Here is a 72,089-nt window from a genome sequence, read left to right on the forward strand (position 1 = left end):
GCCGAAGTCGTTACAAATCCTCGAATCATTATTACTTATGAGCAATTCCCAAAAATTAATTCAACTAGTAACCACGAATCATATATATTTTCTTAGAAAGTATACATGTCCCAAAAGAATTCATAATGTTCAGGATTAACTTATAGCCCAAAAAGTAGAGCGTCAATACTAAAACTCAAAAATCAACATAGTACAATTCCACCACGAAGCCAACATGCGTTAAAATCAAATGACTTCTTATTTCATATCATATCATGTATAAAAATTTCAGAGCATATAAAACATTTATCATCATAAAGCTATTAAACATGTGACGTAAACATATAAGCCATGTACTTATGCAGGTAACATAATAAAATCGTATAAAGCATGTAAACTTACAAATTGAGGCTTGACGACTGATCTTTCCGGCGCTGATGGTGGCACAACCCTTTACAGAACCTGGCTCTGATACCAACTGAAACGTCCTACCCTTTTTATTGCTTTAATAGTACTAGAAATTTTTTTTTTCCAAACACTCAATTTTCGGCCATAAACATTTCCCACATGAAAATATTTTTTTATAAAATATTTTACCCCTTAAAATAAAACACCAACCAACTAGCATTTTAAAAATCAAGTGCAATAGTCATAAAATGAAATCATCAACTGTTTTGCCAAACCTAAAAGGCAATAAGTTTGAAAAGTATAGCTCATACTAAACCTCTCAAAAATCTCTCAAAAAGCATAAATAAATGGTCTTAAAATCTTTAACATAAATCATGAGTCATAAATCATAATGCGAAAAAAGTAGAAGCGCTGATCCTCGGGTTGTGTGCGCCTTCAGTCCAGTCAAATCATCAGTCAAGACCTCCCCCAACCTCACCTGCATCCATCACACCTAGTGAGTCTAAAGACTCAAGACACCATAATCTTTATAGCAATTAATACGTAATATAGTCAACATATAACAGTGAAAAATACTTGTACTTAAAATATCGTTTTCATGAAGATGCATAAACTTCAAACATGAACATTTTCGTAAACCTTTTATGATGCATGAACTTTAAATAGAAATATTTTCAAAATGATGCATCAACTTTAAGCATAAACATTTTCACGACATGCATCTCATAAACCTTAACATTTTTCCCTTTTTTTTCCTCAATATGACATGACATAAAACATTTCTCATGATCATAAACATTTTTTCTTTTCCTTTTCTTTTTCCTTTGTTGAATTCAGATCGTTAATTGTGACTTTCCTGATTATGATCATAAATCGATGGATCCATCTACATGTAACCACAGTACTGGGCGACGGGGGACACTTGCAACACTCTCACCGGTCAACTAGGCCCTGGCCTATCATTTTTCGAATAGAAATTCGATCGTCGGGGCTCCCTCTGGGGCGTTTTCCCATAAATGGGCTCCCTCTGGGGCATTTTCCCCTCACAATATTCTCATTCTTACCGTTACCACAAAACCGTTACCACATAACCGTTACCACATATTCGTAATGATGGAAACACGATCGTCGAGCTCCCACTAGGACCATAACCCTCACGACGTCGCCAACATTAACGAATTAGTCACAATCACTTCACTTCCTTCAACATTTACATTCTCATCACTTTACAAAAATCATGCATAACATAACATTTTGTTTTTGAAACCAAGCATGCAACATGTCTTTTAAATATTTTCCTTAAATCATAAAAATCTCTTAGACATTTAAAAATCATAATTTAATCATGAACATTTCATAAATATTTAAAATGACATTATAACCTCAAAAAATTTAAAATAACATTTGATATATTAAATCATAAACATATGAAATTCCCTAAACATTTAAAATATCATTTTAACATATAAAATTCCAAAAACATTTAAAATATCATTTTAACATAAAAAAATTCCATAAACATCCATAACTATAGAAAATAATCATATTAGCACATAAAACAGCATTCAGGGCACTGCCATGACGTTTACTAATTTCTAAGTGTAAAAAGACCGTTTTACCCCTGGACGTAAAATTCCCCGTTTTTGAAATTTTCTTAATTCCATTGACTCTAACATGTTCCAAATAATTATTTAAGCCTACTTGAATTTTACCATATTTTTATTTAGCTTAAATCGAGGACTTTTAAATTAATCTTTAAATAAGACGTATTAATGCGTTTTAATCTCGAATTAAACCAAAACTTAATATAAAATTCCCAAATTAAAAAATTAGACTTATAATAATTATTTAAGCCTAAACCTAATTTTTCATAATTTTATAAAGCTTAAAACTAGGTGTTTCGATTAACTCGTTAATTAGCGTTTTGTGTGGCGATTAAAACCCGAATAAATCCAAAACACGTTATTTTGATCCCAAATATTAAACATAAAATTTTTAAGATTTATTCTACCCTTCCAAGTTATAAGCCACCCCCGTGGACTCTTGGATTCATTTTTAGCTTGCTTTCCGCAGCGCGCATTGCACACTGCACAATTGAAAGCTGTTAAAAGTCATTGGTATTGACAGCGCGCACTGCACGCCGCGGATACTAGCACCAACAGCGCGCACTGCACGCCGCGGATACTAGCATCAACAGCACGCACTGCACGTCGCGGATTCTAGAACCAACAGCGCGCACTCACGCCGCAGATACTAGCATTGACAGCGCGCACCGCAAGTTGTGGTTATAGGAATCGACAGCGGGCTCCACACACTGTGGATAAAAGAATCGACAGCACGCATAGCACGTCATGGATAAGAACATTCCACGGCGTATGCTTGCACGCCGTTAAAATCAATATGTACAAAAAATTCAGGTTCATTCACAGTAAAGCCGTTAAAATCAATATGTACAAAAAATTGTTCATTCACAGTAACGAGAAATCAAGTTACCAAAACAGAAGATCTCAAGATTCAAAACAAGATACGAAATCTGTCATAAAATAGCTATAACATACCGATGATTAAATTTTCAATCTACAAAAATATGTAGAATCTATATCAATCACACAATACTACAAATTTAGATAACCACGCGACCGTGCTTCCTAATGCATCCTCGAGAAACTGCATTTCATCATTTGGTCGAATTAGATCCACCTTCTCAACCAGAACCTTATCAGTCCAAACTTTCCAACAAGATCTACCAAGAACAACATGATGCACTTTTGTGTTTGGATCTGTAGATGCAATTCGAACTTCCGCAACAACTAATCCATCAACAGACCAATGAAGCAACTTACATTTACTATTAGCTATATCTCCACAACTCACATTCTTCAGATTTGACTGCAAATAAACAATAAAAATTTATTAATTTTACGATTCCTATTTTGTAACAATCTTGTAGTTTAGAAACACATACTTTTAAGATAATTACCTGAGTTGTAGCAAGATATTTTTTAACAGTATCAAAATCACAACTTCTCTTTGCATCAATATTGATATCACTATTGCTACCAACTTCATTCCCAACACCGCTACCATTGCCACCACTAACAACCCAAGACAAACAAATTGTGTCAAGCATGCAGTCTTCATGATAAGTCAAAAGAATTTAAATGTACAATATATCAAACTGATTTTATATGTTGCTTAATTACTAACTTGTTCTTGTTTATTTTGTTGTCTCGTACTTTGTAAAAACATGGACTTCATTTCTTGCATTTCTTGTTGAAGGTTATGCACCGTATCTTGAAGTTGTTTAACAGTGTCATTTTGTTGTACATAAGCTCCAACTTTTGATGGTGTAACTCCGAAGCTCATCCCACGCAATCTACCCCGAACTTCCTTGCCAAACACAAGGCTAATTGTATCATCAGCAATGTTAGTTGTGTTTTGAAATTCAGTTGGACATTCTTGTATTTGTTTCTGCAAATAACAAAGATAATTTCTGAGAAAATAACAAATTTAGGTTGATCATTTTTTCTTAGGATCTGATGCAAATAAAAAAGACATAATTCTATAACCATTTTCTCTACAACAGCTTGAGTACTAGGTTCCCCGTTTTTTTTCTTGTGCCCTTCAATCCAAACTTGCGATCTTGTAATTTTTGTATCTCCCTGAGTTGTCTTCTCCTTAGATATAGAAATCTATAAATTCAAAAATGTATGTATATATATATATATATATATACATACCATTACTTATTACTTAAATTATAAAAGATAAAAATTAATATTTACCATAATTTGAGTCAAACGAGCATAACCTCTCCGACTCATTGTGTGAATATGGTCTTGTTTTAGCCTCATTGCTCTAAATCTTTCAATCTTTTCCTGAGATATAACATAACCAAGATAATTAATTGCAAGTATTATCATGCTAATTGCAACAAAAAGAAGCAATGTATTACACAGGATGAAGCAATGATAAAATTCAAGTGAATTAATATTATTTCATACCTATAAGAAAAGTGAATTAATACTTACTTGAAAGGTAGGTGATAGTGTCCTCTTTACAAACAAATCTCTTTGATTTTGGTCCATAAATTCGGGCTTCAAAAGACTAAGATTTCGTGAAGCCACTCGACTTGTATTAGCTTCTCGTACAAGTATCTGCAGTTTGGATTTTCTATTGCGCCACAATTTAGCTAACTTTTGAAAAATTGATTTTTTTTCCCAATCTTCAACTTTATAAGTCATCTGTACATAGAAACACAAAAATATTTCTACAACTTGTAATAAAAATTGAAATGAAATATTAAGTGACTGAAGATATTACCTGAAGACAACTCCACATCATATCCTTCACTTCTTCATCTATGTCATTCCATCCATCCAATGTATATGGCACAAATTCCTTTATCATGCAACCTAGAAAAGATGTGTATTTAACTGAATTATCTCCAATCGGTTGTCCTAAATCATTACGCTCCACCTCTTTGCGCTTGTCTTGACCACTAATCATTTTCAACTTTGATGTTCCCCGACCTTTTTTCTTATCGGTTTTGTTGTCATCAATCGGTTCATTATCATACAAATCTTCGGATGAATTAGCTGAATTGTTAGAGTTCATTCCTGATAACCTACTAGCTGCGTGTTCTTGTAAAATGACAAAAAGAGGTATTGAAATATACAAGTGTACTTTATTAAAATAAACAATGATGTAAAATAGAACATATCACCTGAATTTCATCTGCAGATGCTTTGCTACGTTTTTTGCCCATTTTGCTCATTTTTCCAATGCTATGTAATGACCTGATCAAACATGTAGTATGACATGATATATAGCTGAAAATAAACAAGCACACAAATTTATTGCAACAGTAAATAAAGAGTTGTATAACTTGCAAAGAACATATATCAATTAAAATAAATAACTATAAAATATACTGCTGAAAATTTCAGTCATGTCTCAGTCACATCAATTCCGTCACACTCATTCCTTGCATATTGTTCTTTCTCATAAATGTTAATCTCCAGTCGGGACACATCAAGATGTGTTGATGACGTATAGGCATCCTCTTCAACCACATTCATGTTAGGAATACCCCGAGGCGGTGCTTTTTGCAACACATACCAATTTGACTCATCGTCGTCCCTAGAATAGAATACTTGCTTTACTTGTGATGCCAAAATGAAAGGATCACTTCCAAAAGTTTTTAGTCCTTGGTGTAAGTTGACGAGTGTAAAACCATCTTCAATTTTGATACCAGTTCCATGATTGGCCCAATCACACCTAAAAATAGGAACTTTAAAAGAATAGTAGTCAAGCAAAACAATATCTCGTATAACTCCATAGTATGATAGTCTTCCTACTGTATGTGAATAATCATTAGCATTAGATTGACAAATAGTATCGGCTTCAATTGAAACACCACTATCTTGTGTCGACCTTCCAACATCAATTGTATGGAACCGATGTCCATTTATAATATAACATGTATAACTTGTAACATGCTTTCTTGGACCGTGAGCTAGCCATTGAATTCGGTCTGAAGAATTATCAAGAACATGTTTTGATAACCATTCAGCAAATGTTTCCGTATGTTGCTTTTATAACGTCTCATTACTTAACAAACGACAATCTATTTGTTTAAGCTCCTCAATGTGCATCCTATTTAAAATCAGCAATAATCTATTTGCTAAATGAATTGTCAAATTCACATGAAAGAGTGTTATAATTTCAGCAATATTCTCCTCGAATATAGCACTCTTTGACATAATTCATTGTAAAATGCACCCAACAGATATATAGCATTAATCGGACCTTTCGGTAGAAGATTTCTCAATGCTACCGATAGCAATTGTTGCATTAGAACATGACAGTCATGAGATTTCAGCCCAATAAGCTTACTGCTCTTCTAAAGAAACACAGTTACCAATATTTGAGCTATAGCCATCGGGTAAATTTATTTTCTTCAACCGAGAGCAAAATACATCCATTTCTTTTTAAGACAATGTGTAGGGTGCGGCAGGCAAGTGATATTTATTTTCTCCCTTTTCTTGAGGATGCAATTCTTCTCTAATTTTAAATGCATCAAATCTTTGCGATCATTCACACCATCTTTGGATTTTTTCTTCAGGTTCAATAGTGTGCCTATGATATTCTCGCAGACATTCTTTTCAGCATGCATCGCATCTAAGTTATGACGTAGTAAGAGCCCCTAAAAGTAACCATCAACACGTTTCATAGCGTTAGTTCAGAATATTTCTAACAATTTAAGATATAAAAAAAAAAAATTTATATAAAAAATAATTAATAGAGTGTAAATAACTTACACTCCAATATGGAAAATCGAAAAAGATTGACTTTTTCTTCCACGTTTGTACTGGGTTAAGTAACTCTTTTGAATTACCATGCTTCTTCCTTTTTTTCCTTGAAGTATTGACATTGTCACTCTTTTTCTTTTTACCCCAGTCATTTTCAATATCTTTCTTTGCATTGAGAATTTTTAACCCATTCAAAAGTCTCGCTTTTGTTCCCCTCTCTTTTTTCCTATTAAACCACTTCTTTTTCTCACGAAATGGATGATTAGGGGAAAAAAATCTCCTGTGGCCCAAGTACGCAAACTTTCTACTATACTTAAGCCACATTGAACATATGTCTTCAACACATATTGGGCAACCGAGTTTCTCTTTTGTGGCACATCCAGCTAAGTTTCCATAAACTGGAAAATCATTGATTGTCCACATCAAAATAACCTTCAGATTGAACATCGACTTAGTAAATTCATCATACGTCTCCACACCTGTGTCCCACAACTCCTTCAAATCCTCCACAAGGGGTTCCAAGTATACATCTATATCATTTCCCTGTTGCTACGGGCCTGGAATCAATAATGTCAGCATAAGATTTTCCTTTGTCATGCACATCAATAGAGGAAGGTTATAATTATCAAAAAATAACGGGCCAACAACTATATCTGGAACTAAGGTCATCAAAAGTGTTGAATCCATCTGTTGCAAGACCAAGGCAGAGATTTCTAGGATCTGATGCAAAATTTGGCCACTTATGATTTATTGTATCCCAAGCTACTGAATCAACTGGATGACGCATCATATGATCTTGACTTTTGTGGTTGGAGTGCCAAATCATCTCTTCGGTCATTTCTTTTGATTTAAACATCCTTTTCAATCTTGGTATCACGGGAAAATACCGTAGCACCTTTTCAGGAACTTCTTTACGAACTTTGGTGGTGACTTTGTCTACCTTCCATCTTGAGGAACCACACTTTGGACACGAGTCAAGGTCTTTAAGATTCTTTCTAAATAGACAACAATCGTTTAGGCAAGCAATAATCTTCTCATATCCTAAATCAAATGGTTTCAACAATTTTCTCATCGAGTAAACAGTTTCTGGAAGTGTATTTTTTTCTGGAAGCATGTCAACTAAGATCTCCAGGAGCTCATTGAAACTATTATCAGTGTGACCATTAGTAGACTTATAATTATATAACGTGACGACTGCTGACAACTTTGTATAAGTTGTACAACCAGGGAAGAGAGGAGTTTCTGCATCTTCTAATAAATTAGCAAACTCATCATCTTTTGCTTCAGACATATTGTGTCCAACCTCTTCTTCAGGTGCAAAGACTTCCTTATATAAGTGATATGCCTCTCTACTTCCATTCCTTTATGAATTCCTGAACTACATTCAACTTGAGATTGTGAGTTATAACTTTCATCCATGGAAGATCCAAATAGTGTAAAAAGGATCAAATCCCTTAATGATTAGGTGGTCGTACACTTGGTCAAATTTCATATACTTCTTATTTTTACAACACTTGCAAGGACATAAGATAACTTCACGTGTTTTGGCATAGTTCCTAACTCGTGTAATAAATTTTTGTACCCCTTCTTCATACTCGGGTACAAGCCTTGAAGGCAGATGAATCCATTCCTCATCCATTTCGTAAATCACCCAAACCTTAAGAAGACAAACGAGGTTCTAAGTAGAGTTGTGGTCATGGAAAGAATTAATAGCAATATAAACTTTACTCTATTTATTGAAACATAAGATTAATTGATCCAAAATAGTCCGAACAAGGATATCTATCTATCTCCATTCCCTCTTCACAAAATTCAACTATCCATGCATCAGCATCTCAGCCACTTTTGAATTAATGGATTTGTTGAGTTGCGGATCAAATGTCAACTTTTCATGGAATTAGAGATCTATTAACCATAAACTTTATTGGTCTCACTTAATTCATGAACATAATAATAATAATAAAAATCAACATTATTGGTAATAAATGAAATATAATAGCAAACTTGACAAAATCTACAGGGTCATTGAGCCTCCTCCTACGACGCTAATGCTCAAATACTCGAAAAGGACGATTAAAAATGACAAAAGTAAAGAGGCTCAATTTTCTTTTGAACTGTTTTCAGAAAAGGAGGTAAACAGTAACAGCTTTTTTTCCCATTCTTTTCTTTCTTTTTTCTTCTTTAATATATATATATATATATATATATTAAAAAAAATGTATTTTACAAGGCCTTTCCAAGAGTAGTAAAATTATTGAAATTTATTTTGTTTGTTTGATATACTGGCACTAACTAATGTGTCAAAAACAGAAAAATTCATAGAGGTGTATATATGTATACCAGCAATCGTTGCAATAATTAAAATTTTAATCGATTTGATCTTTCACAAAAGGAAAGAAAAAAAAAACACTCTTTCAAAAATATTTGACAGAGATCGGTATTGCTCTAGAATTAATCAGATGTCAGACTATTTCAAATATGCTTGTATAATATTTTTAATTTAACTCTAAAATAAAATGAGTAAAATATGCGCTACAGGAACAAATTGATATAACTAATGGAAGCCTTTAGAACTAATAGTGTGAGCCTTCAGAATAATAGTGAAGCCTTTAACGTAAGCTAACCGTACATAAAATAGTGTGAGCCTTTAGAACTAATGGAACAAATTGATATTGAAAGGAATTGTTGTTCATAAACGTACAAGAAATTAATTAAAATATTATAATGTGTGTATCAGAAGTTAGTGTTGTGCTCTGATGTTGTTAACACGAGCACACAACATGCAGCGGAAATTAAGTATTAACACACAAATATAACTTTAATAAATTAATATCAGATTTAAATTATGCACAAGTACGAATACTTGTGCGATGGCTCATTGCAAAAAATTCACTGAAAATTATGTAAATCGTTTACACCAAAACAATACTAGTAAGAAAACAAAACCAAACTCCCTGACACTCCAAGGAATTAAAAATGCATCAAAACAAACCACATAAAAATTAGATGCATAAAATAAAAAAGCGTGTTGCTTAAAACCAAACGACGACACTCTTCGATCAACACTTTGCGTCAGTGTTGTTCTTGAGTGTTGGCAACACCAATCGGCAACACGTCAAAGTCTGTGACTCAATCACACAAAGTCTTCAACATTCAAAATATTCTTCAGTAATCTCTGTAAAAGGACTATGCACTAAGTCCGCGAAAAACCATGCAGAGATCACACACGAGAAAGATCACGAAGACACAAAAGAACACTCTTCAAAACCACGAAAGTAGACTCTCCAAAAGATCACTCAAAAGATCACAAAAGGTCTCCATGAAGAGCCTAGCTTCACTCTATCTCCAAAGCTCTTCTCTCTCTAAAGCATCTTCTCTCTCCACAACCACTCTCCCTAAATAGCACTTCTTCTTCTCTTTCTCTACACCCCAAGTACGGCTGTAGGACTATTTTTTTTTATATCAATGGCTTGACCTAAAAGATATTCCATAGAAGAGTCCTACAAAATATGGAAAAAGATTTTAATTGGATATAAAACTCTTTTTAACAAGGATAAAATATCTTGGAGATAAAATCATATTAAAAACAAATCCTATAATATCTAGATATAAATCAAGCAAGATTTTATAATCTAGAAATAAATCAAACAATAACCTACAAAGGCAAAATCATAAATTGATAAAATAATAAAGGAATAAAATATTCCTTTCAATCTCCCCCTTTTTGCCTTTCTGGACAAAACATCCAAAAATGATAATCTTGGTAAGCATCGCAGTCAGTTAAGCTCCCCCTACATTAGAGTGTGTCTTCCCCTGAGTTAAAGTTCATCTCTCCCTGAATTAAACATGTTAGAGCACTGGTGTTGTTGACAGTGTTTTCAACACCATCATTAGAACACCTAAAAACATAAGGAGACATACGAAAGAAAAATTCAATAATCACGCAAACAGATATAAGAGAGACCCAAAAACAACATTACAGACAGAACATAAGTATTCATCCTTTATCTTCTTATGTGTCATTTTTGGTTCTCCTACTCCCCCTTTTTGGCCAGAATATAAGCCAACTTCCAAAAGCACCATCTACTCAGCCACTTGTAGAATATGAGAGAAAATTATAGAGGTATATCAGGAGTTGCGCACAAAAACGCACAAAGAAATCACGAGAGTAAAAAAAATTGCAAGGGTAAATGAGAACAAGCAAGAATAATTACCAAAATCAAACAGTAAAATTGATTCAAACTCGTGTTACGACGATTTCAAAAGAATATCAGTAAGACCCACGTCGATTATAACTCACTGACACAAGTATACACATAAATTCAAAATCTAGGTAATCAAGGTTTTTATCAACTGTCATAGGTCAACACTGATATGTCACTGCACCTGATGAATTCACGAAACAAAAATCAATATGCATGTCCTAAATATGCCTCCAATATGATGAATTATCAAAATGTCAGGCAGTGTATAAACTGTGCTGTGTCAGAACTTGATGTTGGCAACACCTCCTGGCAACACCACTGAGTTTTATTCAAACATCCATAAAATTTTATTTTGATTCAGAAATGGTAGCTCCCACACTAGAAGAACGATCTTCAATGGACTCCCCTAGGTAGCTTTTTTCATTACTATTTTACTTAGAAGTGGTAGCTCCCACATTAGAAGAACGGTCTTCAATGGACTCCTCTAGGTAGCTTTTTCCATTTTCTTCTAAACAATTTTTTATTTACCTCTTTTCTGTTTTTCTCCTTATGCTCACATTTTCCAAGTCACTTTTTCACATTAGACAAGATCACGTCCTCAACTACTCGATGCCTTGGATTGAGCATAATTTATTCATCAACATTTGATTGGAAGTATGAACACTCAGAGAGTACCTTTCAGAAATTGCCTTCACTGTTCAGACATTACACAAATAAATAGGATGATTATGATTATGCAGTATGTCTAACATCCTAAAAATAGACATGCAAAAATAGTGTTGTCACCGGTGTTGGCAACACCAATGACAACATGTGTGTGTGATTATTGTACGCACATGATGAGAGACTTCCGAAGATTGAAAAATCTCTCAAAGTCCAAAGGTTTCGTGAATATATTAGCCAGTTGATTCTCAGTCCTAACAAATTCCAGTCGAATTATGCCTTTTTCAATCAAATTTCGAATAAAGTGACGTATTATGTCTATGTGTTTTGTTCGAGAGTGTTGAACAGGATTCTAAGAAATGTCTAACACTTGAGTTGTCACAATATACCATCATGAAATTACTTAACTTGTAATCCAAGAAAGAAATTTAGTTCTCCTACCATGCTCATTTCGAACTCTGATGACATGCAATCCACAAAGTTATTCACAAATATTTCAGATGAAGAACCAAACATAATATCATCTACATATACTTGACAGATCAAAATATCAGATTTCAGTTTTTGAATGAAAATGATTTTGTCAACCTCACCTCGTTTGAAGCCCAAGTTTATCAGATTGTCAGCTAACCTACCGTACCATGCCCGTGGAGCCTGTTTCAGTCCATACAGGGCCTTCTTCAATTTGTAGACATGGTCCACGTGGTGAGTATGTTCAAATCCCTTAGGTTGACTGATATAGGCTGGGAAAATGTGGAGCTCATGCAGATTAAACCAATCATTTTGCAGTAGTCCACCTTTTCTTTGTTTCTTGTTTGCACACCATCATGTAATTCACCAATGATTTGTGATGATGGATGATTCTTCTGAATCTTGTTGGGAATTTCTCTTTCACAATTGATCACCACATCATCATTATCATCGTTATCATTATCCACAATTTCTATTTGGTTCAGAGGCGGTGTTGTGCTTGGTGTTGCTTCACTGGTCTCAACACCAGACTCAACACTGTTTCTGGTCAGTGGCTCACTTATATCCAGCAATTCTTCTACATCATCCTCCGATTTTTTAACTGTCAGATCTGCAAGATCATCAAACCCAATGTTAATTGATTTCATTGTAGTCCTGGTTCTTAGATTAAATACACGATAAGCACGGTTATTAGTAGAGTATCCAAGAAACAAACATTTATCACTTTTGGAATCAAATTTAGCTTGATCTCTATCATTCAACACATAACCTACACAACCAAAAATATGAAAATATTTAAGGTTTGGTCTTCTTCCCATGATAATCTCATATGAGGTCATTGTAGAACCACTCCTTAAATTAACACGGTTGGAAATGTGACATGCCGTATTTAAAGCTTCGGCCCAAAACATTTTGACATATTCTTAGAACTAAGCATGATCCGAGCCATTTCTAGGAGGGTTCGATTTTTCCTTTCAGCTATGCCGATTTTTTGAGGGGTCTTCGGAGATGAATATTCATGAGTGATACCTTTCTTATGGCACAAAGAAATAAAATGAGAATTTTCGAACTCCTCACCATGATCGGTTCTTATTTTAACCACCCTCATATCATACCGATTTGTTATCCTAGCATGCAATTTCTTAAAAGCATCAAAAGTATCAGATTTTTCTCTAAGAAAACTTACCCAAGTAAAATGCGAAAAATCATCAACACAAACAAACGAATATTTCTTACCACCCAAGCTTTCAACTTCCATCGGACCCATTAGATCCAAATGCAAGAGTTCAAGGCGCCGTGTTATCCCAAAGTGTTGCAACTTCGGGTGCGCAACACGGGTTTGTTTACTTTTCTGACATGGACCACAGGCATACACGGCACCTAAATTTAAATTGGGCATACCTCTCACAGCATCAAACTTACGCAGATTCTTCAAGGTATTGATACTCACGTGTCCCAGTTTTTGATGCCATAGGTCTAAATCACTCACCTTGGCACTTAGGCAACCATCACCTTCTCCCAATTGATAGCGATTGTCAGCAGAACGAGTACCTGACATTACACAAACATTGACATCATTAAAAACTACACAATTATTTTTATTGAACTTAACATGTAAATCATTGTCACAAAGTTGACTTATGCTTATTAAGTTTGAGTTAAGTCCTTCAACTGTGTAGAACATTATGAAGTTCAGGAAGTCCGTCAACATTCAGGGTTCTTTACCTACAATTCTTCCTTTGGCACCACCACCATAGGTTACACGCCCACTTTTTACTTCAACATAATCCGTGAGGTGTTCTTTAGATCTGGTCATGTGGTGTGAGCAGCCACTGTCAAAGTACCATGCACTTGCAATGTTAGTTTTTAAAGACGTATAAATGACATTGCAATGAATAACAGCTTTTGGTACCCAAACTTTCTTCACAAGAGGTTTCTTGACTGTTGTGTTGCGCCTGGTGTTGGGCAACACCAGATTTGCATGCCAGTTCATATAGTCATTTCTCAGTTTAAAACAGAATGGTCTGATGTGACCTGGCTTATGACAGTATTGGCAAATAAAATGTCGCTTCCTTTGTTTCGGCTTTTGCATCTTGGTTGGGAGAGTTTTCACCACAGGATCAATCTTTGAAGGGATCGGATCGACTTTCCTTTCCCTATTGAAAACAGTTGATTGTGATCCGGATTTGGAAGTTTCTCCATGTTCATATGTGTTTTTCACGTATCCAAGACCAGCTCTACTGTCATTTCCCATCATTAGCATCGAGTCAAATTTTGTTGAACTGGAGTTCAATTTTCCAAGAGTTTTTGAGGCTTTCTCAAGATCATCCTTGACACTACGAAGCTCAAGATCCTTCTTTCTAAGCACAGCTTCAAGTCGAGACACACATTCTTTAAGATCTGTATTCTCCTTAGAGAGCATAGAATTTGTTTCATTTCTTTTGATCCAATCTTCGTATAGCTCTTCATACATAGCCTGCACACATTCAAATGTGAGTTCATCAGAATCAGTATCTTGGATTTCATGATTACCTGAGTCATTGTGAGATTTAGCATTAAGACACAAGGATTTTGAAGTGGTGTTGCGGCCCGGTGTTACAACACCAGAGGCAACACCGTGCAGATTGACTTGTAGCCAGCACTTTTCCTTCAAAACAGCAGTGTTCGTGGATAGTACGTCCATTGGGATTCTGTTAAATTTCCTGTAAAAAAAAAGCAACAATAAACCAGAATCAATCACTTAGTGTATCAAGCGTTGGCTCTGATACCACTTGTAAGGAATTGTTGCTCATAAACATACAGGAAATTAATTAAAATATTATAATGTGTGTATCAGTAGTTAGTGTTGTGCTTTGGTGTTGTTAACACGAGCACACAACATGCAGCGAAAATTAAGTATTAACACACAAATATAACTTTAATAAATTAATATGAGATTTAAATTATGCACAAGTACGAATACTTGTGCGATGCCTCATGGCAAAAAATTCACTAGAAAAATTATGTAAATCGTTTACACCAAAACAATACTAGTGAGAAAACAAAACCAAATTCCTTGACACTCCAAAGAATTAAAAATGCATCAAAACAAACCACATAAAAACTAGATGCATAAAATAAAAAAACGTGTTGCTTAAAACCAAACGACGACACTCTTCGATCAACACTCTGCGTCAGTGTTGTTTTTGAGTGTTGGCAACACCAATCGGCAACACGGCAAAGTCTGTGACTCAATCACACAAAGTCTTCAACATTCAAAATATTCTTCAGTAATCTTTGTAAAAGGACTATGCACTAAGTCCACGAAAAACCATGCAGAGATCACACACGAGAAAGCTCACGAAGACACAAAAGAACACTCTTCAAAACCACGAAAGGAGACTCTCCAAAAGATCACTCAAAAGATCACAAAAGGTCTCCATGAAGAGCCTAGCTTCACTCTATCTCCAAAGCTCTTCTCTCTCCACAACCACTCTCCCTGAATAGCACTTCTTCTTCTCTTTCTCTACACCCCAAGTACGGCTGTAGGACTATTTTTTTTTATATCAATGGCTTGACCTAAAAGATATTCCATAGAAGAGTCGTACAAAATATGGAAAAATATTTTAATTGGATATAAAACTCTTTTTAACAAGGATAAAATATCTTGGAGATAAAAATCATATTAAAAACAAATCCTATAATATCTAGATATAAATCAAGCAAGATTTTATAATCTAGAAATAAATCAAACAATACCCTAGAAAGGCAAAATCATAAATTGATATATCAATTTATCAAAATAATAAAAGAATAAAATATTTCCTTTCAGATATAACTAAACCAACCGAAACACAGTTCATTAAACTTTTAGTATTTACAAGTCCACTGTTTTAGAAACTAAAATAAATTACCATTTGCAAAGATTCAGCACATGCTACCCATAAACATAACAAGCTTATTTCAACATACAATATTTTCGACTCCAAACTTCATGACAGTAATCACCCATTACAATATTACTTTTTCCCCCTCTTAGACTATGATTTAGTGTACCAGATTCCTCCCGTTACACTTCAAGTTCATGCAATCCTATAAATGAAACCCAAAAACGACAATACAAGAAATATTTAGCTCATTGTTTATATTTCTTCAAGTTCATGCAATCCTATAAAATAACGTAAGTTCATTGCTGAATGGAAACCGAGCTTCTACCGACTATCGATGCCAACCGAATTTCCGGAGGATTCGCCTTATTACAAGGTTGGTGCTGATGGGAAATTTACTGGGAACTTCTCTAAATCAATTTCTAGTTGGCAAATCGAGTGGACTAATGGCATTAAATCGAATCTTTGAATTTAGAAGCCTTCAGTTGCTTGTGTAAACAAGTCAAGACTAGGCCAACTTCATTTTCATTAAGGGCAATATGAAAATTTTATGAGCCTACAATATGGGTCTTGTGGCTTTTAACAGAGACAACGAGTAGCATTACCAAAATATTGTTTGGTACGACACCAAATTCGGTAAGCACCCAATCAAAGACATGTCATGAAGAACCTTACAAGTATCAGCACCGCAACCTACTCTGCAAAACCCCAAAATTACAGTGTTGTAATGAACAATATCAGGATTGCATCCTTTCACTTTCATCCTACAATCAACAGCCTTATTGAAAATTCCAATTCTTACTGACTTCAAGGAAACAGCAGCCCACGGCTAAGAACTCAAGAAATGCTATTTGACAAATCACTTAACAGGGTAACCACTAACAACACTTCACATAGTTAAATAATACCAACAATTTCTCAACTTTCTCATATTGAACAAGAAGAACATAAAGTGGTTAAAAAACTGAGCAAAACCAAAAAAAATTTAAACCTAATAATATGTATGCATCCACAAAAATTCTCGATTGAGAAAAGAAACCTTATTTGCGTCAAGCGAGAAGCCACTGAGCGATTGAGTGAAGCGAGAAGATCGATTGAGTGAAGGGGAGACGATCGATTGAGAAGCGTGGAGGTAGAGAATGATTCAGAGAAGCGTGGAGGTAGAGGTTAACGTTCGGCTGTATTTGGGAAATCGATTGAGTATTTGGGAAAATGGAGCAATTTTATTTCATATTATTAATAGCGGTCAATGCACGCTGTCAATAATACATTTCAACAGCACGCTTTTGGTTTGCTGTAAAAAAAATATTTACAGCGTGCTTTAATTGCACGGTGTTGTTAGTGTGAGCTCTAATAATATTAGCAGCACGCATACACAGGCACGCCGCAAATAATAACATTAACAGCGTGCCTTTATTGCACGCTGTTGTTTGTGTGAGATCTAATAATATTAACAGCGCGCATGTATGGGCACGCCGCGAATAAGAAAATTAACAGCGTGCATTTAGTGTGCGCCGTTAATGTTATGCTGTAAATATTAATATTTTTTGTAGTGACTGCTATATTCATCGAAGACAACATGAATAGATTCTTCAACATTAAGAGTTCTATTATTGAAAATTCTATATGTTTTGCTTACTGTTGAATATCCAAAAAAAAGTCCAACATCTGATTTTGAATCAAATGCTGATAAATAATTTTTACCATTATTATTCATAAAGCATCTGCAACCAAACACATGAAAATATGATATATTAGGCTTACTCCCTTTTCATATCTCATATGGAGTCTGATTATGCCTCTTGTTGATCATTGTTCTGTTTTGTGTGTAACACGCTGTGTTGATTGCTTCTGCCCAGAAGCGCTGAGAGATGTCTGCATCTGCTAGCATTGTACTAGCAGTTTCTTTGAGAGTTCTGTTTCTCCTTTCAGCTACTCTATTTTGTTGAGCGTTCTGGTAGCTGAATATTCATGATGAATACCCTGTTCATCCAAGTACAACTCAAGAATTTTGTTAGCTAGTAAATTCAGTGCCCCGATCACTTCTGATTTTAATGATAGAAACTGATTTTTATTTTGAATCTTTTTCAGAAGCTTGATCAGAAGGCCACTGGTTTGATATTTTCCAGCAAGAAATATTACCTAAGTAAATCTAGAAAAGTCATCAACAACAACAAGAGTATATTTCATTCCCCCTATGCTCATGATAGAGATTTGACCAAACAAGTCCATATGCAATAATTCCAAACATCTTGATGTTGATTTACTACCTTTATTCTTAAAGCTAGATCTTACTTGTTTGCCAAGTTGACATGCAGAACATACATGATTCTTAACGAAACTAATAGCAGGTAAACCATCAACTATATTCTGCTTCTTGAGATTATTGATAGACTTGAATTTAAGATGATTCAATCTCTTGTGACATAGCCAATGTTCATCACTAAGGGAGACAACGAAACATGTAGGAACATTAACATGAATCTTTGTTCCATGATACTTTGTAAGTGTTGCCTTCTCTTTTTCCGGTTAAGAGTAAAGACTCATTAGCATCTTTAACTGTGCATGTGTGCTTCTGAAAAGCTACTGAGTATCCAGTATTGCACAGTTGACTAATACTAATTAAATTGTAACATATATTTTCAACCAAGAGCACATCATTTATAATGATATTACCATAGATAATCTTACACTTACCCACGGTTTTACTTTTTGAGTTGTCCCCAAAAGTTATATTTGGTCCATTACAACTCATTATTTCTAAAAGTAGACTCTTTTTCCCAGTCATATGTCTGGAACATCCACTGTCCAGATACCATGTAGAGCTGTTTATCTTGGCTTTCCTCTCTTGTTCCTGCAAACACAAGTTTTAGTAACTGGTACCCAATCTATTTGGGTCCAAGCCTTATCAGTCCTTTAGGAACCCACATTTGTACAATTTTAGATGATCTTGTACTTCGGGGATCCCCAGAGGTGCGTGCAATAGAAGGTCTATTGATGTTGTTTCTAACAAAATGCATTTTAGGATGTTGTTCTTCCCTTATGTTTTTATCGTCTGGTCTGTATCTCTTTTGAACTGGTCTACAGTTATAGTACTGGTAGTTTCTAACCTTCACAGAGGGTTGTCCTCTTGAGTTGAATGCTCTATTGGATCCAGCACTCTGATGGACTCTACTCTTGGGTTCAACGTATCCCAGACTATAATGTTTACTTCTGTTCGTCTGGTTCACAAACGTTTCAATTTGAACAGTTGATACTTCTGGTTCATGTATCATACTGGATTTAACAAAGTGAATGTATTTCCCTTTGCTCATATCCAGTTTTGGATTTGTACTTGTTTCAGAAGTGCTTTCATCATTACTGAATCCGAGACCACTACTATCTCCAGATTGCTTATGTAATTCTTGCATTATTTCTAATGAAACAGAAGACTTATTCCATGCATTCACCAGTAATGATAGCTTCTGATTCAGACATCATCGTCTGGTAATCTGCATTTACTCTGTCATTCTCAGTTCTCAATTTACTTATCTCAACTTTTAGATCACTGCAGTTGTTTTCTTGCAAGCAAGTGAACTTACTGATTTGATCTTTTAAGTTTTGATTTTCAATTTTAACTTCCTCGAATGACTGAGAAAATCTTGAGTACTCTTCTACCATGTCATGCAATTCTTTAACTAAATCATTTCGTGTAAATTCATCATAAATCGAAATCAAATACCTCTCCAGATGTTGAGGATGATTCAGTGTTTGCCATGAGACACTTGATTTCTTCTTCATCACTTTCGCTGTAATGGCTATCTGTGTCAGAAGACTCAGAGCTAGAATCTGCCCATTTTGATTTACTTTCTTCAGCAATCATTGCTTTGCGGTCTCTTCTAGATTTCTTATCATTTCGCTTGTACTCCTTCTTCTTTTGTTCGTCCTTCTTAGGTTTCGGGCAGCCAGCAATAAAATGTCCAATTTTTACACAGTTGAAACATGTCATATCACTAGGTGGTGATTCCTTTTTGAAGTTTCGGTTTGGATTTTGGTATGCTCGATGATTTTTTTTCATGAATCTTGAAAATTTCTTCACAAATAGGGACATTGCATCATTACTGATTTGTTCAGCAGTCTTTTCAGATGTGATTTCAATAACAGCAGCAGGTGATACACTTGGAACAATTGTAGCAGTAGCAGTAGCAGTAGCTGCAAGAGCCTTGGTAGGTAGATTCAACAAGGGCTCTTCTCCACTTCTTACTTCCAACTCAAACTCAAACTCATAAGCTTTCAAATCTGCAAACAAGTCATGTAGCTCTAACTTGTTCAAATCTTTTGAGACTCTTATAGCCATTGTCTTTACGTCCAATTCCCTGAGTAAATCTCTCGTCACTTTGAGTGTCACTTCTCTATTGCCAAGTTCCTTTCCCAAGGCTGCCAATTCATTTACCAAGCTGCTGAACCGCTCATCAAATTTGCTTATAGTTTCTCCAGCTTTCATCTTGAGATTTTCAAACTTTTGCATTGCCACAGGCAGCTTGTTTTCCTATGTCTGTTCAATTTCTTCGCAGATTTGGATGAGTTTCTCCCAAATCTCTTTTGTTGTAGGACACATTTTGATTTTGCTGAAGGTATTCTTTTCAAGTGTTTTGTAGAGAATATCCTTCGCAACATTGTCTAGATTTACTTTATTCTTGTCCTCGCTTGTCCATTCACTTCTTTGCTTTTCAAACATTTGTGGTGCACCTTCAGTAACAGCAATAGCTGTATTAAGCTTTAGAATTTTCAAGGGAACATTTGTGATGACAAACCAGATATCATCGTCTTGGGCTGCAAGATGGGCTTGCATCCTGATCTTCCAATCATAGAAATCCTCCTTTGAGAACATATGGACTTTGCTGAAATATTCCATTTCTGTTTTAGATTCTCAGAACAAGAATAACCCGCTCTGATACCACTTGTTGGGGATCGATATAGAGTTTAGAGAGGAGGTGAATAAACTCGTTCCTTTCTTTTTTGTTTTTGCAAAAATGCTAGAATCCTGTTAGAGATTATAGCTTATCTTGTTCGAATAGATTACAAACTCCTCTCAATAAGATATAATGAAATGAATAGCTTGTGAAGAGATAACAGAACATCAGCACAAGATGATCTCAGAAGATCAGATATCTGCTATAAAAAGTGTGCTGTTTTTCTGTATATTTGAGCTTGAAAATAAAGAGTAGTTCTTGATTGCTCAAAACAACGTTGGATAGAGAATGTATTCCTTGATAATCATATATCTATATTGGATTGATCCAATTATATATAGAAACCTTGAATCCAATGTCTATAAACAAAACGGCTTCTTCGACTCTGAGTAAATCAGCTTTATCACCGAAAAGGGTCCTGCAGAAATCTTCAGAATAATCAGTCTTTGTTTTATACTAAAACTTGTAAGGCGTGTTAATGACTTCGTACAACATTAAATGGTGTAATTAATACTAGTACTAGGTAAAGTAACGGTAACATTTAAGACTTGTAACGATCAAACGAAAGACGTTAAGTTCTGCTTCTGCTTAAGCTATGTTCTGCTTCTGCTTTTACAAGCTGTTCAGTACTCGATAAGTACTGCTTCTGTTTTAGCGATACGAGTGCTTCTGCTATTTATGTTGTCTTCTGTTTTTACTATCATGGCCTACTGGTTTTGACTCTCATTACCACAATTAAATTAAGTCTAACAGTACGCATATTTCGGCCAAGGCCTATACCTTTTAAAAAAAATTCAGTAGTATTTTAGCAGTAGATGTTACACAACACTTCCATAAAATCATTAGTGTCAATGGTGCACATCTTAACACAAAATATAAGCACAAAAAATTGATCATCGTCCCTCTAGATGAAAAAATAAAGGTCTACCACTAGCTTTTGCCATTGTGTATGAAGAAACATCTGACTCATGGAAATGGTTCATGGAGAATCTCGGCCGGCATATTATTTTTGACGCAAACGGTAAATGCTAATTTATTATAGGCATAACGTAATTGTGGGAGCAGTTGCGAATCTACCATATTTTCAACATCCACGTGGTGTGCATAATTTTTTTTGAGAAACGTATGCTTAAATTTTAATGTTATGTTCAAAGATGTGCACTAGAAAGATTTATGTTGGTATGCAACACCAAATTTTTAAGTTAGAAGTGAAAATGGAGGCAATCAAGAACAAAATTTTTTTGGCACATGTGTTTAGCTGGAATTTCAAAATAGAAATGGAGTCTAGCCCATGACGATGGTTGGAATCATGAGATGATGACTAATATGTTAATGTCCTTAAACAGTGTGTTATAGGGTGTTCATAGAGTTCCTATTTCCGCGGTAGTAAATTAGATCCTATATAGGTGCGTACAATAATTAATTGAATATGTCAAAAAAGATCATCGTATGGTTCATGAAAAAAATCCATGATATGGATATCGGAAGTACGAAGAATGTGCAAAAATCTAGAGAGCATCGTGTTACGAAATATGATGTAGGAGACCAAACAACTTCGATTGCGACTGAAGGAAGACCAAGTCGTGTGAGTGGTAAAATTGTCAACAAATGAATGCTCGTGTGGTAAATTGACGATTTTTGGCATCCCATGTTCCCATGATATTTTCACCGCTAAATGACATTCATTAGATCCGACAACACTTGTACAATCATGATACAACATTTCTGAGTACATAGAAACATATGGGGGGAAAATTTCAAACTCTTGCAGATGAACGGTACTATGATACACCCACATTTGAGTTGCATCACAATCTTGTTAGACGTTAAAGAAAAAAGAGAGTAGAGATAGAAGAATTCAATCGAGTAATGAGATGGATAGACCTATAAATATGTAGAGACAACGAACAAAAAATATATAAATGTGCCACTAATTTTAAATTTGTCAAGATATACATTATGTATATTGCGTGAAACGTCCACTACTCGTTTTTCTTTAAAATGTACTAGAAATTATTTTTCTCTTTCTTCAGCTTTCGGCCTAAAATAAATATACGTAGCTATATTTTTAAAATACTTTTTCACCATTTAAAATAAACCAACCAACCGATTATTTAAAAATCCAAAAGAACGCAATTCAAAACATGAGATCGTAAACCGTCAACCAAACCTAAAACTATCATTTTTTTTTCCAAAATATAGCATAAACTCTTAAATCCTCTCATAAGCATAAAAATCGTAAAATCTTTAAAGAAATCTTAAATCATAATGCGGAAAACTAGCAAAGGTCATCGGGTTATGTGCACCATCAGTCCAATTAGTTCGACCATCAATGTCCTCCGTCAAAATCATGCTCACCCTAATAGATCACAACTAGTGAATCTAATGACTAGCAAACATTAATCATGATAACCAGTAGTACATACACAATCACATGCATCAATAAAATATTTTTACTAAAAATAACTTTTAATTAATATTCATAACTTTAAACCTTTGATCATAAACATTTCTAATGGATCGGTTTTGACACCTGCGAGGTTGCTTCAAAGACAATATTCTCCATGAGCTGCAATAACTCGTGTTCTAAGAATGTAAAAAACGATGAATTAGATCGCGTTTGGTTTTAAACCAAGCATAAAATACTCGAAATAATCCTTCATTAAGAAAGCTAATCAATTTAAAGCTTTTAACTTGTGTAAACTGATTAACTGATATAAGGGGGATCGGTTCTTGCATATATCAGTTCAGTTATGGTGAAAACTGAACTGATAACAGATCGAACTGATCAAATCAGTTTAAAAAAATAGTTAAACAGTTAAGTACACAAGATATATTTATGGATGTTCGGAGACTTCAACTACTTCTACGTCACCCCTTCTACCACCTCGGATAGGTTCCACTAGAAGACTTTGATTTATACAATGCCTTGTACAAACCCACTCAGCTTAAAACTTAATCTACTGCCTAATCGAACTCCTAGCCTAGACTAAAGGCAACACCTTCCAGCCAACACTTGTTTAATTTCTATGTGTTAAAAACTACATACACAAGTTTATTGTCTTTGTGCAAGACTCACTCAGTTATCCAATACGCTCTATTTTCTGTATGTATGTGAGTGATTGTGTGTGTGCATGTGTGAGAACTGATCTAAGAATACTGCAGGAAGGTGTTCTCACATACTATGGGAATTGTGCTTCTAATTTAAGCTGATAACACTTTGAAGTGTTCCCTCAAATCTGGGCTGATTGCTTCTTGTAATCTGATATGCGTTGAGCATGGCCTTCTCTGTTGATTTTCACACTTGTATATTTTTTTACACACTTGTATATTGATGATCATTTTCTGGTATTTATAGAGGCAATGAGACCGTACACCAAGACTCATCAAATATGTTCGTTGCAATTTGAATCTGTTCTTTGAAATATGTCTATACTTTTCGACATCTATTCTTGAACGTTTTGGCTTTAAGCTCTGCTGCAACGTCCATTTTTGTCATTTGACGGGACAGAAGCTTTTCCTCAATGCACACAGCTGGATTCCATTTGAATAAGCTTGTCATGTTCTGCAAACTGATTGATTCCTAACTGATTTTATGAGCTGGTTAGCTTGACTGATCTTGAATTGGTTTGGTGAAATCAGTTGGCTTTGTCAGCTGAACTACCGCTTCAGCTGAACTGTTCAGATGCTCTCTTTTTCAGTTAAGCTCTTCATCAACTGGCCGGGCTTCTGAAGGTCTTCTGCTGAACCACCTATCAGCTGGACAATCAGTTGAACTGGTCTTTGATATATCAATTGAACTGATTCAGTTTGGGCAATCAGTTGGCGCTTTCAGTTTTGCGTCTCGATAGGTTCAGTTTTGGCTTGATAACTGATCAGTTCGAATCCTGATCAGTTTCAGCTTCTACACACTTAGGCAAATTCATTAGAAACAAAATAACAAGTTTTGTTAACATCAAAATCAAGATTGCGAACATGAAATGTTCCACCAATTTTCTTTCATCATATACGTATATGTTTTCCATTTATTGAATTCATATCGTTAATTGTGACTTCGTATCAGCTGTAGTTCGATGGATCCACTACGTATAACCATGGTACCTAGGCGACTGGGGACATCAGCAACACTCTCACCCGTGAACTGAGCCTTGACCTTATATATCATCATATCATTTTGACGAAAGATACAATTTTCGGGCTCCCTCTGGGCCTTCTCCTGTAAATGGGCTCCCTCTGGGACCTTTTCCCGCATCTTGGCTCTCTCTGGGCCTTCTCCCATAGACAGGCTCCCTCTAGAGCCTTTTCCCTCACGATATCCCCAATCATATCCTTATGTCACAATTAAGTCACCTCCTTCAAATTTTCATTATTTTCATCATATATAAAAATCCATGCATATATATATCATTTTTCTTATAAAATCAAGCATACAACACATCTTTTAGCATTAACGTTTCATCATAAAATTCCAGCAACATTAAAAATAGACTATTTTAACATTCATTATAGCATTCAGGGCACTACCAGGACGTATAACATTTTTCAGTTGTAAAATGATCGTTTTACCCCCAAAACCCTAACTTTCCCAATTTATCTTAGACCTTAAAACGACGACCCAAATCCATCCAAACTTAACATAACACCTTAAAATACACTCATAAATATTTCTTAGACATAAAGTTAAGCTCCTCGACTAATTTCCCGATCCGTTTTTTAAAACTTAAACGTACATCCCAGTTTTAACTCGAATCTACTCAAAACTTAACCAAACTTTACCAAACTCTAAGCATAACATAATAACACCTAACGATACCATATACAACCAAAATTGAGCCCATTAAACCACTGAACATGCCTAGAATAGCTACAGAAATTGCCCCTATTTTATTCGAAACCCTAGCCTAACTTTCCATGCATCCCCTTCGGACCTAGCCCTCAACCAACACGTCCAGCCCCTATGAATATTCCTAGGACCATGACTGAACCCAGGGAACCTGCTGGACAGAGCTTAACACGCCTACAAGCCGCAGCCTTCAAAGCCGATTGCCCCTAGCCATGCACGCCCAAGCCTTAAATCCCAACCCCTTGCCTTCGAACCATCCCTCGTGCAGCCACCCTAGGACCATCATACAGCCCCCTTAGGTCTCCTAGACGCGCTCTAATAGCAGCTAAGTGTCGTGCCCCGCTAAGGACCCCTTAGGTCTCCTGGACGCGTCCTAAAAATCAAAGTTTTGGTATGCACAAGCCATAAAACGAAAATACATGGAGGGATTCTGTTGGAAACTAAATTTCGGTTGTTTGACAAACCAAATGCTAAAATCGATTGGATTAACTGATCAGCAACTGAATAATTAATCAACTGACAGTTACCTATAAATAGAGATTAATGGGCAGATTATCAAAGGCAACTGAACCAGATGACTGATTTTACGCAGACAACTGACTGATCAGTTGGAAACTATCAGTTGCTACATTCAGTTGTGATTTTATCAGCTATTGCTTATCAGCTGATCCTTCAACTGTACACTTCATCAGTTAACGAAAAGGACTTTCAACCGACAACAGTACAAGAAGACTGCAACAAATAGTGGGAACGTCGCAAAGCTGCAGTGTACGAATGTTAGAAGAATATTGATGTGGCAAACAACAGATATAAAGATTTAAATTACATTGATTATTACCGTTGAAGAGAAGCCTATAAATAGTAGAGAAGGGCAGTTGAAAACCAACCCCTAACAATCAACGAGTTACTATTCTATCAATCTTGCTGTTACTCTGCTGAAATTCTCGCTCATATCAAAAGAATTAGAAGCTCACACTTATCAGATTTATTTGTAGCATTCTAGGCTACTTTTCGAGCTTACTAGCACAAATCATTTTGTTGTATATTCGATCTTTAAAAGAGATCAGTTGTGCTTATTCCAGTTGAGTACTGTGAAACTTTTTGTAAACTAAGAGTTTTAGTTATGGCATTGTTAAGTCCGAATTGAAGTGTGTCTGTACAAGTATTTGTATCTTTAGTGGATATCCTATCCTTGTGATAGAAGGGGTGACTTAGGAGTAATTTAAATCTCCGAACATTCATAAAATCTCGTGTATTTTCATTTCAGTTTTATTCTATCTATCAGTCAGTTTATTTCCGAACTTTATTATTAACTGATTGACATCGACTGGCAAGATTTCGAGTTTCAGTTTGTCACTAAACGGACTCAACTTTCGAAAAGATTCTAAAAATCGTGAGTGTCTATTCAACCTCCCTTATAAACACTCTTTTACCAATTAATCGATCCTATCAAGTGGTATCAAAGCAGTTGAATCTTGTCTCTTATCCACAAACTGATCACCATGTCTTCATTCAATTAAATACCAATATTTTCCAGAGAAGATTTCGATGACTGGAAAATCAGAATGAAGGCTCATTTAGCTGGACAAGATAACGACATGTGTATGTCATTACTGAAGGTCCCATGAACATCTTAAAAGCAAATACAGCAGATGCAATAACTGATGGGGCACCTCATCGCATTGAGAAGCCCAGAGAGGAATGGACAACTGAGGATAAAAGGAAAGCCAACCTTGACAATAGTGGCTAAGGACATCTTATATAAAACGCTGGATAAAGTCACTTTCAGCAAAATCAAAATGTGCAAAACTGCTAAAGAGATATGGGAGAAACTGATTCAGCTTTGTGAAGGAAACGAGCAAACTAAGGAAAACAAGCTATCAGTTGTTTTTCAGAAATTTGATAATATCAAGATGAAGGTTGGAGAATCGATGCAAAAATATGATGAGAGGGTCAGTGGTATTATAAATGAGCTGAATGCACTTGGAAATATGTATTTTAATAAAGAAATATCACTGAAGGTGGTCAGAAGTCTTCCCAAAAAGTGGGATGTCAAGACTATGGCTATGCGTGAATCAAAGGACCTTAACAAAGTTGAACTTCACGATTTGTTTGCTGATCTAAAGGCATACGATTTTGAACTACAAACCAGAGAAGGGAAACCTTCTACATCAAATGTCACAACTGCTTTAACTGCTGTCAACATGGAACCAACTGGTTCAGTTGACAAATCTGCTGATCAGCTGAGCGATGCCGTAATGTCATTGTTTGTTAAGAAATTTGGAAGGTTTATGAGGAGAAATCAAGGAAACTTCCAGAAGAAGTATCGGAAAAATCACTCCAAAGAAGAACCTTACACTTGCTACAACTGTGGCAAGACTGGCCATTTCATTGCCGACTGTCCCAAGCCAAAGAAAGACAGTCGAGAATCAACTGAAAAGGAAAAAAAGCCCTATGAGCACAGAAGAAGAACCAAGGATGAAAAAAAATCTCTCAGAAAGAAACATGAGGTGCTTCTATCTGAGGAGAGTAAGTCAAAGTGGGCAGAAACTGACAGTGAAGAGTCAGAACCAGAAAGCCGAATCAGTTCAAGTGATGACGAAGAAGAAGTCAGGTGCTTAATGGCAAATGATACTGAACTGAAGTCCACAAGTTAACAAGTATTTGACTTCAGCTCTACTGATTTCACTCGTGAGGAACTCATTACCACATTGCATGACATGGTAAATGAGTATCACAAACTTGCTCGATCATTTGAGAAGGTCAGAGCTGAGCAAAATGATCCCAATAATGACAAAACTGAAACTGATGAGTCAGTTGAAGTGTTGAGTCTAAAAGGGAGATTGCAAAGCAAAAAACTAAAATTATTGAGAACCAAGTATTGATATATCAGTTAAAAACTGAGATTTCAAAACATACTGAACTAATTCAAGCTTGGAACAAGTCTTCAGTTGCATTAACTGAAATGCAGAATTTACAAAAATAAATTGATGATAAAACCGGTTTATGCTTTAACAGTCATGTTGAAAATTCTGCAAGTGATACACAACCAAAGTTGAATAAAGACAAAGGAAAGTACATTACCTTTATAAAATCAACTATGGTAAATGAATTCTTAGAACCAAGTAAACCAACTGTTCAATCGATTGAAAGTAAGAACAGAGCCAAACGGTATGGAATTGGATATAGCTTTGAGAGTTCAACTTACTCAAGAAACTGGTCACCTAAATGATTTAGTTACAAAAATCAGCACTCGAGGAATGACTATTACAATTACTACAACTGTAAGCCAGTTCAGAAACGGTATCAAAATAACAGTCGGTTGAAAAAGGGTATAAATCTTACAGTTTCTTCCTCAGACCACAGACTTAATTCCCAAAAGACGAGAAAAACTATTTGCAACACAGTAACTGGAAAGTCGGTTAGAGTGGTCCAAGTCTGGGTTACTAAAGGACTAATCAGTTTAGGACCCAAATGAATATGGGTACCAATATCATATATGGTGTGTGATTGTAGGTGATATGTACAAATAAGGAATCCACCTGGTATCTCGATAATGGATACTCACGGCATATGATAGGGGATGCAAATCTGCTATCTCAACTGATCAAATAAAATGGACCAAACATCAGTTTTGGAGACAACTCCAAAGGTAAAACTGTGGGTAAGGGTAAGTTTATCCATTGTAACTTTACTGTCAAAGATGTTTTACTAGTTGAGAATTTGAAGTATAACCTGATTAGTATCACTCAGTTATGCGACAATAATTTCTCAGTTCAGTTCGACAAACACACTTGTTCAGTTAGAGACTCAACTGATGAGGTCATCCTAACTGGCAATCATTGAGGAAATACTTACAAAGTCAGTTGTACTGATCAACCTTATGCATCAGTTTGTTTCATTGCTTCCAAATCTTCTAAAAACTGGTTGTGGCATAAGAGGTTGAACCACTTACTTTAAATCTATTGTCTATCTGAGTAACCATGATCTTGTAAATGGTTTGCCCAAAATAGATTTTTCAAAAGATCAAATTTGTTCAGCATGTTAGTTTGGTAAGCAAGTAAGATCTTCATTCAAAAACAGAGGTTTTAAATCATCGTCCCGATGCTTAGAACTGTTACATATGGATATTTTTGGTCCAATACCAGTCATGAGTTTAGAGAGAATGAAATAAACCTTAGTAGTCGTGGATGATTTTTCCAGATTTACTTGAGTTATTTTTCTCAAATCCAAAGACCAAATTGCTGCGCAACTGATTAAGCTTTTCAAAAGACTTTTAAATGAAAAATCAGTTGGGATTGATCGAATAAGGTCTGATAGAGGGACTGAATTCATCAATCAAAATCTTTCAACATTTTTAGAAAATACTGGGATCAAGCATGAGCTCTCAGCAGCTAGAACTCCTCAGCAAAATGGTGTAGCTGAGAGAAGAAATCGAACTCTTAAAGAAGTGGCTAGTATAATGCTTGCTGATTCTGGTATTTCTCTAATGTTTTGGACAGAAGCAGTAAACACTGCATGTTACACTCAGAACAGATCAATGATTAATAAAAATCATTTGTAAACACCTTATGAGATCTGGCATGGACGCAAAAGTATGGTTTCCTATTTCAAAATATTCGGCTACAGATGTTTTATTCTTGACAATGGCAAAGATCATTTGTGAGAAGTTTTCCAAGTTAATGCATGACAAATTCGAGATGAGTATGATGGGTGAACTGACATTTTTCCGCGGTTTTCAAGTGAAGCAACTGGAAATTGGTATTTTTATCAGTCAGATCAAATATACGAAGGAATTGCATAAGAAATTTGGCATGGAAACATGTTTAGCTGCAAATACTTCCATGAGTTCATCAGTTAAACTTGACAATGATCAAGGGGGAATATCAGTTGAAACGACACTCTACAGAGGTTTAGTAGGTTCTTTATTGTACCTAACTGCTATTCGTCCTGATATTGTATTTGTTGTGTGTATGTATGCTAGATTTCAGGCCAAATCCTAAGCAATCACATTTTTCAGCTACCAAACGTATTTTAAAATATCTTAAAGGCACAAAAAATGTGGGATTATGGTATGCTAAAGACTCTTCTTTCAATTTAATTGGATATTCAGTTACAGATTATGCAGTATGTAAGCTAGATCGTAAAAGCACCAGTGAATCTCGTCAGTTTCTAGGAGACGGAATAATCTCATGGTTCAGCAAGAAGCAAACATCCATAGCTACTTCCACAACTGAAGCAGAATATCTTGCTGCTGGAAGCTGCTGTGCCCAACTGCTCTGGATTCAGCAACAACTGAAAGATTATGGAGTCGATGCAAAAGAATCTCCTATATTTTGTGACAATACAAGCACAATTGTGATCACATACAATATAGTTCTTCACTCAAGAACCAAGCGCATTGATTTCAGGCATCACTTCATCAGAGATCATGATCTGAAGAAAGCAATCAGACTGGAATATGTGCCAACTACACAACAAGCTGCTGACATCTTCACATAATCCTTTACCAGAGACTAAGTTTTCTCACTTCGCAATATTCTTGGTTTAATTGACTTGTCTTAATTATATCAGTTTATTGTTGATATGCTAGTTGCTATTTATTCAGTTAGTTAACTCTTTATCAACTGATGTTAGTTAATCATTTATCAGTTACCTCATTCAGTTAGTTCTCTGTTTGTCAACTGATGCCAGTTAGTTTTTCATATAAGAAAAGAAACAATAACAATGAATTGTAACAAATTTTTATTGCTGATAAAATCGAAACCAAGTTACACGATCCATGTGTAGTGCAGTGGCGTCTTGCCATTTAGTCAACCATTTATTCAAATCATGACTCCTGATACTCCTGGAGGTTTCTGTAGCAGAAATACTTTCAAGCAAGAACCACTCCTTCCTGAGCATCATATGGATCAGCACATCATCCTTAACAAGCTCGGAAATATGACCGACATCAGCAAGTCTCTTATACTTCCTGACAATTGATCTCTGCTTTGCAGTAGCAGGAAATTCACCACTGTGAATTGATTGGAGTTCATGAGCTGTGATCCAAACAGACATAACTTCTGAAAAGATGTATTGTTCAACAGCCCTCTTAAATCTTTCAAAACTGATGAGGAGTCCATGAAGGATGAGGGACGTGGGAACTGCTTTCACAATCATCTAAGTTTAAAATGTTATTTTCAAATAACAAACGGTCTGATTTATAGACAGATATTGAAGAGAAAGGAGGAAGAAGAAGAGTCATCAGTTACCAAATAGATTTAACTGATCCAGACTAAGTTTCTTTTACCCTTCTTTTAAATTTTATGCATTTGTTGAGGGAGAATATCGAATAAACAGTTAACCGAGAAGACAATAGTCAGTTGGTCCTTAACTGAAATGATTCAGCTCATAACTGGTCACTCAGTTACTGACCTAACTGATCTTCTCCAATAAGTTAACTGATAAATCGAATAATATTCTATATTTAATGATGTGACTGATTGATTACGCATTTAATTGTTGTCTTTCAATGAATAATGTTTTGAAACGTGGACTCTGGAGCGGAAGAAATACTTCTTTGACCAGGTGCGTGAGAAGAAGTTACAGAAAATGCTTGTTCAGTTGCGACTCAATTTTTGATCCTACCAGTCCAACCGCATTCAATGATAAAGCTGTTTATGACCCACTGGACTCGGATCTGTTATCGCTTCAGTTGGAAATCAAACAATGGGAAATGGACCAAGAGCTGACTCTACCAGCAGATTCCCAAAATCTCTCAACTCAAGAGCCAGCTGAACAATCAGCTCAACTTCAGGAGCAGTCCGAAGAACCAGTTGCTGAGTCTTCCAAGCAAGCAACTGATTCTATTTCCAAGGATGTACAACCATCCTTAAATGCTGAACTACAATTCTATTCAGATGCTGAATTATCATTAGCAAATGTTGATGAAGTGATAAAATTAGTTGCCACTGACATTCAGCTACAATCAACAAGAGCAGTTGAGGAAATTTTTGGAACTGAAGAACCAGTCGAATAGACAGAAGAACCAACTGTGCAGACTTTCTCTCAATAAGAAGAGCCAGTTCAGTCAGCTGACATGACTGAACAGACAGTTTTTGAAGAAACTGACAAGGCTCAGCTGGACTCGGTACAAACTGAAGAAGTGCCAGCTGAAGAACCAGATCTAGCTTCTCAACCAACTGATTTTCATACAAGAGAGCCAACTGTTACATCTATTGATCCAAATATTTCTTCTCCTCAACAGCTTCAACAAAAAGCCTTACCAGAACATGATTCGGAATTGGTGACCCTTGAAACAGATACAACTGACAGGGCACTGATCATCTTCGATGAACAGAACAGGAACAGGAATCAGAAACTTCTGAAACCATGTCTCTTGGCATCTCAATATCAACTGAATTCTTGTTCGAAGAAATTCAGACGATCCAGACCAATCATGTCGGTATAGTGTCTTCCATTTCAGATATCAAGTCAACTCAATTCTTGCACACTATGAGGTTTGATTCTATAAAGGACAATACCAAGGGAAAATTGCAGCAAATTCAAAAGGACGTCACTGCCTTATTCCTTCAAATAGACGAACTTTGGAAAGACAGAGTCTCAGCTGAAGCTCATTTCCAGACTCAAGCTTTGGTTACAAGACACCTTGACTTTCTGGAAAGCACTATGGCCAAAAGAATGGATTTACTGCAAGATATTCTATTAAATGCAGTGTCAAATCTCAACTCAGATGCGCGGACAGTCATCAAAAAAGGTTAATGAGTTTGACAAAAAGGGGAAAGAACAAGAACAAGAACAAGGAGGAAAGGATCAGCCAGAAAAATCGTCGAAGATCATCAAGAAGAAATAGAAGATTATTTTTAATGTTTCTCTTGAAGATTATTTCTTTCTTTCATTGTTTGTACGAATCTGTACATTGAAAGGATTATTTTATCCACAAAGAATTCGAAGATTATTTTTGTGAATTCAGTTGACCAGTTCATGTATTCCAAGTTTTGTCAAACACCAAAAAGGGGGAAATTGTTGGAAACTAAATTTCGGTTGTTTGACAAACCAAATGCTTAAATCGATTGGATTACCTTATCAGCAACTGAACAATAATCAACTGACAGTTGCCTATAACTGAAGATTAATGCGCAGATTATCAAAGGCAACTGAACCAGCTGACTGATTTTACGCAGACAACTGACTGATCAGTTGGAAACTGATCAGTTGCTACATTCAGTTGTGATCTTATCAGCTAATCCTTCAGCTGTACACGTCATCAGTTAAGGAAAATGACTTTCAACCGACAACAGTACAAGCAGACTGCAACAAATTTTGGGAACGCCGCAAAGCTGCAGTGTACGAATTTCAGAAAAATATTTACGTGGCAAACAACGGATATAAAGATTTAAATTACATTGATTATTACCGTTGAAGAGAAGCCTATAAATAGTAGAGAAGGGCAGTTGAAAACCAACCCTTAACAATCAACGAGTTACTATTCTATCAATCTTGCTGTTACTCTGCTGAAATTCTCGCTCATATCAAAAGAATTAGAAGCTCACACTTATCAATTTATTCGTAGCATTCTAGGCTGCTTTTCGAGCTTACTAGCACAAATAATTTTGTTGTATATTCGATCTTTAAAAGAGATCAATTGTGCTAATTCCAGTTGAGTACTGTGAAACTTTTTGTAAACTAAGAGTTTCAGTTTTGGCATTGTTAAGTCCAAACTGAAGTGGGTCTGTACAAGTATTTGTCTCGATCAAACTCTTTTAATGGATATCCTATCCTTGTGATAGAAGGGGTGACATATGAGTAATTGAAATCTCCGAACATCCATAAAATCTCGTGTATTTTCATTTCAGTTTTATTCTATCTATTAGTCAGTTTATTTCCGCACTGTATTGTTAACTGATTGATATCGACTGACAAGATTTCGAGTTTCAGTTTGTCACTAAACTGACTCAACTTTCGAAAAAATTCTAAAATCGTGAGTGTTTATTCAACCTCTCCTTCCAAACAGTCTTTCACCAATTAACTCGATCATATCAGATTCATATATTTCATGCACACACATGATTAAATCTACATAATATGATATGAAAGATGAGGTAAGGGAAGACTAAGGCGTGCTTTTGCGTTTATTACGCACGAAAAACAACTTGTGATGCGAGGGACGTCGACTTAGGGAGGACCTTGTTGAAATTCTGCACTATTCACGTGATTTTTCTCTCAAATTTGTGTGATGTGTGTGAGTTTGTGTGCTGATGGAGAGTCCTTGTATTTTTATAGGGTGAGGGTTATGTGTTTTTGTGTGTGAGTCAAGGTTTTTGGACTAGTATTAATATAAATAACAAGATACAATGTTTAGGCCCATTAGATGGTAATTAAAATATATTTTTTAGGTTTTTTTCGAAAATAATAATCAAGCCTCCAAAAAATTCCTATTTTAATCAAAAGTTGATTGTAGGTTTAAAATACGACTTGGCACGTAAAAACACCACAAAATACCTCATTTTCGAAAATACCTATTAAAATATACCATACATTAAATAATTAAAAATAATCTTTTAATACATATATTTTCCCTTATATGGTTTCTGGTCTCCATTCCTCGACCGCGTCTCGAATCATACCAGTTTTATGCATTCTAGTAGAAAATCATATTTTAAACATGTAAACATGCCTACCACATTTAATTAATACAATTAAAATAGATTGATTAAATTACATAAGAAATCTGATAACTTGTAGGCATGTGGTTCATTTGGACCTTCAAATTTTCGAGACGTTACATTGCACATTACATTATTTTTAGTCAATTAAAACTTGCGCAAATGTATATTTTAGATAATTAAATCACTAACTAAAGTAATTTTTCAGACATATTTTATAGCAAATACTATTTTATAACAAAATAGGATACATAATACATGATATATGGATTATAAAGATGTATTTTAGATTTTTCTTATAAATAAATAAATTATTTCATATTTATTTATTTCATATTACATTTAAAAATATACAATCATTATTATTACCTAAAAAAATAAGCCGAAATGGTAGAACAAATTAATTGAACAAATTAGTTTCTAAAGTTAAACAAGGCACGCGACGCGATTTTGATCGTCGGTTTGACCCATTACTCCTTCGAATTTGTACACTCTCTTTCACTATCTCCATCACAAATTCGCAGGTCTCTATCACTCCAAGCTTCTTCTGTTTCCGCGTTTGAGATTTGTAGTTTACTTGATTTTACGTGTATATTTTGATGCTTGACGAGTTACTGCTTTTTTCTTCTACTGGTAGCGAATTTTGGGACTGAATTGATTTATGGATCTGTGATTTTGGCTGTTTCTGAGATTGAACTGACACGGTAGCTGGCTCTGTTGTTAGTTATATCCCCTGCTAGCTTTATACATTGCATATTATTGAGTGTCTAGGGTTTCAGGATGGATATTCAGAATATTTACTTGATCTGCTTTGTTCTTTTGGTATTCAAATGAATGGATAGTAATCTAGTTGATATTTTTTCATACTGCCTTTGAATATTACTACACATGGAGAGATGTATGGTTTGTGATGCCTTTTTTGTAAGCCTAGAGAAGGTGTTTGTATACCCTGCTATATGCTATCTTATACTTCACATTGTTTGTTAATCATCTCAAAATGCCTTTCGTTTCCTTTTGAATTATTATTGTCCATTTTCTTACCGCAATCTTTCTGGATTTTACTTGAATTTTTATCTAGATTTTGTATCTTTTTCTGTATTGCCTAAATTTACATGCATCGGATTGTTGATTGGCGGCTTTGGTGATGCTCTCCTTTTCAGAATATATGTAAGCAAGAAGGAACAGCTTCAAAATCCTTAGGAAAAGTTTTCGGACTTTAAAGTGGAGGAAAATTGCCATTCGGTGACTGAAAATTTATTCAGGACCTTTTTGGCATTTTCACAATGTCAGGGTTACTTGATGTATTCTTCCCTCTGATGCAGATCTTACCGAATGCTGGTTTTACATTATAAACTTGAATTTTTTGTGAGTTATTTACTTTGTTCTTTTATTGAGTAACATTACCACTATTTGCACTTGGAGAATATTTTACTCCGGCATTTATTAATGTTAACCATGTGGTTATGATGATTTGCTGTAATAGATTATTCAACATCGACCATTTTAGTTTTATAGTCATTTCAATCGGCATTTTATCACTATGCCATGAATCTCTTTGGATGTGTAGGTTTGTCACTCATGTTTCGGTAGAATCTCTCTGAGTATAAGGATTGAGCCTGATCTTGATATTATTTTATCAGGATTTTTTTTTTCCAGAATCGTAGAGATAACTAGTAAACCACAAAAATAAATTCTGCTGGAATATGTTTGAGAATGTGACACATATCACCATGACTGGCTTCCAAATTTCCTTGTTATTTTCACGCATTGAAGACGAGGCAAGAATTAGTCATCTAACTCAAGTGTTTCTGCTAAGTTTTCTAAAATCTTTTTTCTGATATTAATTGGATCATGGACTGGTTCTTTATTAGTCCTAAAATTTTTTTTCCTGGGATCATTCTTACCTTTTGTCGGATGTTTGATAAATAATATTTAATTTACTTTGAGTATTGACCTATTTAATCCAAATTTACTATTAGAATGCTTGTCTTTAATTTTTTACTCAGTTTCTGAAATATCCAGTTGCACTAAGCTATAATGACGAAGTGGAGCTTGTTTGAGCTCTTGCTAATATCACACTCGAAAATCCTGAGTGCAGTCTTCTTGGATTCTTGGAACTACTTTTGAAAGTTGTGCGTCGGTAATTGGTTTCAATATTGCGATGTGAGGTGTGACAAGGTTGATGTATGATTCTTTTAATGAGCAGAGAGAAAAAAAAATGTAGGGAAATTGTTTTTAAAATTCGTAATTGCATATGCGAACTAAAAAAGTTAAATCCAAATTTTTTTTTAACTTTTTTTGAAAATTGCTGATCCCCTAAATGTTTTTGAAAATGATGGGAGTTGGAGATGAAAATGCTCATCTCGAGCCATTCAAACCCTACTAACTTTGTTGATGCTTATCGGTGGTATGATTAAGCATAATTCTTATGCTTGATAATTAAAATGTTAGACTCAGTCACCCCTTAACTTTCTTGTTAGATGGTGAATCGGCGCACAAAATATGACCCATCATACATGTTACTGTAGCTTCTTTAAATCTACTTTCTTCTCTGCTTAAGGCTTTAAGCACGGCCACAGTCTTAGCTATTACTGTTAGATATAACATGTGAAATTGACCTTTCATGTTTCCAAATGAATTGAAGCTTTGTGCAATTTGAATTTAATAGTTCATCATGTTGCAGACGCTGGAGGAAACAGCTTTGAATCTTCCTGACAGTCCAAGTTTCTCTCTTTCTTCATCTCTCTCAGCTCATTCTGGCACTGTCTTCTGTGGTTTATCACATTGGTTAGTAGTTTTTCAGAATAGACATTTTTTGTTATTTGGCAAGTTTTTGTACGAGCATATCAACCTTCTTTTGAAGAAATCTTTTAACATTTGTTGGAATTTCAATGTTGCTGACATGCCAGGATCACTTGGGTTGAGGAATACTGCCATGAATAACATTACTTCAGGAGGGACACAACAAGCTGCAGGAAACCTTTCTAGCGGGCGATTTGCATCAAATAATCTTCCAGTTGCATTTTCTCAAGTGAGATTTTCCATCTTAAATGATGCACATGTGCCGCTTTTTATGCTAGAGTTGCTAGTGAAAGGTTGAAAATATATTTGTATAATGGTAAGGCATGCATTTGCTTAGGTACCATCGTAAGAGTGCCTCAAAGCTGTTGCCTCTCTAGTGCCTATGCTATAAGAGGCACCATTATTTTGATCTGCTTATTAGACTTGTCAAATTGGGCCAGGCCCGTCGGGTCAGCCTGCCCCGTCATAAAAATTAAACGGGTTGGGTTGATAAAATAGCAGCCCATTTGGAGGCGGGCCAAACGGGCTCAGCCCGTTTGGGTTGAGGGTCGAGACGGGGCGGGACTAAACGGGGCGGGTTGGTCCGCCAAATCAAGATAGAGTTTGTCCTTTTGATTTTATTGTACCAAATGCCCACATGCCACATGTCCATTGCTTGGAGCATTCTCGGCCCACAGGGAAAATGAACCAGAACTGCTTATTTTGTTTGATTTCTTCCTATCCGAATAATAATTTTTTAAAAAATATCCAACTTCATACAATTGATTTTTTAATGAGACAGACTAATCAGAAGTTCAAAAACACAAACTTTTTTTTTGGGTTAAAAAAGACAATTCACTTGCAGAAAATTCAAAGTAAGATAAATGAGACTTGATTTTTTTTATTATTATTTTGATAATGACTGATATATTTTTCTTGATCCACGGATTTGGAAAACGGGAGTCAATAAAAATACACAATTTAGAAATTTGGTTGATTTATGTGGTTGAAAAAGTAAACCAATCCACAAATGTTTTCTAACTTGTGGGCACAATAAATTTATAGAGTAACTAGTATTGATGACACTGTGAATATCTGTTTCAATGATAATAATTCGACCATCCTTGCTGTTAAAATAGGTTTAACCCTATAATTTTCATGATAATTATCCACTCTCATGCCTAGGCTCGGGACATGCTAGCGAGTTTAACTAATCTAAGCTACATCTTAAAAAAAAAAAAAAACTACCGAAATATCCATTTGAATCCCTTATTAATTAATTCAATGGCTTTTTAATAACCCATTACACAAAGGAAAGTTCGAGCATTTTTTAAGCAAATATAAAATTGAGTGCATACTCTTTGCATATAATGTAGTAATTTTTAGTATTTTTTTCAAAAAAAAAAAATGAGCTGGTCGGCCCGCGTAACCCGCGGCCCAAGACGGGTTGGGCTGGGTTGGTCATTTAGAGGCCCGCCAAAATGGCGGGTTGGCCCGCCCCGCCTAGCCTAATGGCGGGTTGCGGCGGGTGACGGGCTGGCCCGCCCCGCCAGCCCGTTTTGACAAGTCTACTGCTTATATTATCCATATGGCTCACTATAAGCTTAAATTTGTTAACAAAATTCTTGTCTTCCCCCCTTTTCCCCCTCATTTCCTCATCTTTTCCCCCATTTTTTTGAGTATGTTACTAGTATGCAGAAAGTCTTTTGTTTATAGCATTATAAACTCAAAGTTTCTCTTATTATTGTGAACAATCAAAATTTTGATATTGTGTTTATGTAATGAATCATCCAGTCATTACTGATGCAAAATACCTTATGTATGCTGTCTTTGATGTACAGATATCTCACAATAATGCACATGGTCACTCAGGAATGTCTTCTAAAGGTGGTATGGGTGTTGCTGGAAACCAAGGCTATAGTAGCACTAATGGAGGTGGTGGTTCTGTTCCTGGAATTCTACCGTCCTCTGCTGCTACTGGTAATCGGATGGCTGTACCTGGTTTTGGTGTGTCTCCTGTTCTGGGAAATGCAGGGCCACACATTACAAGCTCAGTGGGGAACATTGCTGGTGGCGGCAACATTGGAAGAACTATTAACACTGGTGGAGGACTATCTATGCCTGGGTTTTCTTCTCGCATAAATTTATCATTCAATAGTAGTGCTGGAAATCTAAATGTGCATGGGCAATCTAGGCTGATGGGTGGTATGCTTCAACAAGGTAATTTATCAGAAATATTAGTTCTCTGCTGTTAACCAGTGCTTACATACACTGCAATGCTACATTTGAAATGCTTTTTCTGGTTGTGTTGTGATTTCTGATTCATCTTTCCAGCATCTATTTTTAGTGTATATAGAGCTGTAGTTTTTATAAAAACAATATTTGAAAGATTGTGTATATTCTTCCTACTAATTCACCTTATTTTGTGTTAAATACTCCATTAATTCAATCACCCAGAAGACATGTATATGTTTTGTTATCATGTTAGTCGCTAACTAGAGAATTCGTAAACTTTAATATTAGATGTTTGAGGTAGACAAACAATTACATTCTATTGGTCTTAGATATTTCGTTTTTGTACTTTTCATGAACAAGAAATATGAATTCATTAAATTGATTTCTCTGTGGATTTAAAAGGTAAATCTACGGTATGAAATAACTGAAAGAATCAATATGTGTGTTCGATTAAAATTTAATTTACGTGGATTTAAAAAGGAAAATTTACAATCTGAAATAATAAAGATCAATTTGCGTGTTAATTAACAATTAATTTACTATCAACAGCAATTTGGTTTTTAGCCTGAAGTTTTTCTTTCAGCTACTATTGTTATTTAAACCACAAAATATGACTTACACATTGTTGAAATATTGCATGTACAGACATCTAAGACAAATTCAAATTATTATGATTACCTTTTTTTAATGCATTATTATCTTCTATTATTAAGTATTTTATTAATATTTTTGTTCAAGCCTTTTTTTTTACGATTTGTCTGATAATACTTGAGCTTTTAAAATTAAACCTAAACTAATTTAATCGAGAATAAGATCAAGGATACTAAATTTACCAGTGAGATCAAAGTGGCTTGATGGTGGCAGTGGTTTTTTTTTTTTTCAGCTTCCCCACAGGTTTTATCCATGTTGAGCAATTCTTACCCTACTGCCGGTGGCTCTTTAACTCACAATCATGTTCAGGCTGTGAATAACCTTGGTGGTATGAGTATGTTAAATGATGTGAATTCCAATGATGGTGCCCCTTTTGATGTTAACGATTTCCCCCAGCTTTCTAGTCGTCCTAGTTCTTCTGGAGGTCCTCAAGGACAACTAGGTAATTGTTAGAATTATTTCTTTGTGAAGCTTATGTTTATTCTTTCCTATTTCTTCTGAAAGATCCAAGGCAACCTCATATTTCGTAGGGTCATTAAGGAAACAAGGTCTTAACCCTATAGCTCAACAAAATCAAGAATTTAGCATTGAGAGTGAAGATTTTCCAGCTTTGCCTGGATTTAAAGGTGCTTATATTGTGCCCTACATTATGGTCTCATGCGTTTTGCTTGAATGTTCTGTCTTCCTATATTTACTGTCTGATTCTCTAGTACACTCAGTGTGGCAAAAGTCAATGTATAGTATGTAGTGACCGCCTTCTGTCCCGTATCAAAGAAAGATGATACCTATGGGCGTTGTTACATTAATCGACCGCCGCCTAGGTGGCTCAAAATCCATCTAGGTAGCCGTCTCAATTAATATTTAATTTTTTTTAAAAGATTTGTTGGCATATCTGCCAATCAATTTTTGTCGGTTGAAGACGATGAATATGCAACGAATTTTGAGTTTGAATAGCATATCGAAGAATTGTTGGAAAATATGGAGATGAATAAGAAGAATTATATATTTAGGCTAAAAAAATTAGTTTAGTCTCTCGGCGGTGAGTGGCCGCCCGCCTAACTCATTTTAGAACACTGATAGTGCTTATTGAGCAAAATGAAGACCTTTGGATTTGAGATAAATCTTTTTTTGATATGCTTAAAGGACATTTAAAGCTTTTTTAAATATACGGTTTTAAAATGATGGTTGATTCTTCTTATTATGGACTCAGTTATTCTACAGTTCTCTAAGTCCTTGTTCGCTCAAGTCTGAAAAGAGGAAAACACCTCAACCATCTATGAACTTTTTGGGATGTACCATCAGTCTTTTGATGTATGGATTGCTTCACCTTAGTAACAAAACTCTAAATTGTGTAATATGTTGGTGTAGAGTAATGCACACTAGTGAAATGCATTTAAATTTAATGCATGCCTTTTTAATATTGATCTATTACTGGTTACTATTTTTTGAAAGGTCTAAATTGGACAAATATCTCATACAGCTACAAGTTTAGGGACTAACGTGTTACCATTTATAATTAAGGGGTTAATGTTATATATTCTCCCAAGTTTCGAGGATGGTTGGAGTTGTTTTTCTGTCCAAAAATTAAGGCAATCCTATCAAATATAGGCCTCTGTGAGGGTAACTTATTATTCCTGTTTTATACGTGGTTTTTGGAGGTGTGTATCCTGGAGAGTTACTGATGAAGGAGATATGTGTTTAAATCAGAATATATGAGCTCCTATGTCAATGCTACAACCACTTGGGTTTTCACTCTCTGCTTGCCATCCTGGTGCATAACTTCATCGGAGTACACTGAAAATGGATAGACTTTGTTGGGCCTTTGCATTTATAATCGAGAAGTGGTTGCCATTGTGCATGCTAGTATCTTTTATCTTAATTTTATAAATCATTCATCACTATGAAATTTTCAGGTTTTTCTATCCTTTGCTGGGTGTATTGTTTCAGAGACATGCTATCTGAAGTTAGCTCCCTTAAGTTTGGTCATTCTGGAGATGACAACATGTCACACAGTTATCTTAGTGGATGCCCACATATTCTCTTTTAGATTAGGAAACTTGGTAGGTTTAGTACATTTGAGTTTAGTCTAGTTTTGTCTTATATGTAAATTGTTTTATTACATTTTTTGGTGTATGCTTTTTATGTATGATGTTCTGAATGCTGACTGTCAGCCATCAGACTTTTCTTATCTTGTCCTTTGTTTGCCTTTGCTTAGCATTGTCAGTCTTTAACACAGGTGGAAATGGTGATTATTCTATTGATTTGCAACCGAAGGATCAACTACATGATAGTTCTGTTTCTATGATGCAGCCACACCATTTTTCTGTAAGCGATTCATTATATTGAGAATTGAGGGGCCTTTTAGTTGTTAAAATTTGTATTTTCTTAGTCTTTGGTCAAACAATGCAGATGGCACATTCTGCTGGTTACAATCTGGGAGCAATATACTCTCCTTTTCGGCAACAACAGCATCATGCTCAATCGGCAAATGGCAGTGCTACCTACATGAATATTAACAATCAAGATCTACTCCATTTACATGGTTCAGAGATGTTTCCATCTCCCCATCCAACCTTCCATTCACAGGTGTGATGAATGGTATTCTCCAATTAATTTTAATTTTTCCACTTCTATTATTACTCTTCTAGGTCGAATGTGTCTACCACAAGAAATAATATTATTGTTTCTTGTCTCATGCATATATTTTCATGTTTTTTTCTCACATCTTGATTTTCTCTCAATTATTTTTAAATATAAAAAAATGACATTTTCTGTTCCTTGCTTCCATTTTCTTTCTTTTTTTCGTCCGTTACAATTCAGAGCAGTGGACACCCTGGCCTGGGATTGCGACCTTCGAATTTTCCAAGTTCAGTATCTGGCACAGGGTCATATGACCAGCTCTTGCAGCAATATCAGCAGTATCATAATCCATCTCGTTTTTTCCTTCAGCAAATGTCTCGTGTTGACCAATCATACAGGGATCAAGGAAATAAATTAATGCAATCCTCACTGTCTGCTTCCGATCCATTTTCTTTGCTTGGTTTGTTAAAGGTCATAAGAATGAGTGATCCTGATTTGACGGCTCTTTCTCTTGGAATGGACCTAACTACCCTTGGACTGAACTTGAATTCTGCGGAAAATCTCCACAAGACATTTGGCTCCCCATGGTCAGATGAGCCTTCCAAGGGAGATCCTGAATTCACTGTGCCACAGTGTTATTATGCTAAGCAACCACCACCTCTAAGTGTGAGGTTTTTGCATATCCTGGTTTTAGATATCTAGTTTTAACCCCTTTCTTTTTATTGACGCGTGCTTGATTGACTGCAGCAAGCATACTTCTCAAAGTTACAATTAGACACTTTGTTTTATATTTTTTATAGGTAAATCTGTAGATTAACCTCCTTAACTATTATCTTCTCTTGGTGATAGTAAAAATGACACTTTCTTATTCGTTTATGCAGTATGCCTAAGGATGAAACCCAGTTGTATTCAGCAAATGAATTGTATGTTATCCACACGATGAATATTTGTTTTGCACTTGGCATGCTTGTTTTCTTATGATTATTTTGTTTTGTTTGCCTTCTCTTTTATCTAAGAAATCCTCGTGAGTGCCACAGCTTTCGTGATTGATTATGATTATCCTGTATCTACCAACAATTAACTGAGCTAATTTAACTTGTATGTTTTTCAGGTATAACAGAGGTTGGTTCTATCACAAGGAGCACCGATTATGGTTTAAAAGGGTCACTAACATGGAGCCTCTTATCAAGACGAATTCATACGAGAGAAGTTCTTTTATTGGCTTTGATCCAAACACATGGGAGACAATGCGCAAGGTTTGTAATCTCCATTACCTGTTTCAAAACAGAGAAGACATTTTCATTCACTTAATTGTATCCGAGTTTAAGCTCTTAGAATGGATTCGTCAAATGCAGGATAATTTTGTTCTCGATTATGAGATGCTGGAAAAAAGACCAGCTCTGCCTCAACATTGATTTTGCTCATGTTTTTATCGTATAGACAAGCTTGCTTTTAGTTTCTCTTATTCTTTTTTTTCCCCATTTTAAGTCAGCGATGTAGCCAACTTCATGTTGTCTCGGAATATTCTCCTTTTCTCATGCATACAATTGAATAAATTGGTTTAATATAAGCAGATACTGTGCAAATTGGTCACCTCTATGATGTTAACAAGTTATGTAGGAAAGAATTTAGAAGGGAAAAATGCCCTAGAGAGAGAATTTTTCAAAATTCTCTCTACCTACCGCTACCTATCGTTTTCCCTCTTCTCCGATTCCCTTCCAATTCCAGTTATGCTTCCCGATTTTTACCTCCTTTGTTCGCCTCCGTCTATTGTACCCGTCGCCGGTCACCGGTCGCCGACGTTTTGGATTTCCGTCAGTTAATTTCTTGTGTCTCATTCTCGTTATTTTCCCATCTTTGAGACTGGGTTGTTCTCTGGAGTTTCTCTCAGATTCTGTTCTTTTACTACATTATCCGGTTACTCTCTTAGCTTCGGTGAATTTGGTAGCTGTTTTTGCATCAACGAACTTTTGGTGCTACTGGGTCGGAGTTTTCACTATTTCGTCAAGCTAATCAGATTCATTGTGCTAATGTCTCAAGCTGTAAAGACAACGGTAAGAGAGGAAACGGTTAAGATCGAGTTTAAGACGTTCACTTTGAAGCTGGCTAATGGAGGCTCGTCGATTCGGTGGTGTGAAAGAACAAGGAATGCGAGTTATTTTCTGGACTTAGATCGTGAAGAGGCTAGATGGATCAGCTCTAAGCTTAGAAACTTCATTCTTAATCCTCAGTCATGCGTGGACTTTAATCGATTAAGGGGCAGAAGTAAAACGATCATCACACAACGTTTTGTGAACAAAAGAGGCAGGTTTTTAGAGATCTCAAGATTCATTTCAAAGGGGAAGAAACAAAATATCATCATACCTAGTGGTTTAAATGCTATAGGATGGATAAGGATATCAGATATCCTTATCAAATTACTGGCTGGTTATGGTAAAGCTAAAATCAGAGATAAAAACATTCAGCAGAGAGTTCAGAAGGAAGGATGGGTTTATAATCAAGGAGTGAAGAAGTTTAAGGAGGACAGTGGCTGGAAATTTACAGAGAGAGATTGGAATGAAGCCATTATCATCACTAAAGGAAGGGTTAACGTATCGTGGACGCAGGTTGGAATCGCTGCTAGGAAAAGACGTCAAGAGAAGGATCGAAGTATATCCGTTTCAAGCTAATAAAGCGGTTTGGTGGCCTGAATGTCAAAAGGAATTATCGCTATATCTCAAATTGAAAAGAGGCTTTTTCGAATCTGGAGTGGCTCTTGATTTTGAGGAATGGAGGTCAAACATCAATTCCGCAGACTCGGTCATCAAGTGTTGTAACAGTTGGATAAAAATTTTGGGGTTATCATGGAATTTATGGTCGCTGGATAATTTTAAAGTGATCGGGGCACAATGTGGGGGCTTGTTGGAGGTTAGCGAGGATACAAGGAGTCTCCGAGATTTAGGGGCAGCCAGGATCAAGGTTAAAGGAACAAAAGATGGGTTCATCAACAACAAAATTACGATTCCTTTAAACGGGGTCAATACGGAACTCACAATTATTCCCCTAACTTTCGACAGTAAGGCCTACGAGTCATACGAAAAGCAGACATACGCCCAAGTAGTGATTAGTGGTAAGAGGACAGTGGCAGGTTGGGGAAATTCAAATATCGGCAGAACTATGGACAATGAAGGGACGCCACCTCACATCCACAAGGCACTGATCGAAGAGGTGCAGGGTCTTCAGTCTACATTCAAGGAAGATGGAGAGAAGTCATTTTTACCGGCAGTTCAAGCAAATAAGGTGGTAAAAATCATACAAAGAATTTCTCCTAAACAAATTGAGGATTTCAGAAGATCTCCCGTCCATTCCTTGTCAAACGGAGAAGACAAAGAAATGAGTTCAATAGAGAATGAAAATGGCCAAAATTCAGAATCACACACCTTTCGACTGATCAAATGCAGAAACTCAAACACTGCTACCAAAGATGTTTGTGAGCTCATTGAAGTGGGTGGGAAAGTTAACGACGATGTGCTGATCATGGAGGATTCCAGTAAGACAGGGAGTTTCATCACGAAGATTTTGAAGATATTATCCTCAATGATTCAGAAGATGACCTGCTGGAGGATGAATTCGATGTCACTGAATCGGGCAGTCACGCGTCTTCTCAGTCGGAGCCCTTGGCCAATAATGAAGCAGACGACGTGGACATCAAAGGGCTGTTCATTCCAGAGGAAGAAACCCAGCAACTCTTACAACCTTCTATTCTTGATAATACTAATCCTTTAGTGGGCAAGGTACTTTCCTGTTTTCAGTCATCGAGTCTTAATCATTCTTTCACACTTAATTATTTGCTTCCCGCGTCTATTTGTGCCTTGGGGCTGTCGACTGGGTTTTTTGGGGAGGGGGGGAGGGGACCAATCAAGTGTACTGATCAAGCATGGTTCCGAGGGAGACAGTTCCATTTGTTATAAAAAGGGAGGCAAAATTAAATGCATTGAGAAATATTCGGGACGAGGGCAATAACTCATCAGCGGACATAGTATTGAGCAAGTCTACGGGTAAGCTGAGCAGAGAGATTTTTAGGTTGAAATGTGGGATCAACTATGAGAAAAGATCGTGTTCAAAGGGCTCTAAACGTTGTATATGAAGATATGTTCTTGGAACATTAGGGGTGGAGGGTCGGCGAGAAGGAGGGAGTTAGTGCGTATGGTTATTCCGAAGGAAAATCCGGACATTGCGGTGGTGTTAGAAACGAAGAAAAATGGAGTGGACCGTCGATTTGTTTCTAGCCTATGGAAATCCAGATTTGTTGATTGGGTTAGTTTACCTTCGGATGGACGATCAGGAGGCATTCTAGTAATGTGGAATCCACAAGTGGTACAGGTGAGCGACAATCTGATTGGGAATTTCTCTGTTTCAGTCCTAGTAGAGTGGAATGAGGGAACTAAGTGGTGGTTCTCAGCAATTTACGATCCGTGCAACCCAAGGAATAGAGAATTGTTTTGGGAAGAACTTGCAGGTTTGAACTCCATTTGCGGGAATAATTGGTGTGTCGGCGGAGATTTCAACGTTGTTAGGAATCTGAGCGAAAAGATGAACAGCACCACAAACACCACAAGTATGCAATGTTTTGACAATTTGATCGAGGAGTTGGGTCTGCAAGATCCTCCTTTACTAAATGCGAGGTTCACTTGGTCAAACTTCAGGGGCAGATTGGATAGGTTCCTTATTTCTGGGGGGTGGAAGGATCTTTTCCCAACTTTCAGGCAAACAGTGCTGCCGAGAATCACTTCGGATCATCATCCAATAGTATTGGACACTACGAAGTTGAAATGGGGCCCTTCTCCTTTCAGATTCGAAAATGTTTGGTTGTCTCACAATAAGTTCCAAGAGACTCTGGAAGAATGGTGGGGCAGCGGGCATACTCAAGGATGGGAAGGTTATAAGTTTATGATGAAGCTCAAAGAAACAAAAAATAAGGTTCTGAATTGGAATAAAGAGGTTTTTGGAAACATAAATGAGAAAATTTCAGAGCTCAGAAATAAAATTAACCGGTTAGATGCGCGAGAGGAGGAGGGAAGGTGGTCAGAGTGCCTAAATGAGAATCTGAGAGAGGTAAGATGTGAGTTGGAGACTATGATCATTCGAAAATTACAGATGGACAGTCAGAAGGCGATGGTAAAATGGTTGAAAGATGGGGACCAAAACTCGAAATTCTTCCATTCACTTTTGAAGAACAGGAGAAACAGAGCGATTTTAGACAAGTTACAGTTGGAAGATGGGACATTGCTTTCAGATGAGTTGCAGATTGAGAATGAAATCATTGGGTATTATCACCATTTATACAGAAAATCTGAAGGGGATGGATCGGGTCTAGATGGGGTGGAATGGATGCCAATTAACACAACGGAGGCCGAGCAGTTGGAACAGCCTTTCTCGGAGGAGGAGATCAAAGGAGCAGTCCTTGAATGCGACGGTGCAAAAGCACCGGGGCCGGATGGGTTTACTTTAGCCTTTTATCAGAAAAGTTGGGATATGATTAAAAATGACCTTATGAAAGTGTTTGCTGATTTTTTTGAAGATGGTATTGTTAATGGAAAAACGAACGAAACTTACATTTGCTTGATCCCAAAGAAAAAAGATGCAACGAAGGTTAAAGACTTTAGACCTATCAGCCTAATTACGAGTTTGTACAAAATTTTGGCTAAGGTCTTGACGAATCGATTGAAAAAAGTCTTGAGCAAAACAGTGGCGGAAAATCAGTGCGCTTTTATTCAAGGTAAGGCAGATAACAGATTGTTGTCTCATAGCAAACGAAGTTGTGGAGGAGTACAGAAGGAAAAAGAAAAAAGGATGGATATTGAAGGTTGATTTGGAAAAGGCAGATGACAATGTGGATTGGAGATTTTTAGATTTTTTGCTTCAAAAGAAGGGGTTTGGGGCTAACTGAAGGAAGTGGATCAAGGGTTGCGTTTCAAATGTGTCGTATTCAGTTTTCATCAACGGTAGACCAAGAGGGAAGATCAAGGGGGAAAGGGGCCTCAGACAAAGAGACCCCTTATCCCCTTTTTTGTTTAACTTAGTGATCGATGGGCTAGGGAGATTGGTTGATAATGCTAAATCGACACATGCAGTGAGAGGACTTGTAGTTGGGAAAGATAAAGAAGAAATTTCACACTTACAATTTGCAGATGATACCCTGCTTCCTCGTCCAAACAGAGGGTCACTTGCTCACCGTTGTTGATTTACTAAAATCTTTCTGCTCGAAATCGGGACTTAAGATAAACTTTGATAAGAGTTCCTTGTTGGGACTGAATCATTCTGATGAAGAGGTCAACGGTCTAGCGGAAGCGGTGGGTTGCAAGAAAGAACAGTGGCCGATTACTTACCTCGGGACACCATTGGGAGGAGACCCCACGAAGGCTGAATTTTGGACACCGATAGTCACTAAGATGTCAACAAAACTTGCAAGCTGGAAAAAGGCATTTTTATCTAGGGGTGGGCGACTGACCTTGATTACTTCGGTGTTAAGCGCTCTGCCTACTTACTTCATGTCACTTTTCATGGTACCTCGGCGAGTAGCGAAGCAAACTGGAAACTTTACCGAGGAATTTTATTTGGGACGGAGTGGACGGGGAGACTCATTGCCATGTTGTTAACTGGACTCAAGTGTGCAAACCGAAAGAATTGGGAGGTTTAGGATTGGGGAATGTACGACTGAGGAATACAGCTCTGCTAGGGAAGTGGTGGTGGAGATGTGCGGTAGAACAAGATTCTGTGGAAAAGAGTTGTGGGAAGCATATATGGATTTGAAGCAAATGGATGGGATATAAGGGAGGCTAGGAATTCGACGTTCAGAAGCCCTTGGAAGTTTATTTCTCGGTCCCACTCGTCTTGTCAACACTTGATTGGTACGGTGCTTAAGGGAGGGAATGTAATACGGTTTTGGGAGGACTTGTGGGTGGGCGGGTGGTCTTTCAAAGATCGGTTTCCTCACCTTTTTCTTCTATCTTCGTCTACTAATAAACCAATTGCTAATTTTTACTCGATATCGGCTAGTCAGGGTGTTTCGGTCTTCCAGTGGGATGTGAGGTTCAGAAGAGGGTTGAATGATGTCGAGTTGGGAGAGTATACTTCCCTTTTAGGGATCTTAGAGTCAGTTTCTTGGAGTGTGGGTTCGTCTGATGTCAGGGTGTGGTTAGGGGAGTCGTCGGGTGTTTTTTCTTTTAGCTCTCTTTACTCTTCTTTTTTCACAGGTATAAATAATCTTTTTTCACCTTATTACACTAACATCTGGAAAGTACCGATTCCTAAAAAGGTAAATGTTTTTTCTTGGATAGTTGCGTTGGGAAGATTGCAAACTTGTGACACTTTACAGAAGAAACAACTGAGTCGAGTCTTATGTCCACAGTGGTGCATCTTGTGCAAGAAAAATGAGGAGAATCAAGATCATCTTCTGATACACTGTTCTTTTACAAGACGCATTTGGATAATGGCTATGCAACACCTGGGATTCGAGTGGGTTTTTCCAGCATCTTCGAGAGATATGTTTGTCATGGAGAACTGGTTTACTCACGGGAAGAGAGGCTAAAATTTTCTGGAAAATCGTTGTGCATTGTATCTTTTGGTCGACATGGATGGAGCGAAATAACAGAACTTTCACAGACAAAGAACATTCGTCGGAGGATTTATGGGAGCAGATTAGATTCACAGTAGCTAAATGGACGACTACCGTGCCAGTGTTTCATCATTTACTTTTATCAGATTTAGTTAGTGATTGGCGGTTCATTTACATCTGTACTTCCAATGCATAATTATTATGTGGGTGTATGGTGGATGGCTCATCCACTTCCTTTGTAACCGAAAATATTATTAATATAATAAATTTATAGTTTCCTATAAAAAAAAAACAAGTTACCCGGCATGTCGTTATTAAGTTAATTTCAGGATTGCTATCTAAGTTTTTATCATGTAATAAAATTATACTAGTATCGTGATGCACCCATCGAACCATCAAAAAGAAAGGTGGAAAAACTTGGCCTTTAACCATGGGCATGTGGTGTGATTGAACTTTAAAATCTTATTAATTTTTTTTTTAAACTTTTATGCTTTCGGTCGAAATTAAATATACATAAACATATATTGTAAGGTCCAAAATATGATAACTTAATCTAATTGCATGTGAATCTAGAGAAAATGAAAAATGACTAATTAAAGGGTTTTAATTGCATGAATGAAATATAGGGTGCATGCTTACATGTTTAAAATGCACATTTCGACACGAATGCATGAAACTATGTTTTAAAACTTATTCGAGACGCGATCGAGGAACGGAGACTGATTGCTGAAAAAGAGAAAATATTCTTAATATAAATAATTATTTTAATTATTTAAAATATAATATATGCTACATGGTAAATTCAAAAGTATGGTGGTTTGAGTTGTTTTTATATGCCGAGTCGTACTTTTAAAAGGTATTCGATTTTCGACGAAAATATGAACGTTTTGAGAACTCGGCTAATATTTTCACGAACTTTCCTAAACAAAATATTTTAAATATTATTATTGAACTTAATGGGACTAGTATACCATGTTAATGGACCTAAACTTATACTAGGAGTTTTAATTAAAACAAAAGCCTAAACCCTACCCCTCCACACCTCATAACTCACTTCCCAAACCCCATAAAGCCCTTGGACTCCTCCTAGCAGCCAAAACACACACTCCACACCGTGAACTCGAAGGAGAAGGTAACGTCCTTAAGGAATAATTCAGCCTAGGGTTTCTACGTCGCCATTCTTCGCATCGCCCACTCGTTTTCGTGCGTAATAAACGCAAAGGCACACCTTAAATTTTTTCAAACATTCTTCACACCATATTATGTATATTTGATTGTATTTGCATGAAAAATATTTTGTCTTGCATTTTTCAAAAACTCTTTCTAAGGATACCTAAAGGGGATCCCATCGTAGGGACACCAAAAGGGGATGAATTGCAGAGGGTTTAGGAGTCATATAGGGGTCGGCATAAGGGCTGGACATGAGGGCTTCATGGCTGACGAAAATTGGAGTTAAGGGTAGGCTAGGGTTTAGGTTAGGACTCTTAGGGAAGCATGACACCTGACTGCTATTGGGGATGCGTTCAAGGGACATAATAGAGGCTAGCCATGATCCTAGGTTGACCACAAGAAGGCTGGAGTGAGGCTACGCACGGCTGCACCATGGGAGCCGCGCGCGGTTTTGAAGAATAGGGGGAAGGCGGCTGCGCGGGACTCTTTCAGGATGAAGGGCTAGACTCGTGAGGGTCCTAGCCATGAGCCATGAAGGTCCACGTATGGCTGCAAGGGCAGAAGGGGAGGCGCGCACGGCTAGGACTCTTCCTAGCCACGGCCGAGAACATAGGGAGGAAACCTGCACATTTATGTGAATGGGTCAGGAGGGCTAGTCTAATAGGGTCTAAAGGGTTTGGTTAGAGTCCTAGGAGGGTCGACTAGGCTCTGGACCGAGTGGTTAAGGGCTGGAGTCGAAATAGGATAAGTACGAATTACACTAGAACTAGGACTCTTGCGTAGAAAAATTCAGTAGCTTCCTAGGCGTGTTCAAGGGACTTGATTGGCTTAGTTTGGGTGGAAAAAGGTTTAGTTATGTATTAGGAGGTTTTGGTTCAAGTTTGGTAAGTTTTGGTTAAGTTTCGGGTTAATACGAGTCAAAACTGGGAAGTACGTCTAAGTTTAAAAACGAATCGAGAAAATTATCGAAAACCTAATGACTGAAATATAGGGTGCATGCTTACATGTTTAAAATGCGCATTTCAACACGAATGCATGAAACTATGTTTTAAAACTTATTCGAGACGCGATCGAGGAATGGAGACCGATGGTTGAAAAATGGAAAATATTTTTAATATAAATAATTATTTTAATTATTTAAAATATGGTATATGCTATATAGTAATTTCGAAAGTGGGGTGTTTTGAGTTGTTTTTATACGCCGAGTCGTATTTTTAAAAGGTATTCGGTTTTCGACGAAAATATAAACTTTTTGAGAACTCAGCTAATATTTTCACGAACATTCCCAAAAAATATTTTAAAAATTACTTAATGAGCTTAATGGGCATAGTATACCATGTTAATGGGCCTAAACTTATACTAGGAGTTTTAATTAAAATAAAAGCCTAAACCCTACCCCTCCACGCCTCATAACTCGCACCCCGAACCCCTCTAAAACCCTAGGACTCATCCTAGCAGCCAAAACACACACTCCCCACATGTGAATTCAAAGGGGAAGGTAACTTCCTTGAGGAAGAATTCAGCCTAGTGTTTCTACGTCGTCGTTCTTTGCATCGCCAACTCGTTTTCGTGCGTAATAAACGCAAAGGCACGCCTTAAATTTCTTTCAAACATCCTTCACACCATATTATGTACATTTGATTGTATTTGCACGAAAAGTATTTTGTCTTGCGTTTGTTTTCGTTTTTATGTCATGCTATGCCATAATTCATGTTTTATTATTCAAAAATTCTTGCTAAGGATACCTAAAGGGGCTCCCATGGTAGGGACACCAGAAGGGGATAATTTCAGAGGGTTTAGGAGCCATATAGGGGCCGGCATAAGGGCTGGACCTGAGGGCTTCATGGCTGAACGAAAATTGGAGTTAAGGGTAGGCTAGGGTTTTGGCTAGGACTCCTAGGGAAGCATGGCACCAAGCTGCTATTGGGGATGTGATCAAGGGACATAAGAGAGGCTGGCCATGATCCTAGGTTGACCACAAGAAGGCTGGAGTGAAGCTACGCATGGCTGCACCATGGAAGCCGCGCGCGGTTTGAAGAAAAGGGGGAAGGCGGCTGTGCTGGACTCTATCAGGATGAAGGGCTAGACTTGTGAGGGTCCAAGCCACGAGCCAGGAAGGTCCACACATAGCTGGAAGGGCAGGAAGGGGAGGCGCGCACGGCTAGGACTCTTCCTAGCCACGGCCGAGAACATAGGGATGAAACTTGCACGTTTACGTGCATGGGTCAGGAGGGCTGGTCTAATACGGTCCTAGAGGGTTCGGTTAGAGTCCTAGGAGGGTCGAGTAGGGTCTAGACCGAGTGATTAAGGGATGGAGTTGAAATAGCATAAGTACGAATCACATTAGAACTAGGACTCTGGTGCAGAAAAATTCAGTAGCTTCCTAGGCGTGTTCGAGGGACTTGATTGGCTTAGTTTAGTTGGAAAAAAGTTTAGTTATGTGTTAGGAAGCTTTGGTTCAAGTTTGGTATGTTTTGGTTAAGTTTCGGGTCAATACGAGTCAAAACCGGGATGTACTGACAGTGCCCTGAATGCTGTAAATAATGTGAATATGTTATTTTAAATGTTTATGAAATTTTATGATGAAACGTTAATGCTAATAGACATGTTGCATGCTTGATTTAAAAGAAAAATGATTTATATATGTATGAATTTTTATAAGTGATGAAAATATGAAAAGTTTAAAGTAGGTGAAGTGATTGTGACTAATACGATGATACGATGATATGATTGGAGATATTGTGAGAGAAAAGACCTCAGAGGGAGCCTGTTTACAGGAGAAGACACCAGAGAGAGCCCGACGATCGTATTTCCATCGACATGATATGATGATATGATAGGCCAAGATTCAGTTGACGGGTGAGAGTGTCGCTGATGTCCCTGCCGCCCAGTACTGTGGTTATACGTAGATGGATCCATTGACCTTCAGCTGAAACAAAAGTCACAATTAACGATCCGAATTCAATAAAAGGAAAACATATAAGTATATGATGAAAAGAAAAATGTATATGATAAAAAAGAAAAATGTAAGTGATGAAAGGAAAAATATTTAAGTTTGAGCATGTTCATGAAAATCTATTTTAAGTAAAAGTATTTTCACTGTTGCATTTGGTTGTATATGTATTACTAGGTATCATGGTTAAGGTTTGATGAGTCAATAGACTCACTAAGTGTGATCGATGCAGGTGAGTATGCTGTTGATGTTAATGAGGGACTTGATGGTTGATCTTGCTGGACTGAAGGTGCACACAACCCGAGAACTAGCACTAGTTTTTCCGCACTTACAACTTACGTTTATGATTTACGTTTATGACTTATGCTAAATGATTTGAGTTACTTTTAAGATTATATTATTTATGATGATTTGAGAGGTTTTTGAGAGGATGTTAGAGTTAAGTTATTTTTGGAAAATGTTAAAGTTACGTTTGGTTGACGTTTTACGACTTTATGTCTGAAGTTACTTCCTTTTTGGATTTTCAAAATTATAGTTGGTTGATTTATTTTTAAATGATATCAAAATACAAATATATATATATATAGGTGTATTTCGACCGAATGGAAGAAGTTAAAAAAAGTTTCTAGTATATTTTAAAGAAAAACGAGTAATGAACGTTTCAATTGGTATCAGAGCGATGTTCCTGCAAAGGGTTGTGCCACCGCCATTTTCCGAAAAGCTCAGTCGTCAAGCCTCAAGTCTGTAACTTTAATTGCTTTACATGATTTTTATAGTGATACATGCATGTTTACATGCTTTATACTTTTATGTTACATGTTTAAAAGTTTTTTGAGGTTAAACGTTATATATGCTTAAAATTTCTTAAAAGGAGAATTGTATATGATCCATGGTCAGAAACTTAGATTTAAATACATGTTGGTTATGTTTAGAATTTGAAAAATGTTTAGATATAATGCCTCCTAGACGCGCACCTAGTACTGATAGACAAGTTGAGAATACTGAGGGTCGTCAAGGTAATGCACCCCCACATCCTAATGGGAATGCTGCTATTAATGCACTAGAAGGCATGGCTCGCTTATTTGAGCACAAGTTTCAGCAGGCTCCGAGGCCACAACTTGATGTTTATGATCAGTTCCGGAGGCTAGGTGTAGAGCCCAAAATCAGTACACGTAAAACTCATGCATTTATTTAATTGTTAAATCATTTATTTAAATTTAAAATGGTTTTTAGTGATGCATGGCCTGTTTAAATTGCATTATTTTAAATTATGTATTTTTATGTGATGCACGTTAAAATGTTTTCTCGAGTTTCATGTTTCAGGCGATTATTCGATGCGGGACCGAGGAATAGTGACCGGTGACGATTTTGGCAATTTTAAAATGTGATATTTTATTTAAGTTGAGTTTGTGGCATTTTAAATAAATTATTATGTTTTTAGCATTTTTCGAGTCTAATTGATTTATTTAGTGAATTTAGAATTTTAAAACTTTTAAAGTTGACTTTGTACAAGTTATTTTGTTAGAAAGAAGAATTTAATAAAATTAGTGTGTATTTTATTTCAATTGAGGTAATTGTTAAGTTAGTGCTTGATTAACTTTTATTTAGTGGTTAATTTTTTTTATTAAGCAAATCAATTCCCTAAATTACTTTAAAACACACGCACACACTGTAGAACCCGAAAAATAAGACTACGTATAAGTAATGCATAATTACTATTATTTAAATTAAAAATAATTTTTATGGTGTGTTTAGTTCATTTTAAAATTTGTTAAGTCATGATCATTTATTTTAAATCGCAGAAGTTTAGTGTTATCTTTTCGGTTAAATACGCGAGGCCGGACTGGAGTTGGAGTATTGAGATAAAATTAATAATAAGAAAATATTACTAAATTTAATTTAAGTCAAAGAATAATTTATTTTAAGGTAAAAGAATGTTTAAGGATTTATTTAATTAATTGGAGTTAAGTAGTAAACAAGTTCTTGTATGTCCAATAATTAATTAAAAGCCTAAATTAAAATGTGTAACCAATTGGGATAAATTAATCTAGGCCTATTCTATCTAACAAATTGTAACTTAACATGTTAGTAATTTATTCAAAGACTTAGCCATGCATGCAAGAAAAAATTACTATCCTAAATTAAATTATTAATTCACTAAAATACATAATAAGTGTTTAAAACTTTAAAGAATTAAATTCATGAATTAAACAATATTTTACCCCATTTTGATAGCAAATTTCGTCCACTCCCTTAAGCAATTTAATTATGTTTGGCAACTCTTCATTTTTGCCACCTTTCCTTATCCTTTCTTGGTATGATAATCCATTCATTTTTAATCACCAATAATTAATAATTTAAGCAATATCCTTACCTTGTTGTGATAGGAAATCTCAGGCCATCACCTATCAAATCTCCCTCAATCCATTAAATATCACATAGCATTCCTTATCTCACAAGCTCAAGGATAGTAGGATTTGTTTTGCCATTCAAATCCCCACTTATTTTGCAAACTTCCCCTTCATTACCTAGCCTTCCTTCCGCTCCTCTCATTCGAAAATTCAGAGAATATCAGCAACAAAAATCGTGAGTTGCATCAAGAAAAATAAAAGAGAAAAGTAAGAAAAGAAAACTCCGTCTCCGCCGCGCCGTGTTCGTCGTAGCGTTTGTTTTCTCCTTAAACAATTTCCAGGCATGTATATCTTGTTCCTTTCTCTTCAATCAAGTCATATAAATATTTTAAAACATTACATGTTCATGATTTATGAGCAAAAACCGAAATTTGACAGCAACCTTACACAAAACCTGCACAGATTTTCTCGGCCACTTCCTTGTGCTTCACGGGTTGTGTGGTGTTTGTGATTTCAGGGATTGGCTCGGTTCCAGGCGCTCAAGGCTGCATCTAGGCATGTTATAGAGTGTGTTAGGAAGGTGATGGTCTATTGGTTCAAGGCCATGAACTCAGGAATCAAGACTTGACAGCAACTTTCTCATAGTTGCAAGTTGAGGCTCGATTTTTGTGTTTGGGTTGTCTAAGGTGTGTGTTCGAACCATGGCTGTTCTAGGGACTGTAGCCATGGTTAGAACCCTTCCTTAGCATGTCTAGGACGTGACCAAGATGGCCTTTCAAGGCTTGGTTCATGGTCCCATCGAAATTCTAAACAAACAACACAAGTGCCCCTTCGGTTTTCATTTCTGATTTTGTGTGAGTGGTTTCGGTTTTTGAGGTTTGGGTGGATCTTGGTTGGCTTTTAGCCCTTAGCCATGGTTCACATAATACCTCATGATGTCTAAATCATGCCATGGTCAATCATATGGCCAGTGGAATGAAAATGACAGCAAAATAAAACAAAACACCCCACGCGCGCAGCATGGTTCTCGGGTGGGAGTTCTGCGTTGTCTTAGGTGTTTGCTTGGATTGTGGTTGGCCTAGGGCCCTTAGCCATGGTTCAAGCCACACCTTAGGATGTTGGGAAGAGGCTTTGGTCGGTGGTTCATGTTAGAGTAGGTGCCCGTCGAGCCAAGTGTTGGCCGAGTGTTCACAATGAAACTCTATGCATAAACAATCTTTATTTTAATAATATTTGAATTTATTGTTTTGGCACATCTTTATCTGTATACCAATGCTAGTTGTGTCAAGGCCCGTATTTCGTATTCGTAATTTTGCGAAATTATTAAAATTTTCTAAATAAATAATTATCTTGTCCCATTTAATTAAAGTAAACATGTAAATAATTTTAATTTTAAAATAACAGCGGAAGCAAATATTGTTTTCAACCAAAAATTTAAAAATAATTAAACGTAAACATCAACTTAAAAATAATCCAACATATTAAAACTGAGTTTGAATAATAAAAGGTGCATAAATTAAATCATGAGGTCCTCGGGATTACTACTGCTGTCCCAAGATCGCTCACTGGTCTCCGTCCGTGGTCCCGACCTCATCAATACCTACAACAATCAAGTCTAGTGAGTCTAAAGACTCAACATGTATATATCGTGAATAACAAGTAAATATATCATAAAATCGCATGCAACGTAAAAATAAAGTATCGTAAAGCGTACGGTGAAAATAACATCATGAATAATTATAACTACGTGCATATCTGAAAATCATACGTAAAAGCTTTGCTCAATAGAGCTCTGTCATGTCATATCATAATTTTCTGGTAGAGATAATGTTTCTAAGCAAGTGGCCCATAACATAACGTAAGCGCCTGATCAGACTAAACCACAGTATACTGGGTGGTAGAGATCAATCACAGCCCTTGGATTGGATGTCCGTACCCATACATAATCATAAACCGGTCGTAAGTCACCGGGCGGAGAGGTCCTCGGTTGCGCTTACCGACTTCCAAACCCATAAGCATAAGGTGGCCACAAGACATATAGCATATATCTCAAAAATAAATATTTTATATTTTTATGCACGTAATATAATTATAACCTTATTTTTACCGGATGAGTTGGATCGCTCCCAGGCTTGGTGCGACTTACTACTAATATGTGACACATGCAATAAATCTTAACTTGACAAAAAAAAAAACTTAACAATAGAACCAAAAACGAGACGATTAGAGCCAATAACTTGATTTTTAACCATGGCTTCGTACCAACCCGAACCAACATTAAACCGACATTTAACCATGATTAAAATACCCCAAACATACTGAAAAATATGCATAATAACTGTAAAACACGAAAATAGGTGAAAGGAATCCAAAAACATAAAACACTCTTTCGAGAGTCATTTTGGCACCTTTCACCGTAAATTCTTGTACGACCTCTAAACTCGACCAAATCACGAACGGCCAAAACCACGACTTTCCTAACTCATTAAGGTATTGTCCAGTCCAAGGCCATGGGCTAAAAGCCAACCAAGAACTCAAACCAACCTCAAAACCGAAGATGAAAGTTGCTGTCAAAAAAACCAGCAGTGGCAACTTGTGCGTTTGTGGTGTAAACTCTGAAATTTATTGACCAATGGCTTGAACCACCTCCCAAGAACTATTACGAACATCCTAAGGCATGGTTTGAACCATGGCTAAGGGCTAAAAGCCAAACACAATCCAAACCACACTCCAAAACCGAAGACACACTAATACAGGAAATGGAAAATTCGAACTATGCACTTGTGTTGTTGTTTTAAAAATTTTGACGGAACCATGAACCAAACCTTGAAAGGACACCTTGGTCACGTCCTAGACATGGTATGGAAGGGTTCTAACCATGGCTACAGTCCCTAGGACAGCCATGATTCGAACTTTCACCTTAAACCACCAAATGATAAAACCTTGGACTCAAATTCTGCACTTAAGGAAAAGTTGCTGTCACTACTTTGTTGGTGTGTGTATGGATGTAAACCAATGAACCAATAACACTCTAACACACTCTAATTCATGCCTAGTAGCAGCCATGTTTGCCTGGAACCGAGCAACTCCCTGTAAGCAACCAAAACACACCAAACCGTGATGTGGAACCGAGCAACTCCCTGTAAGCAACCAAAACACACCAAACCGAGCAACTCCCTGTAAGCAACTCATCCAGCAGTGGCAACTTGTGCTGTTATTCTCGATTTTTAGCTGCTGTTCTCTTCTGTAAATTTCGAAATTATGGATGAAGGGTTGCTAGGTAATGAGTATGAAGGTTACAAGGGGTGATAAAGGAGTCTTGAAGTGCATTTAGTTGGAGGTTACAAGTCAAGAAGTTGAATGGATATGAATTGTTTTTCCTCCTCTAGTGTTGTTGTTCCTACCCTCTCCTCCTTGCTGCTAATTCACGATTTTTCTCAGATGTTTCCTACTGATTTTTTGAGCATATGAATGTAGGACATGTAGGTAAGGAAGAGGAATGTTAATAATGGTGTTAAAGCGTCCATAATATACATTAAAATGAGAGTTACAAGTGAAGGAGGTGAAGGGTTTTGAATTGTTTCTTAATCCCCTTATTGCCGTTGGTTTGTTCCTTATTTCCTACTGCATTTACACGGTTTTGTTGTCTAATGGGTTGAGTAGAAATGAGGTATGTTATTGCATTTAAATTTACTACCCATTAGATAATTAAAATGAGAAATGAATACCCCATGAATTGTAATTAGGAATTGTTGGAATGGAGAGTTATCCACATTTGAATATTTTAAATGTTGGACCCAAAATTATTACTTATTTGCATGGTGTTTTATTGTTTACATCTTGTATGTTAATTGCTTAAGGTTTTAAATACCCATTCTACATTTTAATGAATTTACACCTTAATTTATAATGACCTCTTGCATGGCATTGCATGGATTTAACTTTAAGCATTTAAATACTATGTTTAATTTCTTGAATACTTCATACTTAGATTAATTCATTCTCTCTTGTTTACATATTTTAATTTAAGCTTTAATTAAATATTGAACCTAAAAGAATTTATTTACCAACTTAGCTCTAATTAATTAAATAAATTCTAAAACATTCTATTTCTTTAAATTAAATTATTCATTGACTTAAATTAAATTTAGGAATATCTTTCTTATTATTAATCTTATCTCTAATCTTCAAACTCCGGTCCGTCCTCGCGTATTTAACTGAAAAGATAAAACTAAACTTTTGCATTTAAAATAAATAGTTATGACTTGTCAAATATCAAAATGAATTAGACCCTTCATATATATATATATATATAAATCATTTTTAAATTTAAATAGTAATAATTATGCATGGCTTATACGTAGTCTGATTTTCGGGTCGTTACAAGTTGCATAGATAAAGTCCTTGAATATACAAATAGTAGAAAGAATATGAGATGCTTATATGATGAGTATCATGAAACTCATATTTGGAATACTGTATATTCTAAACAGTTCCTAGTCGATTCAGCCGCCGCTAAGAAGGATATAGGCCGCTCGAGTTTGAGACTGGTATCTGCGATGTGAGTACCATGTTTCATTGGTAGGGGACATTGTGATGTCCGAGCATGCAGATAGGTGCTCCTGGTAGAGTGCACTGAAAACCCTCCATAAAGGACTTTCCAAGTGGTTCTCACTTATCGAGTGGAAATGTCCTAGTTTATGGTTGTACACCATTAGTCTTTATGACCCGGGACAACATTGAGACTCTATGTGCTAGCATTGCACTTTGACTTGTTTACCGACTCTTTAGGGGTCATCAGGTGGCAAGGTTGGGTGTTCTGTCGAAACATATAGGAGTCGATGCATTGTAGTCAGGGATTCACCGCTTACCTTCGGGTATGGATATCCTATGTGATCTCATGTGTATGTAGTAAGAAATCTCTGATCAGAGTATGGTGGTAATTATGAAATGGGTTTCATAGATTACACAATCGATGCAACTACGACATGACACATAGAATAGATTCATTGACAACTCTCGATATACCAATGGTTGTCGAATCGGTCGGGATATATGAGTTTAAGGGACCGTACTGTACGCTAACCATAATTGAATGGTTCTTGCAGGCACTATCATTTGATACCTAGGGAATCATGTAAACGATGCTGCTAGGCATTTAACATGATTGGTTGGGTACTATCAGACTTGAGTTCTGACGTTCTTATTATCAAGGAGTTGATAATTAAGAATGGAGCAATTGGGGTATGCTCGTATAAGAACATGTTTAGTCCGAATCACATGGAGATGTGAACCCACGGCTAGTTGTATCAATGAACCATTGAGGGTCACACAAGTGCTAACTTTTTAGATCCCGTTGAGAAGTAAAATAGTTCAATGTGTTGAACGGCTTATAAAGGAGTTTATAAGCATAAATAAAATAGAAGTATGACTTCTATAAGAAGAATGTAACTTTTAATTTGAGGAAGTGTTCCTAAATTAAAAGTTGGTCATGCAAATAATGTATTTGAAAATTGTGATTTTCATAAACATTATTATGGACTAAATAAAATTAATTCAAGTGTTGAATTAATTAAACACCTAGTGGGCCTAGTAGAGTCCAAATAATTAAATTAATTCAAGTGTTGAATTAATTAAACATCATTGGACCTTGTAGAGCTCAATTAGAAATAATTATTAAACTAGTGGGCTTGAGTAAAATCAAGTAAACTTTAAAGGGTCCCAAATGTATTTGAGACATTTAAATAAAAGTCCATGGACCTTGTAATTGTTACAAGCCCAAGTCAAAAGGCATTCAAGGGAGGTGAAGAGTTGGGGGACAACTTTTTCCATGTCCAAGGCAAGGCATGCTTTTGGGACAACACAACACCTTTTTGAACAACCAAGAAACTCTCCCTTTTCTCCCCTAGCATAGCATGGCCGAAATTTTGATGATTCTCCTCCATTTTTCTTCAATTTTTAGTTGAGAAAATCTTACACTTCTCAAAGAAAAATGTTCTAATTTTTCTAGTGCAAAATTAGAGTGGATCTACCTTGTTACTGGTGGACATAATTTGAAGAAAGTAGTCCAAAAGAAAGGTGAAGCTTGAAGATTGTCTTGCCATCAAGAGCTTAGTTGTATATCAACTAAGTTGGAGCCAACATCAATCTTTTAAGATTGATAGGTATATTTTCTTAAAACACCCTATGTATGACATTTTGGTGTTTTGTATTTGCTACACATCATAGGATGTGGTGTTCGAATTTTTGCCCTAAAATTAAATTTTTGAAACTTCCGTTGCGCATTAGAACACCTTAATCGATCCTCTTTTAGTTCAACCCCCAATGGCCATTAGCCTTGTAAACGAAGCGAAGCAAGCACAGCTGCTGCCACTGAAATTGGACAGCAGCAGTGTTGCGGTTCAGGAGGCTTGTGCGAGTTCTTGGTTGGCTTTTAGCCTATGGCCTTGGACTGGACAATACCTCAATGAGTTAGGAAGGTCATGTTTTTGGCCGTTTGTGATTTGGTTATGTTTAGAAGTCATACGAGAATTTATGGTGCAATGTGCCAAAATGACTCTCGAAAAAGTGTTTCACGATTTTGGCCTCCATTCACATTTTTTCGTGTATTAAAGCCCTAGGGATATCTTTTCCAGTATTTAGGTGTATTTTAATCATGGCTAAACGATGGTTCAATATTGGTTCGGGTTGGTACGAAGCCATGGTTGGATACTAAGTTTGCGGGCGTAATTGTCACGTTTTTGGTTCGGTTATGAAGTGTTGGTCAGGTTGAGTTTATTTGCATGTTCCTCATGTTAGAATTAGGTCGCAGCGAGCCTGAGAACGATCCAACTCATTCGGTAAAAAATGGTTATAATTATATTATGTGCATAAAATATAAAATGTTTATTTTTGAGATATATGCGATATGTCTTGTGGCCACCTTACGCTTATGGGATTGATTCACCCGATGACTTACGATCGGTTTACGATTATGTATGGGTACGGATATCCAGTCCAAGGGATGTGTTGATCTCTACCGCCCAGTATACTGTGGTTTAGTCTGATCAGACGTGCATGTTATGTTATGGGCCACTTGCGTAGAAACATTATCTCTACAGAAAAATTACGATATGATATGTTACGACAGAGCTCTATCGAGCAAAGCTTTTACGTATGATTTTCAGATATGCACGTATTTATAATTACTCATGACATGATTTTTACCTTACGCTTTACGATACGATATTTTTACGTTGCATGAAATTTTATGATATATTTACTTTTTATTCACGATATATGCATTCTGAGTCTTTAGACTCACTAGACTTGATTGTTGTAGGTACTGATGAGGTCGAGGCTGAGGGCGGGGACCAGTTAGCTAGCTTGGGTCAGCAGTAGTAGGAACCCGAGGACCTCATGTTTCAGTTTATTCATCTTTTTATGTTCAAACTCAGTTTTATTATGTTGCATTATTTTTAAGTGATTGTTTTGAAACATAATATTTACTTCCGCTGCTATTTTAAAGTTAAATCCATTTATCAGTTTATTTTACGAAGGTTGCATGTTATTTATTTAAAGAGAAAAAATTTAAATACTTTCGCAAAATTACGAATACGAAATACGGGCCTCTACGCACACACCCCTACACACACACTCACACGTAAAAACACAAAACACACACCTACACAATTTATTTTTCAGATTTTTTAGAGACAAAAACCTAGGGTTCTTGAGAGAAAAGCAGCCCCCCCTTTTCTTTGATTTTCCAGCAAGTTTTCGGTGATTGTTATTGCAAGAAAATCGCTCCACAATCGTCCCAGATCAAGCCTCGCACCGTCTCCGCTTCGGTATCGCCGTATCGTGAGTTTTTCACATCAAAAGGTACATATATTATGTTGTTCCATTGTCGATCTTGTCATAGTATTTATGTTTATGTTTGTTATGCGTAAAATTAATGTATGATGTTCATAGTTTGAGCAGAAAATTGATTGGATCAGTTTTGAAATAATTTTTATATCTAAATTTTCATTTTTCACTGTATCTTTGAAAACAGCGATTTTTTGGTCTAGAACTTGGGAAAAATTTTAACATAAAAAACGTAGAACTTTTTGATACCTTCGATTTGATATAAAATTCGAAATATTTGAATAAAAAATGAGAGAGTTATGATGTTTTTCGTGGGACTACTCAAACTGCGTTTTCTGAAAATGTGTTATTGATGAGTTCTTGAGAATTTCTTGTTGCAGGCTTCGTTGGAGATTAACGGGTGATCACTGATGCATTTAGGTATGTTGAGGATGGTGTTGGGATTGCCTTTGATGGGTCGGTTAGTGTCGATAGACAATTGAATTCATTAGAAGCCATAGGAAGAAAACGGTGTCGAAAATTCGGGTTATGTTGTTTTGTGTCGCTTGTTGAGTTTGGGGACAATTTTGATGAATTGCACAGGTTGGAGTTCACGATTAGTGCCCTAGGATGTGTCTCGAGGTGTCGGTTCACGATTGGGATGATCGAGTTAGGGAGTGGAAGCCACAAGTATAAGAAATTTCGTTGGTTCGCGTTCACAGTTGGTACACGGACCCCCACATGGACCAGGGCACGGGGTCCGTGTCTTCGTTTTTCATTCAGTGTGTTTTTCCAGTAGGTGCACGGACCTGTAGACAGACCCTTACACGGGGTCCGTGTCTTAGTGTTTTCTGTAAGGTGAAGTTCAGTGTCTACACGGACCCGGACCCGGAGGGGTGCACGGGGTCCGTGTCTTACCTTTTTGGGAAAAATAATGTAGAATGTTTTGGGGTTCGATGTCTTAGTTTAGTGCGATGATTAAATAAGGTCGAGTACCGGGAATTTTAGAAGTCCAAAGGAAAATGAATGAGCTTGGGTTTAAGCAGGGTTATTACGTCTAAGTTACACCAGTTAAGTATCCGAATTTATGCTAGTATGTTGCAGCTGTGGCCCAAGCGAGATCCAACGAATCCCTCAACGTCAAGTAAGTATGTTCGACGTGCAAATGAGAAAATGTTCTATTTTTGAGGTATGCTAAATGTCATGTGACCAATTTATGAATGGGTTTGGAAGTCGGTGAACGAGGCCGAGGACCTCTCCACCCCATTAAAGCATGAACGGGTTTAGATCAGGATTGGAAAACGGTAAAGCATGACCAGGGACCAATCCACCAGTTAAAGCATGAACGGGGATCTCATGTATGTGGCAGTCGATCTTCCCTATCAGCCCAGTACTGTGGTTTAGTTTGATCAGGCGTATTTATGTATGGGTCACTTGCTTTGAAAAATGCCTCTACGCAAAATGATGAATTTATGTATGTTCAAGTATGTACAAGTATGCAAGCATGTTTAAGAAAATTTTCACGTTATGGCACGTCTATGTAATGTATGTCAGATCAAGCTTTCACACGCATGTTAAAATTCAAGTATGTATGTTCTATTTTAAAGTTGCATGTGATTTTATTACGTATTACTTGCTACTTCCAGTTTATACGTGTTGAGTCTTTAGACTCACTAGACTTGATCGATGTAGGTGATGATGCATTTGAGGAGACGAGAGGTGGGGACCAAGGAGCTGGCTTGGACTGAGCTGGAGGCTAGACCCGAGGACCGCCCAGTTTTTAAGAGTTTATGAAATGTTCAAAATACTCTGATTTATGTTCCTGATAATGAGATTTTAAACAAGTACTTTTGGCAATCTTTATTTAGAGATCTTTGGTTGCAACTATGTTGAGATGAACAGTTGTTTTCTCGAATTTTGAAGATTCATGATGTATTTTAAGAAAATTTTTAATTTTTCCCTAAATTTTAAGTAGTTAAAAGTACGGTACGTTACAGTTGGTATCAGAGCGGTGTTCTTGTAAAGGGTTATACCTATTGCCAGTTGCGAGAAGCTCACGAAGCCACACCTCAAGTCTGTAAGTTTTGAATTATGTTATGTATTGAGCATTAATTCATGATTTCAGCATGTACATGGTTTAAGTTCGAGTTACGTGCATCTTATGCTATTGATATTATGTTCATGAATGCACTTTGGGTTTAAGTTTTGGGTAAATTGTTGGATTAGTATGCCTCCTAGACGCATAATTAACCGAGAAGCAAGGGAGGAGGACAGAGAGGCCTGAGAGGAGGGGAGAGACGCTCCTCCTCCGCCGCCGCCAGATATGCAGGCACAGATGCTTGCAGTAATGACGCAGTTATTCGCACAGTTTGCAGGGAACCAGGCGACAGTGGAGGCAAGGGCTAGGCCCAGACCAGAGGCAGTATACGAGAGGTTCAGGAGTATGAATCCTAAGGAATTTTCAGGAACCACTGGACCCGATGATAGCCGAGGGATGGATTAAGTCCATCGAGGTAATCTTTGACTTTATGGAATTGACAGATGCAGATAGAGTCAGATGTGCCACATTCCTGCTGGCAGGAGACGCCAGACTGTGGTGGGATAGTGCATTAATGTCAGTTAACTTGCAAACACTGACGTGGAGTGGATTTAAGGAGGTATTCTACTCCAAGTACTTCACTGAAGAAGTACGATCCAGGCTGACCAGGGAGTTCATGACGTTGCGTCAGGGAGACAGCAGCGTAGTTGAGTTTGTGAGGAAGTTTGAAAGGGGGTGTCACTTTGTACCTCTGATAGCTAATGATGCCCAAGGGAAGTTGAGGCATTTCATGGATGGGTTGCAGCCGCTCTTATGCCGAGATGTCTGAGTTGCTGGTCCTGCTACCTATGCAGTTGCCGTGTCTAGAGCTTTGGCAGCAGAATAGGATCAGAGGGATATTGAGGCTGACAGACAGGGCAAGAGGCCCTATCAGGCTCCACAGCAGCTGCAGCAACATCAACAGCGACCTCTGTTCAAGAAGCCTTTCCAAGGGTTACCAGGGAAGAAGCCAGACCAGGGACCGCCAAAAGGCAAGGGTCCTATCCCGGAGCAGAAGGCTCCGCAGAAGCCTGGTAATTTCCCAGTGTGTCAGAAATGCAATCGCCAACATCCGGGGCAGTGTCTATGGGGATCAGGAAAATGCTTTAAATGTGGAGCCAGTGACCACATGTTGAAAGACTGCCCACGTTGTATGCAACCGACACAGGGAAAAGTGTTCGCCATGCATGCTCAGGAGGCGAACCCAGACACGACATTGTTAACTGGCAACTTATTTAGTTCAACAGTAATAAATTTTTGCCTTGCATGTTTGCATCGATTAGGAATTATTAGTGTTTTGGTTGGTATTTTGGTGTCATTCATTGCATAAGGGTAATATTAGAACCTTTGGGATATAAGTATGGATGTGCTAACGTCTCTTAGGGAATATTTTCATCAAGAGATTAGCCACGAAGGCCCTGATAGATTCAGGAGTCACTCACTCCTTTATCTCGGAGACATTCGCTAATCATTTAGACATCAAGTCTATCGGCCTTGACATGAACTACTCGGTGACAATACCATCAGGGGAAGAACTGTTAGCTACTAGCGTGGTCAGAGATATTGATCTAGAACTGCAGGGACACCTGGTATATGCCGATCTGACTGTGTTGCCAATGGCAGAGTTTGATATTATTTTGGGTATGGATTGGCTGACGAAGAACAGAGTCCTGATTGACTTCCAGAAGACATCAGTGTTGGTCAGACCGATGGGAATTTTCGGAAACCACTGACCCGATGATAGCCGAGGGATGGATTAAGTCCATCGAGGTAATCTTTGACTTTATGGAACTGACAGATGCAGATAGAGTCAGATGTGCCACATTCCTGCTGGCAGGAGACGCCAGACTGTGGTGGGATAGTGCATTAATGTCAGTTAACTTGCAAACACTGACGTGGAGTGGATTTAAGGAGGTATTCTACTCCAAGTACTTCACTGAAGAAGTACGATCCAGGCTGACCAGGGAGTTCATGACGTTGCGTCAGGGAGACAACAGCGTAGTTGAGTTTGTGAGGAAGTTTGAAAGGGGGTGTCACTTTGTACCCCTGATAGCTAATGATGCCCAAGGGAAGTTGAGGCATTTCATGGATGGGTTGCAGCCGCTCTTATGCCGAGATGTCTGAGTTGCTGGTCCTGCTACCTATGCAGTTGCCGTGTCTAGAGCTTTGGCAGCAGAACATGATCAGAGGGATATTGAGGCTGACAGACAGGGCAAGAGGCCCTATCAGGCTCCACAGCAGCTGCAGCAACATCAACAGCGACCTATGTTCAAGAAGCCTTTCCAAGGGTTGCCAGGGAAGAAGCCAGACCAGGGACCGCCAAAAGGCAAGGGTCCTATCCCGCAGCAGAAGGCTCCGCAGAAGCCTGGTAATTTCCCAGTGTGTCAGAAATGCAATCGCCAACATCCGGGGTAGTGTCTATGGGGATCAGGAAAATGCTTTAAATGTGGAGCCAGTGACCACATGTTGAAAGACTGCCCACGTTGTATTCAACCGACACAGGGAAAAGTGTTCGCCTTGCATGCTCAGGAGGCGAACCCAGACACGACATTGTTGACTGGTAACTTATTTAGTTCAACAGTAATAAATTATTTCCTTGCATGTTTGCATCGATTAGGAATTATTAGTGTTTTGGTTGGTATTTTGGTGTCATTCATTGCATAAGGGTAATATTAGAACCTTTGGGATATAAGTATGGATGTTCTAACGTCTCTTAGGGAATATTTTCATCAAGAGATTAGCCACGAAGGCCCTGATAGATTCAGGAGTCACTCACTCCTTTATCTCGGAGACATTCGCTAATCATTTAGACATCAAGTCTATCGGCCTTGACATGAACTACTCGGTGACAGTACCATCAGGGGAAGAACTGTTAGCTACCAGCGTGGTCAGAGATATTGATCTAGAACTGCAGGGCCACCTGGTATATGCCGATCTGATTGTGTTGCCAATGGCAGAGTTTGATATTATTTTGGGTATGGATTGGCTGACGAAGAACAGAGTCTTGATTGACTTCCAGAAGACATCAGTGTTGGTTAGACCGATGGGAATGGAGCAGTTCCTATTTGAGCCAAACAGATGAAGAGGTTTCCCTCGCATGATTTCTTGCTTGCAGGCACGGAGACTCATTTCCAAAGGTTGTCAAGCTTTCTTGGCCATCATCATTTCAACACCTGATGTGCCCACTCCATCTATATTTGAGGTACTAGTGGTCAGAGAATTCCCTGACGTATTCCCAGACAATGTTGCAGGTCTTCCACCAGAGCGAGTAGTGGAGTTTTCCATTGATCTTATGCTAGGCACTGTGCCAATCTCCAAGGCACCGTACCGATTAGCTCCAGCTGAAATGTTAGAGCTCAAACAGCAGATCCAGGAGCTCCTAGACAAGGAATTCATTCGCCCTAGTTTCTCACCATGGGGCGCACCAGTGCTCTTTGTGAAGAAGAAAGACGGGAGCATGAGGCTGTGTATCGATTACCAAGAATTGAACAAGGTAACGATCAAGAACAAATATCACTTCCAAGGATCGAGGACTTGTTCGATCAGTTGCAGGGAGCCACGGTGTTCTCTAAGATAGATCTTCGATCAGGGTATCACCAGCTGAAGGTGAAGGATGCCGATGTTCATAAGACATATTTCAGAACCAGGTATGGGCATTACGAGTTCTTAGTGATGCCGTTCGGACTGACGAACACTCCAACGATTTTCATGGACCTCATGAACCGAGTATTTCAGCCTTACCTTGATTAATTCGTCATAGTGTTCATTGACGACATTCTCATATACTCGAAGAGCCATGAAGAGCACAGTCAGCACTTGGGTACAGTTTTGTAGGATTTGTAGAGTTGCAAGCTATTTGCGAAATTCAGTAAGTGTGAATTTTGGTTGGAGAAGGTAGCATTTTTGGGTCATATAATATCTAGCAGTGGTATTGAGGTGGATCTAGCTAAGATAGCTGCAGTCCAGGAATGGGTTGAGCCTAAGAGTGCGTCTGAGATTCGCAGTTTCCTAGGCCTAGCAGGCTACTACAGGAAATTTATTCAGGAATTTTCGTCGATAGCAATGCCACTCACCTCATTGACAAAGAAGAATGCTAAATTCATGTGGAGTGATGAATGTCAGAAGAGCTTCGATACTTTGAAGCAAGCTTTTATTTCAGCGCCAGTGTTATCTATGCCATCGGGGGAAGAAGATTTCGTGTTATACACCGATGCATCTAAGCTCGGGTTAGGCGCAATGTTGATGCAGCATGGTCGGGTGATAGCTTATGCTTCCAGGCAGTTGAAGGTGCATGAAAGGTGCATGAGAAAAACTACCTGACTCATGATCTTGAGTTAACTGCCGTTGTCTTTGTCTTGAAGATTTGGAGACACTACTTGTACGGCAAAAAATGCCAGATATTTACCGATGACAAGAGTTTCAAGTATTTCTTCACGCAGAAAGAGTTGAATATGAGACAAAGACGGTGGTTGGAGTTGGTGAAAGACTATGATTGCAA

The 72,089-nt window shown here is 37.0% G+C and overlaps 4 protein-coding genes and 1 non-coding gene across 16 annotated transcripts; 2 read left to right on the top strand and 3 right to left on the bottom strand.

The window, feature by feature from the left end:
• Window positions 1-3,374: 3,374 nt before the first annotated feature.
• On the bottom strand, window positions 3,375-14,697 carry LOC142539151 (uncharacterized). Of its 2 annotated transcripts, XM_075644426.1 has the most exons (7): window positions 14,573-14,697; window positions 4,711-5,186; window positions 4,419-4,631; window positions 4,173-4,265; window positions 3,957-4,064; window positions 3,595-3,858; window positions 3,375-3,482 (listed from the first exon to the last, which is right to left on the bottom strand). In XM_075644426.1, exons 2-7 carry the CDS (start codon window positions 5,002-5,004, stop codon window positions 3,468-3,470), a joined length of 987 nt encoding a protein of 328 aa, XP_075500541.1. In that variant the 5' UTR covers window positions 5,005-5,186; window positions 14,573-14,697; the 3' UTR covers window positions 3,375-3,467. The 2 variants fall into 2 exon arrangements, with proteins under 2 accessions (XP_075500541.1, XP_075500540.1); XM_075644425.1 differs by lacking the exon at window positions 14,573-14,697 and having other exon boundaries at window positions 4,711-6,052.
• LOC142539150 (uncharacterized) lies at window positions 12,138-13,692 on the bottom strand. The gene is made up of 2 exons (XM_075644424.1): window positions 13,442-13,692; window positions 12,138-12,650 (listed from the first exon to the last, which is right to left on the bottom strand). The coding sequence occupies exons 1-2, from the start codon at window positions 13,596-13,598 to the stop codon at window positions 12,250-12,252; spliced, it is 558 nt and encodes a 185-aa protein (XP_075500539.1). The 5' UTR covers window positions 13,599-13,692; the 3' UTR covers window positions 12,138-12,249.
• A 21,078-nt stretch (window positions 14,698-35,775) lies between the features above and the next one.
• LOC142541109 (putative NOT transcription complex subunit VIP2) lies at window positions 35,776-45,186 on the top strand. Of its 11 annotated transcripts, XM_075647681.1 has the most exons (15): window positions 35,776-35,893; window positions 36,530-36,660; window positions 37,392-37,509; window positions 38,053-38,156; window positions 38,279-38,400; window positions 39,992-40,370; window positions 41,269-41,478; window positions 41,567-41,662; window positions 43,273-43,361; window positions 43,446-43,622; window positions 43,857-44,282; window positions 44,364-44,416; window positions 44,498-44,539; window positions 44,728-44,872; window positions 44,972-45,186. In XM_075647681.1, the coding sequence occupies exons 5-15, from the start codon at window positions 38,305-38,307 to the stop codon at window positions 45,029-45,031; spliced, it is 1,773 nt and encodes a 590-aa protein (XP_075503796.1). In that variant the 5' UTR covers window positions 35,776-35,893; window positions 36,530-36,660; window positions 37,392-37,509; window positions 38,053-38,156; window positions 38,279-38,304; the 3' UTR covers window positions 45,032-45,186. The 11 variants fall into 11 exon arrangements, with proteins under 11 accessions (XP_075503796.1, XP_075503793.1, XP_075503794.1 ...); XM_075647678.1 differs by lacking the exon at window positions 37,392-37,509 and having other exon boundaries at window positions 36,530-36,734; XM_075647679.1 differs by lacking the exon at window positions 37,392-37,509 and having other exon boundaries at window positions 36,530-36,670.
• On the bottom strand, window positions 38,078-38,156 carry LOC142541244 (small nucleolar RNA snoR35). Its single transcript, XR_012819308.1, has one exon. It is a non-coding gene; the product is annotated as a small nucleolar RNA snoR35 (small nucleolar RNA).
• A 164-nt stretch (window positions 45,187-45,350) lies between the features above and the next one.
• On the top strand, window positions 45,351-51,486 carry LOC142541110 (uncharacterized). The gene is made up of 2 exons (XM_075647689.1): window positions 45,351-47,389; window positions 50,936-51,486. The coding sequence occupies exon 1, from the start codon at window positions 46,173-46,175 to the stop codon at window positions 47,379-47,381; it is 1,209 nt and encodes a 402-aa protein (XP_075503804.1). The 5' UTR covers window positions 45,351-46,172; the 3' UTR covers window positions 47,382-47,389; window positions 50,936-51,486.
• The last annotated feature ends 20,603 nt before the right edge of the window (window positions 51,487-72,089 follow it).

This window comes from Primulina tabacum, chromosome 3 (genome assembly GCF_025594145.1).
Source record: "Primulina tabacum isolate GXHZ01 chromosome 3, ASM2559414v2, whole genome shotgun sequence".
NCBI classification, from domain to species: domain Eukaryota; kingdom Viridiplantae; phylum Streptophyta; class Magnoliopsida; order Lamiales; family Gesneriaceae; genus Primulina; species Primulina tabacum.

Coding starts and splice junctions, on each gene's coding strand:
- LOC142541109 (XM_075647677.1), top strand. CDS start 38,272: ATGCCAGGATCACTTGGGTTGAGGAATACTGCCATGAATAACATTACT. Junction 38,401..39,991: donor TTCCAGTTGCATTTTCTCAA/GTGAGATTTTCC, acceptor TTTGATGTACAG/ATATCTCACAATAATGCACA. Junction 43,623..43,856: donor ATCCAACCTTCCATTCACAG/GTGTGATGAATG, acceptor GTTACAATTCAG/AGCAGTGGACACCCTGGCCT.
- LOC142539150 (XM_075644424.1), bottom strand. CDS start 13,598: ATGTCAGGTACTCGTTCTGCTGACAATCGCTATCAATTGGGAGAAGGT. Junction 12,651..13,441: donor TAAGTTTGATGCTGTGAGAG/GTATGCCCAATT, acceptor ATGATCTTGCAG/ATCTGACAGTTAAAAAATCG.
- LOC142541110 (XM_075647689.1), top strand. CDS start 46,173: ATGAAGCCATTATCATCACTAAAGGAAGGGTTAACGTATCGTGGACGC.
- LOC142539151 (XM_075644426.1), bottom strand. CDS start 5,004: ATGAACTCTAACAATTCAGCTAATTCATCCGAAGATTTGTATGATAAT. Junction 4,632..4,710: donor TGATGTGGAGTTGTCTTCAG/GTAATATCTTCA, acceptor TTCTATGTACAG/ATGACTTATAAAGTTGAAGA. Junction 4,065..4,172: donor CTCGTTTGACTCAAATTATG/GTAAATATTAAT, acceptor TCTATATCTAAG/GAGAAGACAACTCAGGGAGA.